The sequence below is a fragment of the Meleagris gallopavo genome, chromosome 1 (assembly GCF_000146605.3).
Source record: "Meleagris gallopavo isolate NT-WF06-2002-E0010 breed Aviagen turkey brand Nicholas breeding stock chromosome 1, Turkey_5.1, whole genome shotgun sequence".
Classification (NCBI taxonomy): Eukaryota; Metazoa; Chordata; class Aves; order Galliformes; family Phasianidae; genus Meleagris; species Meleagris gallopavo.
In genome coordinates this window covers 22,331,000-22,395,970 of record NC_015011.2, presented here as the reverse complement: position 1 = coordinate 22,395,970, position 64,971 = coordinate 22,331,000, and the positions used below count along the sequence as shown (strand labels likewise).

The 64,971-nt window shown below is 39.5% G+C and overlaps 1 long non-coding RNA gene across 1 annotated transcript; it reads right to left on the bottom strand.

Annotated features, from left to right (window-relative positions):
• Positions 1 to 19,393: 19,393 nt before the first annotated feature.
• LOC109365532 lies at positions 19,394 to 26,808 on the bottom strand. Its single transcript, XR_002111224.2, has 3 exons — positions 26,009 to 26,808; positions 24,018 to 24,189; positions 19,394 to 22,833 (listed from the first exon to the last, which is right to left on the bottom strand). It is a non-coding gene; the product is annotated as an uncharacterized LOC109365532 (long non-coding RNA).
• Between the last annotated feature and the right edge of the window lie 38,163 nt (positions 26,809 to 64,971).

The following is a 64,971-nucleotide window of genomic DNA, read 5'->3' as shown; positions in this document are numbered from 1 at the left end:
AAAAAAAATAGGTAATCCCTTTCCCTTAGCATTGCTTTGTGGCTTCTGATTTTTCTTATTTTCTTCTCCTTTAGCTGGTGCTGGTTTCCATCTAACCCCGCCATGAGTTGGTGCAGGCAGGCAGGCAGACTGGCAGGGCACTCACCATTGCACTTTGTGGAATAAGGGTTGTGTTGATGCAGCTCCCTCAGCTGGGCTGTTGCTGTGGTGTACATAGAAAGCGTTCATGCAGCAGACAGCCAGACTCAATTACGTTGCTGTCAAACCACAAAGAGAGCATTTTTGCAAAATCAGTGTGGTGCTTTGCTTCCTTTGTAGGGAACGCAATCGCAGCCAAAATAGAGGGCATATCACTCATCATCAAAGCCAGGCTGACAAAAGGAAGTTTCCGTGTCTTACTTTAACCACCTCTGGCCAACACATCTTTTGACAGGTTTAAAAAAACATATTTTGATCCCAGCTGCTCCTGGGTGCGGGATGCTTGTTTGAATGGCGGCCAAGTCATTTCCTCAGCAAGTACTCCTAAATCCATTGAAGTTTCAGTCATACAGCAGTGTTGTAAGGAGCAAAGAAATAGAAAAGAAGGACTTCGTAGCTCTTGATTCTAAATGTTTGCTATGGATATATCTTTATTTGACATTATTGCTGTGTTCTCCTGATTGTGTACCAAGTGACACTGCACAGCTGACTCATAAGGTCAGTGTGGTATAAGGAGGTTGGGTCTTTGATAAGGAAATGTTTGCAGGTGGAATAACCATTTTAAAAATATAACATAAGTATCAAATTATTAAAAGAGAAAATAATATTATCTGTGCAGTAACCAATACCTCAGAATATATCTGTCTCTGAGTTAAATAAGTAAGACTTGAGAATGGCCGTGATTAAATAACAGCAATCATTTATGTGACTGAATAGGTGCTAATAACTCACGGAGCGTGACAAGTCACGGTTCTGGTGTTCCATGGAAATATAGCAGCTGAGAGGAGCCCAAAGAAAGAGGCATTACTCCAGACCCACAGTGGCTGAGAAAGGCTCTGAGTCCAGGTGCCTGTGTGTGAGTCTACTATGCACAGTGCTGTGATGAAATGAAGGTAGGCTGCTATTAATCATTCATTACCAAAGAATCACAATCACTCTTTGGTAAATCAGATGATCAGTGGAACACAGTGGCATTACAAATGCAGCCTCTGCACAAATGCTTTTTATCATTTGTGGCCCCATAGTGAAGTGCTTCTAGGGGTGACTTTAAAATATCACATGACAAAGAACTGACTGCAGTGTGGAATGCTCTGGGCATGTATAAGCACCACTGTGACAAAGATGCCGTTGCTACATGTCAGAAAAGCTCCTGCACAAAAATTAGAGGAACTTGAGACAGCATTGAGCAATAGCGACTTTCTTTTATGAATCAAGCTGACAGAAGTTTGCTGACATGTATTAATTACACTGCTCATCTAAACAAGCCTCTCTTGTACAAGGGCTGCTCTGAAAGTAATGCATCCTATTTGTTGTAGTTTTCATGTTGATTAATAGGAGGTATTACTTTTGGAGCAACCTTCATATAATTTACCAGTTAACCTCTAAGGAAAAAAAAAAGCAAAAAAACAACAACAAAAGAAAAACTAACAGTATTGTAAATATTTAATTTTCAAATGTCAGACACCAAAGAGTCTTAAGCATTCAAGTACACAGGATCTGAACAAAAAATGAATTTGTTGGCCTAATCTGAGACTCATATCTCAGATGAGTTTATTTGCTAGTGTCTATAGCATGTCTTGAACTTACTTTTTGGCATCTCTCATAGCTGTTAATTTTTACTGAATGAAATTACAGCACTGCATGATGCCCATTTTAAGAAAATGAAAATGTTTCCTTCAAGTAACTGCAGAAAAGATAAGTAATACAGAATTACATAATTCCACATGCCTTATTTAGCACCACAAGGCTAAGGGGTATAAATGGAAACAAGATAAAGTATGAACATGAGCCTTTTCAGGTACTTTTATCTTCAGACTGTTGATTATTGCTCATGGCAATATTTAATTCTGCTAATCAGTAACCAGTCTTGATCCTCTGTTTTGGTATGAAAGCAATTCCTGATGGCTTTTTAAAACTACGATTTACTGTAAGCATAAACTTTACATTTATGTACTATAAACTGATGCTTCTGCCTTAGCTGATCTTTCTGTGCAGTTTTCAACGAGCCAGCCTCAGAGTGCTGGCAGAGACCTCGCTCTCTGAAGCTTGGAAGATCTGTGTTATGAGAGTTAATTTTCTTAACATAGTAGCACTGTCATTGGAAGCGCTTGACATCTGATAGAATCAGTACAACCGTGCTACCTTAAATAAGTAAGACACAAGCCCATGGTGATCTTAAAAAAAAAAAAAAAAAAGTGAAGAAGGGAAAATAAAAAAACAAAGCAGAAATTACTTAGAAATGCTCCAGGCAATTTACATTGCAGCACTTGAAAATTGTGATTTCCACTGACTTGTGAGTCATTTAAATATAAATATAAATGAAAATGTATAAACACAACTTGAAGCTCACTCCTCTCCCCTTTTCTGTCTCTTTCAAACAGGCAAGAACATGTATAGAAAATTCTTCCTTAGAAATCTCAATGCTTTCTTCCTGGCATCATCTAGTTTTCTGTAAAAAATCTGAGTCCAAAGGATGGATTTGAACACCTCTAAAAGTCTTTTTTTTTTTGCCATTGATGCACTTGTCATGACTGATATTTCACAACCTCTGTTATTTCTAAAGTAAATAAAAATAAACTCCAGGTGCAACCATATCAGAAGTTTCAAATCTTTTCCCTTTATTTATATCCATCTTTGTTTCAAGTTCAAAGTATCTGATTATGAAAGGAATTATGTATATAAGTGGGCAAAATGCCACTGGCATCAATATAATTGCAAGTACTTAAAGCCACATTTACACTACAGGGTTTCTTATTTAACTCATCTGTATTGACTACGGTATACAACAAAGTCCTCTGTAAATGCAGGACAGGGGAAACCTCCTATGCTGTTTGTTAAAGTTGAACATTAGAAAAGCTATTCCTTTTATGTGGTGACATTAACTTTTTATGAAATGTAATGTTCTTGTGTTTGGTGTCAGTGAAGAAAGGAGCTTTTGCCATTTAGACAAAAGTGGAAGGTAGTAATTTTTTTTTCCTTTTTACCACACTGGACCAATGAATGTTTGTCTTGGCATCTGGTACATAGTTATTAGTGCAAATACAGTGAAATATTGCTGGCTTGAGGGCTTACAAGAAATTTGCAGTGAGCTGGAGAACCAAATGAAATGTGCCTGCAATAATGAAGAGCAAAATGGCAACCACATGCAACACCTCCAGACTAAAGATGTGGAGATCTTGTGATTCCTACAATAGTACTGAATCTAGGCAGTTTCCTGAAGAGCTTTAGAAGTCCTTAAAATCACTGCTCCCATTTTAGATGAGTAGATTCTGAAGAACACTTAAGACTGAGATCGTACTTATTCAGATCAAGAACAAGCGTCACCAGGCGGAAGTTGTAACTGTACTGACAGAGATATACAGTACTGTGTGTATTCATAAATTACACTGGGAGAGGTGACCATTCATGTTAAGTGTCCTACATTAACTTGATTTTCCACACCATGAAACTTGTCCAAGTACCATACTTTCTCACAGGGAGCATTGTGCTCATCTTTATGAATGCTTTGTTTCAGCAAGATGTTATTTCTGTTTATTTTTTTAAATACTGTTCCATTTATTTTCCTCGCAGGCACTATATTTAAATATATCTGCTCCTTTATTGAAATTTGATTGAAATTGTACAGCAATGGTTTTTTAGTTGATGTGAATCATTAATAAAAATGAGTGAGAAGTTAATAATATGCTTTACCAGTGCAGTAGAATTGTATTCCAAAAGCTGGTGAATGACACAAGCACTTACATTGTCATATTTCCTATTGTGAGAGAATTGAAAGCTTTCAAAACCTCCATTTGAAGTTTAATAACAGTATTTCCTGCTAATTGCAACTTTTCTATTCTTCAGTTAACCTGTTTTGGCACAGTATCACAAAACACGTAATGTTGAAAAGGCCACTCTGCTCAGACCTTTTTGAAGTCAAGTTCTGATTATTTCGAAGGATGGAAACTCCACAGTCCCTGGACAATGTGTTCCATTTTATAGTAAAAATGTTTTGTGTGGTTTTTTTTAATGTTTAAATAAAATTTCCTCTATTTCATTCTGTCAACAACTCCTCCCGATTTTATATCATCTGTAAACTTGCTGAATGTGCACTGTGTACCACTATCTGGGTCACTAATAAAGAAGTTGAACAGTGCTGGATTTAGTATCAGTCTCAAGTGTACACTAGTAAGTCTGGGATACTGGTCTCTAGCTGAACTTCTTATTGCTTGTCACAACTTTTCTAATTCCTCCTGCAATCTCTTATTCCCCCTGTTGGTTATCCCTGCTGCATGCATAGATATGCAAGTACTTCAGATGAGCACCAAGTCACAATGATAGTTCTGAAAAGAAATAAGAGCTTTCTCTGTAACGTTGTGATATTAGTACTTGCTTATTTATGTGCATTTGCTTAACTGGGGCCCTTTCACCTTGTTCTGTTGATTACAAAGTGTCTTGTCCACATCATCCCATGCAATTTGCTTGCCAAAGTGGTCCACCACTTCCTTAGTTGATTGTGGGTCATCATCTTGTCATTTCCACTCTCCTCACCAGGTTGCCCAGCCAATTGGCAGTGTGACTTGTGCCCTACTTTGACAAGTGAATCCTGTTTCTTCCTAGCTATTACTGACACTCAGAGAGCTTCACAGTCATAAAACAAAACAAAACAAAACAAACTGTTGATCCCAGTTGCTCATCCAGCCAATGATCTGCAGCATCTATCAATATTCCCTCAAAGCCTTGATTTCTCTTCTGTAGTAGGATCAAGGAGAAAACTGCTTTAGGGCTTTGACCCTCACAACCAGTAATGTAATTATGCTTGATATGCTCAATGCTTTCCCTTGCCAGTATCATTGCTGGTCATATGGAAAAGCAGCAGAGGATAAAAGTCCAAGGGCCCAACAAGCCTTAACAGTCACCAGTACCTCAGATTCAAGCCCCATCAAGAAACAACCTCCCTTAGCCAGCTAGTCACGAATCAAGACCTCCTTCTCCACTGCAGGAAGTTTACCCCTACTAAGGCTTGCTTCTTCCCATGTGGTGCTGGGAGGTCAGGCTTTGCTGATGCTGATGTTGGTGCTCTGCTTTGCTGGATGGAGCCCCCAGCCTCCCAGCTGCTACCAGGGCACTAAATGTACTTCACAGATGCAGATTTGCAGGTGGAAAATGAGCTGTCTTCAGGTTGCCAAAAGTCACATGGTTCTAGCCTTCATCATCATTTTGTTTTCCTCCCACTTGTATAACTCTGCGAGAAATGTGCACTGTGATGGACAGTTTGTCCATCACCACCCACCCCTTAGTGCTTAATCCAGAAAACAGCTCTTCTTGGGTTACCAGCCATGAGCAACCATCACTAATTGTCATGTCTATGCATTTCTAGAGGAAAGAAGAGAATCCTATCTTGTCAAACAACCTTCATGTGATAGGAAAAAAAGACAAGGGAGTACAGCCTACAGGGTAGAGCTTGTACAATGTTGGGCCCTTAGGTGGTACTATAATAAAAAACATTACACTTTATCCAGAAATAGAAAGCAGCCTCTATAATTATGGATTCTGCCAGCTCACATACACATGTCACCAGCATGGAATGGCCGGATCTCTTCCTTCTAAGCCTCAAATGATGAGTAAAAGAAAAAAAGCAGAGCCACTGGTGATCACTCCAACCCTGCTGTCATGCTTCGCTAGACCATAGAAAAGAAATTGCATCCCGACAATCTAGCTCTAACCACAGATTGTCACTGAACTAGTAACAGAGGTTTGAAAGTTAGCCGAGTAAATCTAACAGTGGAAACTCTGTGGGGTAGCAGATCTACAGAGGAGGGTGTAGGGCTGCACACAGCCACAGCCTAACACCAGTCAACAAGATTGCTGTGGCAAAAATGAAAAAAACCATCATATAAGAGAACTATGTGCCATGAATAATTTTGTGTTGGTAGAGCTAAAATAGAGAGCTGTGGCCAGGTTTGGGCACTGTGTTTCAGAGAAACGAAAAACAACCAGAGGGAGAGTGAAAGTCTGAAAGACGTGCCTACAGACAAGTGTCTGAAACAGACTGGCTTTGAAAGTGAAAAATATAACTTGCGTAGCAAACATGGTTTGCTTTTGCTGAAGCAGATCCAAATGCAGCTGGCTTCAGGCCAGGCTGATTTATCCAGAGACCAGATTAAACATTTCTCGGCCTAGAATCAGAAAGAACCAGAACTGTGAGAACCTATGAGATTACTTGGAGTGTCACCTCCTCAGTTAATCCCTATGCCCTCTGATACTCTTCACTTGTCATCTTCCTGCTGATATTATGGCTCTACAAATCTCACTGCAACTGCTGAGAGTCTCAAAATCGCACAGCGACATTAACAGTGAATGCCATAAGGCTCTGGCTCTGCTGGAGCTAGAAAACTCCTACGTCAGAAGTTCTCAGTCCAGCTGGGGCAGAGGTTCAGCCTTGCTGAACAGTAAAACAAATGTAGCAGTGATTTTCTGTTCATCTGGTGATAATCACTGGGGATTTCTGAGCTCTGAAGGAAAAAAACTTTTCTCACTGAGGAAGTACTCACTGAGGAAGTACTAAAGAGCTGACAGAGACTCTGAAACATGGGCTGAAAGAGCTGGGGCTGTTCAGCATGGAGTAGAGAAGGCTGTGAAGTGACCTGGTAGTGGCCTTGCAATATTTGAAGGGGAGCTACAGGAAAGAAGGGGACAGGCTCTTTTACTAATATCTGTTGTGATAAAAAAAGGGGAAATGGTTTCAAGCTTGAACAGGGGAGATTTAGGTTAGATATAAGGAAAAACTCCTTTACAATGAGGGTGGTGAGGCACTAGAACAGCTTGCCTGGGGATGTGGTTGATGCCCTGTCCCTGGAGACTTTCAAGATGAGGCTGGATCAGGCCCTGGGCAACCTGATCTAGCTGTGGTGTCCTTGTTCTTTGCAGGGGAGTTGGACTAGATGGCCTTTAAAGGTCTCTTCCAGCTCTAAGGATTCTATGAGTCTATGAAACTCAGATGTTTTTGAAGGAGGCTTACCTCAATAGTCAAAGTAATTTGGTATGAGGTGCAGCCCATTTCAACAACCGTCTCATTAAGCAAGGTACCCTGTCAGAACTAACACCTCATTTTTACACCAGGGTACTCGCTCTTCGTACATCAGAACTTTTGTTTCTCATGCTGCTGCAAAAACCCAATGCTACAGATTTTCTGACACACACACACGAAAAAAACAACAGTATACATTTCAGTAAATTTGTAAAAATTTATATTTCCATATGATGGCAACTACATATAATTTTAGTTCAAAGAATGACATTGGGAGAATATTTTCCTCTGTTTCGAAGTGTTCATAGGAAAGAAAGAACTCATGAGAAGCAGGAAGATTCAGCTTCTGAGTAATTCAGAAAAGGTACCCTTTGATGTCAGGGGTTTTCCAACTCTCAACAGTTTGTTGGACTTGTATTCATGTCTCATCTTAAACACTTGTCTTTCAGACTTTCACTCTCCCTCTGGTTGTTTTTCGTTTCTCTGAAACACAGTGCCCAAACCTGGCCACAGCTCTCTATTTTAGCTCTACCAACACAAAATTGGCACATAGTTCTCTTATATGATGGTTTTTTTTCATTTTTGCCACAGCAATCTTGTTGACTGGTGTTAGGCTGTGGCTGTGCGCAGCCCTACGCCCTCCTCTGTAGATCTGCTACCCCACAGAGTTTCCACTGTTATATTTACACGGCTGATTTCCCTAAGGTGAAGCATGTCTTTTTTATACCATTTCTGCTATGTGTTAATGTCGTGCTGAAGTTAATCCTATTTTCCAAAGTCTTTTGCATATCTGTTTATTTAACGAGAGACACTCCATCACTTGCAGTCTCAGTGAAAGCCACAGGCAGTACTAAAATGAAGGCAAACCACCGGGGTAGCCCAGCACTAGATTTGGGCAATGTACAGCTGAATGCAGTTTTTTCTTTCAGTGTTGTACGCACATCATTTAAATTTTCTCAAATCTTGTATGCTAAGATTTCTCACAGATGTCTCATGAAAGGCAGAGTCCGAAATGCCACTATCAAGGAGTATAACTTCCACTGTTTTTCTCTTATCTACATGACCTGATTCCCAAAAGAGCCAGAGCTGAGCTGTGAGTAGCAGTGGGTGTGCTCCGGGAAAGCAAAGTTCAAAGAGGGAACAACTGCTGCACAGCAGCTGGGGGAGTGGGCTGACAAAGGAGAGAGAAGCAGCCCTGAGGGTACCGAGGTCAGGGCAGGGTGGATGAGGCCTGAAGGAGCTTCAGCCCATGGGTGCCCCTGCCAGAGCAGGGCCAGGGCCGGAGCTCCAGCCCATGGGGAGGCACCCGCAGTGGGGCGGGAGGGCTGGAAAGTAAGAAAGTGGCTTTGTAGTGCTGCCCATCGTGTTAAACTACCACACTTGTTACTTTGGTTAGATCAGTCATATAAATAATTTTATTCTTCCTTTATATGGTACATACATATAGCCTCTGAGAATTATCTGAGATGTTTGGTTGCCATGGTATTTGAAATAATATGATTTCTGCATTAATAATGTCTTCATTGACTTCACAGCAGTTAGACAGTATCTACCCACCTACCCTCAAAACAGATTTTAAATTGCAGAATGATTGTTATCTGCATATCACCGATTTTGATTTGAAATAACCAGGAAATCTTACACTTCCTGAAGCTGCTTTTTAAGGATTAGATTTTATTTCTTGCAGCACTGCTACAATTGCTACATACGTGAACACAGAGTGAAAACAAACTGCTTACAGAAGCATATGCCAAGCTTTCCACAGGAAATCTTCCCTTCCTATGTTTAAGACTAATCCAGTATTAATGCGCATCCTCAATCAGAGGCAAGCTGCCTGTACAATTAATTATGCAGGGGCTGTTCTGAAGTTAAGGGCAATGACAGATATATGGAAAATGTAACAATAGAGAGCAGTCGATTATCTTTTAGTAGCAGTGTGCTTCACTTAATAAAATTTCTTTATAAATGAGGCTTTAATAATGAAATTGGAACACAGATTTCAGCCAGAGAGAGAGGTTCCTGGAGTAAAACCTCAGAATCAAATCTTTTGAGTGATTTGCCCATTAATCTGATTCTAGCAAATCATGTGGGAGCAAAAATAATAATAAGAAAAAAAACGTATGGAATAGCTTTATCTACTTCCAGCAGTGAACAATCTGTCTAGAAGATTTCTGATGAAAAATTTTCTCATCAGGATATGCCATTCATTGAAATCAAAATGTTACAGAGGAGAATTTTCATTTTTGATCAATTTCCAATGGAATCTAGGCAGGTTTCCAAGACAACGGAGCCTGACAGTTTGCCTGTCTCTCTTCTTAGCAGCCCTTCTGGCTGGTACCTTTGGACCTTAGGCTTACAGCCCTCTTGGCTTTGGGGCTGATAAAGTGCTGAAAGCTGGGAAGGAAAGACCCTCCAGTTTCTGTCTTCTTGGCAGTTTCAGTTCTCCAGACATACAGGATGCAAGGCTGACAGGCTGCCCCAGAGCTGAGGCATCATGCCATGAGAAGTCTCAGCACTTCTGGTTGCTTTCCAGATTTTGAAATTTTAAAATCTTCCAATGGAAAAAAATATACTTCTTGCAGCTCTTCATTCCTGAACAGAGCCTAATTCTACAAGAGAATGTTTAATCTATATTTACTAGTGCAGTATAAAATCACATGGATTTTATTGCAGCTCTGGCAGGCTAACTCCACATAGCTGTATAAACATCAAAGGTCATGCTTAAACATAAGACAGGTAGTAATGGCCATGGTGATGTGGTGATGACATATCTCTGCTATGACTAGTATATTTCTTCACAGTGCTTCGCAACTGATTAGTTCTTCCATCATTCATCATTGTAGTACTAGTAAACAATATTTCCTTTTTAAAGGCAGAAAGCTGACATAGAAATATTATTCACTTCTCAAACCACATTTTGTGCTTTGTTCAAAATTGTGGAGTCTCCTATGGAGATATTCAAGACCTGTCTGGACACCTACCTGTGATACCTATTGAAGGGAACCTGCTTTAGCAAGGCGATTGGACTTGATGATATCTTGAGGCCCCTTCCAACCCCTGCAATTCTATGATTCTGTGGTTCTGTAATATCATTAGGATAACCAGTCCACAGCCTAGCATACTCATTTAAAAGTTTTACTGAAATAATTTTTTTGTGTGTGTTCCTTGGACGGATAATCTTCTAATTATTTATTTAGCCAATGAAAACAATACGTTTCTTGCCTGTTCTTTTCACCTCTTACTTACTAGTCTTACAATTAAGGGGCTTACTATCCTTACAGCTTAGCTCACAGAAGGACATGGGAGCGTTTCTCCCCCTTTTCTGTGAGGCAGTATTGTCAACATGACCTATGCACCGAATGTGCTTTTGAATTGGGAATCTAAGAAAAAGAATGGTAGGAAAGAGTTATGCAAGTTATAATAACTTAAACTCACATCAGATTTTTCCGAAAAAGGATATATGGTATTCATGTTGTTCGTGGTTATCTGGCATTCCAAACTAAACATGTTCTAGGAAAACCTTCAGTATCCTTTTTATGATGTGCAATATCAAATACAGAAAAAATATACAATTACTAAATGTACTGATAACAATTGTCAGCCTGCTAAATTGTGGTAGTGCATGACACACTAAATAGCAGAATTTCAGCCCAGAAAGATTATAGGAAACTTGAGGATAGAGCCAACAGAAACCTCATAAAGTTGTAAGGGGAGAGGTGCAAAGTTCTACTCTTGAGTAAGCCCTATTGCATGGTCTCACCCATAAATGGCTGAGAACATCTTTTGACAAGACCTTTTGATGTCAAGGCAAACCTCCCACTGCTTCATACTGATCAACTCCTTGTATGCATGTGACTATGTGAGGCACATGAAATCAAATTTTAACAAATTTGAGCAGGAGTTGCTGGCAGGGTTGGATCTAAGACCAAATTATCTGTTACACAGCAATTAAATTTTATTTCATGCTCAGTCAAACATTGAGTCGTGTTATGGTGTAGCAATTACTATGCTGGATGGAAAAAACCAGAGCAACTGGGCATCAGATGAAAGATCTGTGTCAGCCTATCTCACAGCTCAGGCTCCTCTTTCTGTCTGTTAATGGCATTCTTGGGCTAACCCACACTCAAGTTTCTTGCCTTAAGGATGATTCTATTTCTTTCCACAATATTGAGGCCTGAATTTTACTCTCACTGACTTCAAAATGAGCAGCTTCAACCTTTTTGTGGATATACTTTCATCTACTATATTGGAATATTTTGCATTTAGTAGGCTATTTTTAAATGAAATTCCAAATGTTTAGTTATACAAAACCTCTGGATAGATTTCACTCAATCTGAAATTTCTGTATCTTTGGGCTCTTTATACTGTTTCATTTGGCTTGTGCTGGCAATTCTCATTTCTCTCTGTGTTGCAGTGCTTAAGAATTCCATTAGTAACTATTTTGTCTCTTAGAAAGACTTTTCAGTTTATAACTTCTCCAGAAGACAAATATATATAGACACATAGGATGTAAGAGGGAGAGGAGGAATTAATTTTTTAAACTCTTCTGCTTCACTCCATTTAGTAAGCAGTCAGTCAGAAAAACACAGCATTTAATCCAAGGAAGTTAGGTAGAGGTAAATCTATAGAGCCCTGTCTAGGGAAGTCAGCGATAGCAGTGCAAGATTAGTTACAAACCACGTTCCCCATTTCTCACATGGATTTCCAGTGCAGTATGATCCCTCAGGCTTTCCATTCACAACTTATCTTATACACTGTCTAAATAGTTTCCTAGCTTTCTGAAATAATCTAATAACTGAATTGAGTTTATCCTTCTTGTAAATGTGCATCCTTTCTCATTTAAATTGTCTGGCTTTATGACTGAACTGGCATTATGATCACATTGGAAAATTAGTCTGTTCTACCAGGTGTGCACACACTACCAATGAATCACTTTCTGAATTATTGCTTTTCTCTCATTTTTCAAGGATTCTTAAATATCTGAGAGTCTATATGTTCACAGATCCAAGATAAACAGCCACTTTCTATATGCTTATGTGTTCTACATATAAGCAAATCAGTGTAGGCACAGCATGAGATATCTATAGTATGTGGGATGATCCACTATGCAACTGATTTGCACACGCACAGGAAGTTTGATATGTTTTAGACATTGATTTTGCAGTCCTTGCATTGAAAGTTCAACCTGCACATGCAGCTCCAATGCATCTGATAGTCTGGAAAGGAGTAGGCAGGAACAGAGTACGCAGGGCTGAAGAGAAGATGATGTTCTTTCTGTGACTTGACTGGACTCACTAGCAGGGTGAGACACTGCCCAGCAGAAGCCTTTAGAATTGCTGGATTCAGATAACACAGATCTTTTTCCCAAGGCTTCTAGATAGTTTGAAATCAGAGGGTCACACGGCTCACAGAAAGGTGTGTAGGGCAGAGGGGGTGGGAACCAACAGGATGCATTCTGAGCCTGGTGAAGCCTACCTAAAATTCACAATTATAGGTTCAGAACGCATGACTATGCATGAAGTTTTTTCATGACCCATAGCAGAAGAATGCAACCTCCCCTCAACCTGTCTGGCTGAGATGGACATCTGCCATCTGATCATCATCCAAATGAATATGGGGTAGTGTGAAGAGTATGAAGAGAGACACTGTGATGTGGTTATCTGCCTTACAGACATAATGAAACTCTGTGGGAAACTTTTCTGAAGTAAAGCTGTACTTTCTCTAAGGACACAGTGCTGTCTTTTCATCCCAAATCTTTGGAAGCTCTATCACATAGCAAAAACTAAGGAAAAAAAATTGTAAACTTTTAAATCAATCCAATAAATCACAATTTAAAAAATGGGCTTCATTGCTGAAAGAATAAAGAAAGACAGCTAGTGCAGAATTTGCTGCTAAAAACTAAAACTAATTTGACCTTCTTCATATAAAAGAAAACCTCCCAGCTTATACACTGAATAGCTTCCTGAGCCTGGGAAGGCTGCACACACCCCTGTACAATGCAGTGTATCACTGCCATCATGTAGAGGTGCCAGTTCTAAATAAACTGGTGTGAGCATGGGACCTCATCACATACTAAAATACTGCTTTTTACTTCTTACTTCTTACTTCTTCTTACTTCTTTCTTCTTATTTCTTACTTCTTACTGCTACATACCTGAGAATTCAGTAGGGTATTCACAGCCACACCTGTACACAGAGATAATACAAGATACATAGCAATTGCAACATCAGTAGATATTGTATTGACTTACTGGTTATCTCATAAAGTAAACTATGAAGCAATATCAACTGTACCCTGATGGCAGTGGCTTGAGCTGTGAAAATCTATACAAGTACAGGTTTTTCTGCATTGTTTCCCCAAGAACTTCAGCTATGGAATAGAGGATGTAAGCTGTTCTAATCCTGAGTCTGTGCTGAGCTGCAACTGCAAGTTGTGATGATATTTGTGATGAAAATGTCGTCCTTCTATGATATAACCACCTTAATTTTCACTTTAAGATTCAGATTAAAAAATAAATGTGTTCAAACACTATTGTAGCTTTAATATCTTCAAGCTAAGGCCTTGAGCGAGGAAAGACATCTAACTAATTTGTTGAAATTGATTCTTGAAGAAAGTAACGTTAATATGACGGTAACAGATTACAACATTCAGTGCTGTACTCTTGACATTTCTTATTAAATGTTTGATTGCTGGCAAGTGCACTTTGCAAGCACCTGTGATAATGAAACGTCTATTTTCAAGAGCACACGGTTGATACTCATAAAGTAAAGATGGAGACTGATAAAAAGAAATGTGTAACGTCACACTGCTACAGGAGGTGATTTGAGATATTTTTTGTATCTATTTGTTTGTATAATACTTTCCCTGAGAGGATAAAAGCTTGCAGACTTGCTAGAGTAAGTATATTTGGTTCACAAATGGGCATTTTCAGGATTGAATATAAAACACTCCCTTGCACATATTTGTAAGGGAGACTAGTTTTTAAATTGTTGTCAAAGTAAAGCAAACAGATGAAAAAATGGAGAACTTCACAGATAGCACAACAGTGCCCCTTTGTACTTGAATGTTCTGATACAGCAGAAATATCAGATAATATCAAATAACTGACTGCAGTCATCTTCAGTGAAATCTCAAAAGAATAAAAAGATGAACAAAGCACTGATCACATGTAATAACAATGTTATGTATTCGATTTTGTCATATTTAAGCAATAAGATGAGGTTCCTGCATACAGACCTAGAATATACTATGTAATTTATATTGTGTTTTATTCTGTCTTAAAAAATAAAAACATGAAACAGTTTGGTGCTTCACAAAATACATGTGTGTGTGTGAGATTGCGTGTACTGCTCAAGTAATTGAGTGGTGAACACTGGATACGGACAGGCAAGCAACCGTAAGTGGTGTGGGGAGAAACCTGAGTGCTCTTGTAGATCAGTGTGAGCTGCAGACCTCAGGCAGTATTTTGAGAAGTTCTCTGCTCCTGCAAGATCATCTCAGGCTTGACCTGAGTGATGCTCCCCAAGGAGCTGTACAGATTTCATTTTCTATCCTCTGACAGTGCTTTCAGCTCTTCTGTTGAGATTGCCATTACAGTTGCCAGTTAGTGGCAGGAGCAGCAATAATTATGTGCCAAAGATGAGCCTCTCTTGGGAGCTGGATGAAATCCATCTAACTTATTGTACAGGTATTTTTTTCAGTCTCCAGCTCTATTAGAAGCTCTTTCAGTCACCACAAGCCTCACTGGATTCAGATTAGCAACAGACTCAGAAACTGAAGAGGAGTTTAACTGCACCTTTGAAATGACATTACCATATCTTTTCTTGCTTCTATATGTAGTCACATTTTCTTAGCACTGTTTTTTTGGGCCATAGTGATTTTTGTCAGCTTGTTGCTTAATTTGATTCCCCAAGAAGAGATACAAATCTGGCTGACAGCTAGGAAGCTTTTATTAGACACATTCATGTCCATCAGCATGCTGGAAAGACCCAGCAATCAATTCTGCTTTACCCTTGCCTATCTAATATCACAGAATCATAGAATCACAGAATGGCCTGGGTTGAAAAGGACTACAATGATCATCCAGTTTCAACCCCTCTGCTGTGTGCAGGGTTGCCAACCACCAGACCAGGCTGCCCAGAGCCACATCCAGCCTGGCCTTGAATGCCTGCAGGGATGGGGCATCCACAGCCTCCTTGGGCAACCTCTTCCAGTGTCTCACTGCCCTCTGACGTTGTCACAGAGCAGACCTGTGTAAGTCACCTGCTCTTTTGTTCATTTCCCAGTTGCTGTTTGGATGAGCTTGTGTTTTCTTAGTGGCACTTTCATACTTGAAAAAATATTTTTTTTCTTTCTGTATTGCATCCTTCTGTGGTTGAAGAAGTGTCACTAGAAGTCATGATTCATTCTGCACTGCTAGATATGCTTCCGTATCAGAGTATAAGGGGATGACACCTGATGTCATTTCACCTTCTTAGGCACCTACAGGAGAAAAAAAAAAAAGCAAAAAAAAAAGCAATCCAACTTGCTCTTTATTACTGCTCCATAATTGATTTCAGAAGCAAACAGCAAAGCATTTCTAAAGGCTAATTCCATGGTCTAGCAGTCAATCACTTAGCATGCAGCATCACAGCTTGCAACATTCACTGCCTGACATATGATAATAATTACATAGAAATAGGTTTGTTTATTTGCCTTACAGGAAGCCTTTATTCTTGAAGTTGTATTGATGGTAATGTCAACAAAAGCCACAGGCTAACAAAAATGGACAGAATCATTTTTTTTCTATTTTTTTTTTTCCTTCATGTTAGCATAAAACAAGCTCTGCACAATTCAAATTCTAATTAAATCATTCATCTCAGTCATCAATGCTTGGATACTATATCTACAAGAAAATGTGTTTGACAGCGTGTTTCTTTGATAGTATTTCCTTTATTTTCAAACACAAGTTGGCACTTCTATGCAAATTTGATTTGCTCCTATAGTGCACAGATGTTGTCATTGTCCTTAATAACGTGAAACTGCACTGCCATTTTTCAGTAGATTCCCATCTCATCTCGTGATGTGATTTCAAAAGAAATCTCATTTTCTTTACACGGGTTTCAGAGGTGTTGTTAACAGAATACACTAAGTATTTCAAAACGATTATTGTTACAGGTATCTCTGCAATGTGTCTGTTACATTATGTGGTGTCATCAGTCATTCTACAGGTAAAGGCAAAGAAATGAAAGCCAAAATTATCAATCCCAAATATATGCCAGTTTCTAATGCCCAAAAAGAATTATCGGGTCCCCAGTTTTTCAAAGGCTGAGGATCTTATTGGCCAAGGCAGTAGGATAAATGTAAAAAGCGTGTCTGGAATCACAGAAGCAGTCCTTAGCTGATGGCAGGTTAGAAAGGAAAGCACTCATCAATCTAGTCTTAAGGACATGATTCGTCATCTTTTTTTTCTCTGGCTTATCCTTGGCTTATCTTGTGTCCTTAGAGGAAGCAGCCTACAGTCTCCACAGGTACCAGATTTGACGCAGGCTGTCACCCATTCCTTTGGTGAAGTTGTAATATAATGTAATTAATTGGGAAATAAATATGATATCATAACACATGCACAGAAAGGAACAAGGTAAGGTTACATGAAAAGCCTTTTCTGGGACATCTTACAGTTATATGAACCCTTAGTTTTACTATCTGAATTTTCAAAATGTGCATGATTTGGGAGGAAGCTGTGTTCACATGTGGTTTCTTTCCAGTGAGGGCATAATTATCAGAATGCTAGATTTGTACTGATGTTGAATAATAGTAATGAAACCATGCAAACAATCTACCATGCCCTGTATTCAACTGCTCAGGTGAGCAAAAAGAGATGGAATAATTTCAGATTTCAAACCATATTTTTGGTGGGTTTTTTTGATTTTTATTGTTTGAAATTGTTCTGAGACAATTTACTGCAGCTTAATTATTTTGCACTGTATGTTAATTACTGGACTTCTTTGAAATGGCTGAGTCTGATCCAACTCATTCCGAAGTATATGAGAATATTTCCACAGAGCATGCAAACAGCTCTTGAGGGTGTAAGATTTGTTAAGGTAAGACAGATCCAGCACCTCCAATTACTTTTGTTAGTTCTTTCCTCTGAAACATCGTGGCTTTACAGAACTTAATTATTCACTCCAGTGTCTGCTTGGGATGATGCTTTGTGATTGTTGCCATCACCATGCATTTTTAAACGTGTAACCTATAGTGGCTGAAACTAGCAAACTCTGCAGAACCATGGAGAGGATGGCAGAACCTAATTCCAGATTTCAAGGAGCTCATTAATGTTTAGATTACAGCTGCGCAAACAGAAAGCTAGAAGCAGAAGGGAATAGTAAAGACTCAGAATCAGCAAGCCCCTATCATATCCGTAACTACAAGGAAAGTAAAATTACCGCAACCCCTATTTGCTGGAAAAACGCCTTGTATGACTTGGGCTGAATCCAAGATTGCTGCCAACTATACACAAAGTTATCATTTGAATAAACAACTCTGTAAGGTCCAACAAATTCCTATTACTCAAACATTCCAATTGCCGTCAGAGCTGTGGGGGCTGCACCCAGCTGCCCCTCTCTGAGGTCTCTCACCAGAGAGAGCCTTGCCTTAAACTGCAGTAGCATGGCTACATGGCACCCTAGGACTCCTGTGAGCTACCGGCTCACCCAGACATACGCAGACCAACCAGCCAGCCTTGGCTTTCCCTGGGATGCCTGGGCAACTGCTGCACAGTGTTTTTCTTCCCCTCCTTAAATATTTTTTTTTCCCAGAGATGGGTTCAGATTAGTCCTGCAGTGAGTTTGTTTTGAAGGGCTAGCTGTGTCCAGCAGAAGGAAGTCCATGGGCTCTTCTCACAGAGGCCATCACTGCAGCCCCCCAACTACCAACATTTTCCCATGTAAACCCAATCCACAGAGTCATCCTGCAAGTGTACAGTAACCCAAGTGTGGCAAGTTGCAGCATGTGTCCAGCAACCAACCTACGGCTGCATCTGGGCTGCTTTTAGGGAGCCAGTGAGCAGCCAGGGTGCAGCTGGCACCCTCATGGCCCAGAGCTTCCCAGAGGGCTGAGTCCATCCTTTCTTCCCATGCTCCTAGCCACTTTACTTTCTTGCTCTTACACTCCTCAAACCTATGTGATTCCCTATGTTAATCCAAAGCAGAACTCCCTTCTGATCTTTGTAGTTACTTTTCTGATACTTTTTCCCACAGATGGTGAACATCTAACTAAGCTCAGCTGTAAGTTTTAACTCTGTGTGAACAGCATGATGGGCACTCTGTGTGGTGTACAGCCGTATCTTTATTTTCAGAAATCCCAGCTGAAGATGTGGGAGCCATTGCCTTTTGAATGTGGAGTGTGGGCAGGTATACATGATTTAAAAGAGCTGTGAATTCCCATGACAGAGTTTGTTACCTATTTGGTACTGTGGGGAAGGGAATGAACAAGCCTGTGGGATTTTGCATGTTTCCCTCTAGACAAAAAATATCCCAAATTGCTCAAAAGAATTTAAACCAGGCAGAGGACTTGATAAGAAGAAGCAAAAGCAAGAATCTCCAGCTGAAGGTCCAGAGGACAAGGATGATCTAAATATGGAAGAAAAAGGAAAGGATCTGCTTAACACACAAGCTGCTCAGCCAGTTACCCTAAGAGACAATATGACAGATTGTTATACAATCATGAGCGTCATAAAGAACAAGGAACAATTGTTCACTGTTTCTCTGAACTACAAGCTTATCAGCTGGGGAACCATGCCCTGTCCCTGTGCTGGTCTGCCAATGTTAGAATGCTTGGTTGCATGGGTTGCATGAAACATTACAGAAGTGCTGGCTGTCAAAAAGTGTTTGAGGGGAGAACCTGGGAGCTGTGGAATAGTGAGTCTGACTCAGAGGAAAAAAATGGTAGATGCGTTCTATAATGTAGGAAGATGTTGCCAAATGCATGAAAAAAACAGACTATTGAGAAAGATTCAGCATGGCTTGAATAAAGGAGTATCCTGTCTGCCTGGACTTCTGAAGTTTGGTAGAACTGTTGGTAAGAGTGTGGACAAAGGCTAACTACATTTGAATTTCAAAAAACTCTTTGACCAGGTTACAAGGGTTACAAAAACAAACAAACAAACAAACAAACAAACACATAACCACAGGATCCTTGCCACAGAATTGTAGGGAATTATGTTTTATTGATGAGATGGTGGATGAAGGGTAGGAATTAAAGAGTATTGCTTTTTAGGGTGGAGAAACATCAGCAGTGAAGTCCTGCAGGGTCTGGTGGTGGGTCCAAATTTATTCACCATCTATTCTAGTGATCTGGAAAGGAAAATGCAACAAAATCTGCATGTCCAAAGAATAATAAGCTCTTCTGGTAGACTGTAAGGTGCTCCAAAAGGAGTTTACAATACGGAGTTGATAAAATGCACCAAATTAGTTTCACTGTTTCTAAACGAAAAGTGACGCATCTAGAGAAGAGTAACCTGAAGTGAAAAATTCAGAACTGGCCATTTCGGTTCTGTAAAATGATCTTGTATACATCACAGTCAGTTTAGTTAAATCATTGGCCTAACGTTGGTGGCAGACAAAAAAAGGCATCAAAACATACAGCATCATCAGGAAAAAATATTGAGAATAAATCAAGAAACCCCATTTTAACAATATGTAAACCCATATTTTCAGAATTTCAAACTTCTGGACTATTAACAAGAGTAGAGAAGAGTTAAACAGGATACAGGTAAGGCAGTCAAGTTATTGAGATGCTGTCATGACAGACTTGTTAGGAAAGACAAAAAAGGCTGAAGCTGTTCAATATGAAAATGAGAAGGCTAAAGGGAAAAAGGAGTAAGATTTACAAAACAAAGTGGTTGAATGGTCAGTGCAAAAGTAAAATTCACTAAATCTTGCTAGAACTAGAGATCACTTGGTAAAATGAATTTAAAATAGACAAACTTGATAGAGATTAAACAAATTCATTAATGGGAACAGGCAGTGATGTATGTTACCTTCTAAGGTATTTATACCAAGTCTTGTGGATACTGGAAATGGACTCTAGACAATAGTATCTTGAATTGCCACTATAAGACACAGTATTGGGATTGATGTTCTGACTGATGTTTCATATTTTCTTACCCAAAGGCTAAATGGGATGGACAGAAATTTTGAGGACAAACTTCTCATAGTGAGACCAATCTGCTGTATATCTATGAACAAAATACTTATTACAGCAAATGAAATGTCTACAACAAATTTCAACTATTTTCTTGTAATACATTCTAATGTACAAAATTGACGAGCAGAAAATTGTAATAGAATTAAACAATAGATTGTACTCTCTAGAAAGAATTTTTGAGAGGAGGGCATAAAGCCTTTGGCAAGTATTTAGCATTTACGAGGACACAAAATGTCCTCTGTACATGTGTGAGAAAGGCAGGAAGGAACTTGAGGAAAAGAAATAACAAAACAAAAAAAAAAAAAAGCATGTGACTAAGCATAAAATTGTAAGTCCTGGATGCTACCATTGCAATCATAAAACTATATATCAGATGATTACTTCCTGTTCTTGGTTCTGTGGTACATTAAGGTGTGGAACAAGTGCAAATATAGGAATACAGGAAACATAAGAAAAATAAATCCTACTTCCCAGTTAGCCAGGTCCCAGAAGTGCTAAACTAAATAAAGGATTTAGAGTGCAAGATTTGATCTAATTTTTTGTAATATGAGATGCTGTTCCTTGTGTATACATACATTTCAATATACACATTTTTAACATGTGAAAGGATGATTACAACCTCAGCTGCCATACCTAGGAATCTGATAATATTCACAGTTCTCTGAAAAGTCTGGATAGCCAAGAGTGAAGCCAAGCTTAGACTGAGTAGGACAAAATGATTTCTCATTCTGAAATAGAATTTATAACTGAAGCATGAAGCTCCCAATTGTTGTACAAGCTTGGCAGACTGAAGAAATGTTTACCACCTCCAGGTGTTAGGCAAGCTCTCCAGCACCTTGAAGAAAGAGCTTTATTCAGAGTTGCATGTGAAGTTCCAAGTAATGTGTCTTAGAGGTATAATAAAGGAGTAATTATCTGTCTGCTTAGATATTGCTGACTTACAGTGCTTAAGAGCTCCTAGCTTGTGAAAGAGAAGTACGTGCCTTTTAATTCATAAAATCTGCAGGGAATACAGAGTTTATCTGTGAATTACATTTTAAATAGAAACTGAACCAACAGTACAAAGCAATTATTCATTTAATGTGTATGATTTCTATTAAAAACAAATAAACAAACAAAAAACCGAACAGCAATATTTCTCCAAGAGCGAAAGGAATTAAATAGATTAAGGGGAGATACTGCTTAAGCTAAAGACAAAGTATGATCAGTTTACAAAATCCATGCTATTTTATTTATTGGTTTCCCAAATCTGTAGTATTAACATCCATTTTCATTCCAATATGTCCCAAGCCTATTTTTTCAGACTCTTTTTAGACTCATTGTTGCAGCAGTTTTTAAAATCTGCAAATTCCCTACTTGGTCAAAAAGGGAGAAATGCATTTTTTTTGTATTTCTGCCTATATACCTCAGAACCACCTGCAGTTATTTTTAATGTTAAAAATGGTTATATTCAGAACTGTCATTAACTGATGCAAGAAGTTGGAGAATGTCATGAATAACACATGTTGGATCTATTAATTTTAAGAGAAATTGAGTCTTACCTAGTAGCCCATAGGGGATCTGGGATGAACTATAGATCAAATTCACTAAGGTTCTGGTAATTTTTATATTGTTTGTGTCTAAATTAAAAGGCCAGTTCTAATCTTTTTTGAGCAGAATTTAAGCAGAGTCTAATTTAACCCAATAACAGAAGTTTCAGTCACATATCAGATTTTCTCCTTTGGGTTGAAATGGGCCTAAATTGACTTGATAGCAGTTAACTGCATTGATATAAATGATGGCCTCAGTTGCAGAAGAAGGGTGATTCATTTCTTCTAGCTCCAGTGAACAAGGAATGCTCAGTGTCCTCAGCAAAGCAGGCAAATGCTTTTTTCTGCCCCACAGATGAAGATTAAATTGTTTTGTCCTCGTCCTGGGTCATAAAAATCAATTTCATGGCAGCAGCAAAGCTGCTCACTAACATGTCACCTTCCGTGAACAGCTTGGCACCCTGAGGCTGAACAAATCCCATTTTCAGCAGAAGCATTCATGGATCTGCTGCTTCCATGTCCAGATCAAGTGTCTGCCCCTCTTTCACCTCCCATCTCCTATGCCAAGCCATACTCAGGCAGTATCATGCCAATGACCAGGGAAAAACTGAAGCAAGGCACGGCTTTTATGTTGCCTCTTATCCCAGCGCTTGAGAAACCTCCTGCAAGGATGGCTGCTTTTCCAAGCCTGAAGAAGTGGGCACTGAGGAAGGCCAGCGAAGCAAACAGCAACAGAAGCACATGAAAAATTTCTGAGCCCCTCTGCTTTGTTTTGTTTTGTTTTCCTATTCTTTCTTTCTTTTTATTCTTTCATTTCTTGTCATGAAATAGCCTGTGTAGAAAAATTCTTTGCTAGACCGTCTTCATTCTTCTGACTGCTGGACCAGGAACTGGCAGCGGACAGGGGTCTTGCTGACAATAATAAAAGCATCTTTCTGATAACTCTCAATGTTACTTAAGTTAGAATACACTGTACTTACATTCCACAGTTTCTTTTCATAATCATATAGAAAGATAATGTGTAATATTCAGTGGAGAGACATGGTGTCCAACAGTACTAACTCCACTGTGAGATGCAGACACACTACAAACCTACAAGGTAAGTGGCAGACAGGCTACAATTTCTTGTAGATCAGTGGTGTCAAGCTAACCCTTGGGAATTTAGCTCCAGTGTATTAATAAAAATAGAGGGCACTTCTGTGTAGCAACTGATTTTTCTATGTCTAAAGTGCTCCATAAGTCAATTTTGTAAGCTAATGGATAGTAACAGATCAATAGTAATAGCATGAGAAAATGTCGCTGTAACACACAGAGACTATCAGATAAGCTGATTAATGCTCCATCAGTCATCTCGTACAACAGAAATAGCCATTCTGAAAGAACACAAGTACATGATCTCTTTGGAAAATAGACACTGCAACCTGACATTTTTTCCACAAATGCCATAGCATTCCTTAAGAGCATTTATGAAGTGGCCAAATGCATATTACTAGAAAAACAACTCTCCAGCCATAACTTTTCTCCATTTTAGAAAATACAAAAAAGTGATGCTTTCATGCTTCCTATGTCTTTTATGTGAATAAGTCAAATGAAGAATACTCACAGGAATTTCCTAGTAGGTAATAGGTTTGCTTTTTGCTTGAGAGTGTATGAATGAGGCTATTCTATGCCCCATTGTATGATGACTAACTAATCTGCTAATCTGAATCTGGAAAGGTGGAGAAGAGCCAATGGCAAACAATGATATGAATAATTTATATATAGAATGTATGTATATTTATTTATTCATTCATTCATTTATTTTGATGTAGGAAATGCTGTTATCTTACGTTATTCTGAAATAGTCCTAGACTTTGAACGCTATGGATGAGAGCAGGATTCAAAGCCTTGGTAGAATTATAAACCAAAACTGAAACAAACCTCACCCTGCAACCTGAGATAGCCAAATGTCTCTCTAACTGGGTTTAATGGAAAACACATCACTGACAAGCACTGAATACACTGCCAAAGGGACAGGAAAACCTTATTTACTGAGGGAAAGCTTAAAAAGAATTGAAACAATTAGCACATGTCAATAGTGAACTACTCATTCCTACCTGCAAGGATTCCTTTGACCTTTGAATTATTCTTCTTTTTCCCCTCAGACTTCTGTCAGGGGTTAGTAAAGTTCCAGGGCCTAGAGCTGTTTTCAGGCAGACATTTTTTCAGCAGACTTCTTTTCAATGGAGCTGTGGGGAAGCTTCTGTCCTCATGGGGCTGCAGTACTGCCTGCAGAAGTGATAGCGTTTCAGCCTTATCATTTATGTGTTGGTGTCACACTTCGCCTGTGTTCATTCAACTTGGCAGAGACTCCTTTATTTGCATCAGCAATTTCAGCTCTCTGGGCAATGTTTTCCCTGTTCCAGCTGCCCACAGGCTGGATGGGGGCCCTGCCATTTCTCAGGGCAAGGTGTGCTGTAGGCAGGATGCTGCTGCACAGCCAGGCTGGTCTCTGGAGAGAACAAGCACTGAGCATAAGGCCCGAGTTTCAGCTCAGTGAGGACACCAGAGAAATGTCTGAGCACCAGGGACACCTTTACCCATGGGCATGTAACCTTTTGGCTTGCCTGGGCCTCACTGAGGGAAGAGGAATTGTCTCGGGCCACAAATACGTAGATTACTCCAAAAGTAATGTCTCCTATTTATTTCCAAGGAAATTACAGCAGGTAGAAAGAACACAGTTACACTATTTGATAAAGCAAATTCTCAACTCTAAAACAGTATTCTTCAACACAGTCACCACCGTTATCTGTGCATTTTTGCTAGCAGTGAACAAGAGCCTGCATGCTATGCCTATAATAATCTGCACCAGTGGAGGTGACCCATTGTCACCGCTACTGAAACACACTGTGCACCCACCACCTCACTGTGCTTACATCCACTGCTGGGTCTCCATAAATGTTCAGCAAGTATTGATGAATGTCAATGGGTGCCATTTTTTCTACATGGAAAATGTCACATGGCAACGAAATGTAATGGAATATTGACAGGAAGGTTCAACCTTTACTGTCGTACCACCAAGATCCGCCTCTGATGTTGTGGGCTGACATAATAGAACAGGAAGCATTACTTTTGGAGCAGCCCTTGTAAAATATATAATATAATTAATGTGTATAAGTTACAAAACTTATTTTAATTTTTTTTTTAATTTAAAACATATACAAAAGAGAGCAACAAAACCACAGAAACAGTGGAATACGTGACCTTGTTTTTATGAAACTACAATACCAGGCTGGTTCGATGGCAGTGGTTGCCATTCTCAGTGAGCTCTCAAGATGTTCGCCAGAGACTTTTGATGAAATTTTATTCCTCCTTTGCTTCATCCTTGAAAATAATTGTTCACAAACATGTGTACTGCCAAAAGCAGTGACATGAATAAGGGGTGACCATGAAGTGAGCTGTATTTCTCTTTGGTAAAATGGGGCTTATGAAGGACTTGTAAAGAGACATGTTCAGATTTTTGAGTTGAATATCTGATTGTAATTCTATGCATTCCATTTGAAAATTCACAAGCAATGTATTTATGTCAACTGAAAACTGAACCACAAATCTACAAAAAAATTGACTTTTTTCAGAAATCTTGAAGCCTATTCTCAAATTCTTTTATCAAAATGGAAAGTACAGTTGCATGTTTTTTTCATGTTTTTCGCTGTTCACAGGACTGTATTTAGCAAACGTACCAGAATGCGCACAGTTATTTGCCATGACTTGAGTTAGCTCTGCACTGCGTCCTCCCCATGTCCTGGTTTCATCCCAACCAGTGCCAGTGTGAACAAGGAGTATACACCCAGGGCTGGACTGGTCCACTCAACTGGGAAGAACCACCACCACAATGGTGCGTGGCAGGGGGCAGCCATAAGATGGGCTGTGCTGTGCCACATGCAGCCTGCAGGTTGGACATGCCTGCCTTTACTCTTCCCCTTAAGTCTTGCCCTAGGCCTAGTCCCTGAACTGAGACTTTAGATAAAGCAGTGTGTTCACTCAGGTGATGGCATGGGTCACCATTTTTTCCCCCACATCCTTTTCTTCTTCCTCCAGCCATTCTCACCTCTTAAAAAGCTGTTCAACTTCAGTCTCTGGCCACCATAAGAGGTGCCATCACTGCTCATGGAGTTCTGCTGCTACAGTCAGTGGGGAGGAGGAAATGGGGAAGGCAGTGCTGCTGCAAAGTTTTGCTGTGGCAGCTTGTTCACAGCCTCTGCAGGAGGCCCTGTCCATTCAAGCATCATTTACCCTCAAATGTCTATTCTGTCTCCTGAGAGAAGATGGAATGCTCCCAGTATACCAGAATTGACTACATGTTGCCAGTCAGAACACACTGACACAGACATGTGAGCTCACAATCATTAAGTCAGAAATTCAGGGAATTCCGTCCAAACCCCACAGTGCTTTTCCTGGAGCCATCAATCATGCAGAAGTTTCACAGAAGCACCTCATCCTTCTCGTGCTCCCTCTGTAGGTGGTATCAGAAAGCTCACTCTGTGATCTTAGAACTAATGATGCTTTTGTGTTTTTCTGTCTTGGACAATTCTCATGTGTAACCTTTTTGGGAGTATCACAGACCTGTTCACCTCTGTGGTTTTCAGTGGAACTGGTTGGTTCCATTGCAGCAATAAACGGAGTATGTCACCAGCGTGAGATGCTGATTGTCAGGATAAGGCTACAGAGCCCAGATGCTGCAAGGGAAACCTGTGGCAGGAGGCACATTGCCTCCCTTGGAACATAGGGATCACACAGATAATGACTACAAAATAAGAATTGGAAGATGTCATGGACTAATTTAGACTTAAGTGTGAGGCAAAATTCTGCTCACAGAATAAAATGTTGATTGATGTCAGAGTGCCTTTTGGTGTTCTCTCTGCCTAAGAGAGTGAGAAATTAGATTTTATTAACTTATTTGTGATTTATTAGAAGTTATTTCCCATTTAAAAAGTCTTCAAGGGCACGACCTACTAAACCACATTATCTCAGGCAACCTGAAGCATTATCTTTGTAATAACAAACCTGTCACTGAAATGCAAGACACCATACTATTTTTAGCAGATTAGTATCCAAAAATCATTCGACCACATGCCAAAGGATTCCTTCTAAGAAAAATTATGAGTTTTATCATAAATTTATTACCGTCTATAATGTTCTATTTTGCCTTCCCTTTGCAAAATGTGGCTCTCAGTAATCAAAGGGATTCAACTTCAGAAAATTATCATTCTCTGGATTGCATCAAAGAGTGTGAGTTGGAGTGCGATAGAGGGTTCTATCCAGGAAACGATGACTCCAGGACAGCCTTGCTCAATTGCCTATTTAATCAAGGGGCAGTTGTAGCAAAAGTCAGAACAAAATGAACCTGCTGTTACAATGCACTGCAAACCCATTTAGCCAGTAAATACAGATTGAACGTCTCAGCCAGTCCTTCCAGGGCATGGAGCAAAGGCAGCCCTGCAGAGTGCCCAGGTGAAAACACTTTCCGTAGGTGTGAACAATTGCGCTGATAGTGCATTTATGAGAGTGAGTGTGTGAAGGCAAGGGGACTTATTTCTGACTACATATTTCTAAGCTGGAAATAAATAATCATCCCTGCCAGCAGCCGTGAGATGAGTGCTGGCAAAACTGTGAGCTAATATACTTGTTTATTTAGGGTGGCACATCCCAGACAAAGCATCTCTGTGTCTCATAGGCAAATAGTCCTGGGAATGTGACTGCCCTGCAGGGAAGAAGAACTGAGCATGGCATCACTTCCTATGTTTCCCCCCTTAGAAGAAGCCTGGCTCATGCATTTTCCAGAGGGAACAGACTGACTGCTCCAAACATGGCTTAGAGTAAAACCATGTCCTAATGCTGCAGATCAGGCCAGATTTGTTTTGGAAACCTGCTTTTCCAGAGTGGCCTAGTTGGCATACTAATTATTCTCTTTCTTGGCAATTGCTTGCTCCAACTGAATGTCCTTTTCAAAATTGTTGACAAGATCTATGCACCACTCAGAAAAGCCTAGTCTACACACAGCCTGATACACATACATGCAGTATTCTTTGCTGAAGTTCACAGTTAGTAAGAGCATGATTAACAAAAAGTAGCTGCAAATATGGACAAGAAAAAACTGGTCATAATTGCGGCAGCTTCTAGAGTTATATTCATATTGCAGATGACATAGGAGGACACAAAGCCAAAAACCTTTGCATAATTCCTATTTGAAAACTAACTAGTGAAATCCTGAGGGAAGCAGCAGTTTTGAAACTGAAGGCAGATGCCTTCATAGGACTACTTTTTTCTTACCTCTGTGCCTGGCTTTCTTTTTCTTTCCATACATGAGACATTTCTTTGGTTTACTCGATTTTAGTGAATTGTTCATACGATATTAGCTATGAAGATCTGAGATTAAAGAGTTCTCCTTTAAATTCAGTGTGAATTTCAGTACGTCATCTGCAAAATTCCTAAGGGTGCACTCAATGCCCTCATCCAAGTCATCAATAAAGATATTGAAGAGGACAGGCCCCATTATTGACCCCAGGGGAACACCATTCGTGACCAAATGCCAGTTGGATTTAATTTCATTCACCACCACTCTCTGGGCCCAGCCATCCAGCCAGTTCTTTACCTGGCAAAGAGTGTATCTGTCCAAGCTACAGGCTGCCAGCTTCTCCAGGAGAACACTGTAGGAGACAGTGTCGAAGGCTTTGCTGAAGTTTAGGTAGACTATGAAAACAGCCTTTCCGTCATCCAGCTGGTGGGTCACACAATCAGAGAAGGAGGTCAGTTTGGTCAAGCAGGACCTGCCCTTCATGAATCCATGCTGGCTAGGCCTGATCCCCTGGTTGTCCTGCACACGCCATGTGATCTCCCTCAAGATGATCTGCTCCATAACCTTCCCTGGCACTGAAGTCAGTCTGACATGCCTGGAGATCCCAGATCCTTCTTATGACTTTTCCTGGGAGTAGATGGGAGTCACACTGGCAAGTCTCCAATACTCTGGGTCCTCTCCGACTGAACAGGAACTCAGATAGATGGTGGAAAGTGGCTTGGCTATCACCTTTGCTAAGCTCTCTCAGCAACCTTGGGTGGATCCCAGTCAGCCCATGGACTTGTGGCAATCCACGTGGAGCAGTATGTCTCTAACTGTTTCCATTTTAATCATGGGGGTTTTATTCTGCTCCCATCTGAGACTTCCAGTTCAGAGGTAGAGCACCCTGAGGATAACTGGGCTGACTTTTAGAGAGAGATGTAAAGAAGGCACTGAGAACCTCAGCCTTTTCCTTATCCTCAGTGGCCACATTCCCTGCTGCGTCCATTAAAGGATGGAGATCCTCCTTAGTCCTCAACATACTGTTAATGTATTTGTAAAAATGTTTTTTGATCTCTTTTACCCCAACAGTCGAGTTCAACTTGGGTTTTCATCTAATTTCATCCTGGAAACTTCTTTGCTCTCTCTGCAAGTTGCCCATCCCTTCTTCCACAGGAGAAAGATTCTCTTCTTCTCCTGGAGCCTCAGAAAAAGCTCCTGGTTCATCCACGCTGGTCTTCTTCCCCACCAGGTCATCTTGCAGTACAGAGTGACAGACAGCCTGCTGCTGCACCTTTGAGACTTCTGAGTGACCAGCCTTCCTAGACCTCTCTACCCTTCAGGACTGAATCCCAAGGTACTCTCCCTTCCAGCATCCTGAACAGCTCCAAGTCTGCACTCTCGAAGTCCAAAGTAGCAGTTTTGCTGCCCCACTCCTGACTTCACGAAGGATTGAGAAATCATTTCATGGTCACTCTATCCAAGACAGCTCCCAACCTTCACATCTCCCACTAGTCCTCTGTTTATGAATAGCACGTCTACCAGGGCACCTCAGCTGGTAGACTCTCTTACCTGCTGTGGCAGGAAGAGATCTTTCATACATTCTAGAAACCTCCTAGACTGCTTCTTCTACTCTGTACTGAATTTCCATCATGTATTGGACAAGTTGAAGTCCCCCATAAAAACAAGGGCTGGCAATTGTGCAACTTCTGCAAGCTGCTTGTAGAACACCTCATCTGTTGCTTCAGCCTGCTTAGGTGGTCTACAATAGACCCCTCCACCAGGAAATATACATATATGCTAGTACAGAACAGAACACCACCTGCAAGGGTAGAAAATCCCTCAGAAGAGGAAAAAATGTAAACTGAAGAAGGAAGTTTTACAGAATCCTATAATGATTTCTAGGGCTCCTGCCTACTTCTAGTTGTATTCCACAAGAATCAGTCTAGGATGAAACTTACTGGCACTTCCCTGTCCTGTACCTGCACAGGAACCAAAGGGCTGGTGCTGTGCAGCACTAGCTTAATTAAAATTAGCTTTCAATTGTGAGGCTGCAGTTCGTCAAGGTGTTCAGCTTCTCAGAAGCTTCTTGATCCTCTTACCTACTTAGAACAACTACTGTTGTTTTATACATGTATAATCAATGAATGTACAGACGTTATAATAATGAAATACACCAGAGTTTAGCTAAGCAGCTATTATCCCAAAAGAGAATGCTCACTCATATCCTGGGCTCACTATGAAACTCCAGCAGAGTGGATCTTCAAAAGAGCTCCTTCCCCACTGGCATTCAGCTCTTAAATGGGTCTAGGAGAGGTTCAGCCAGGCTCCACCCCTTCCGGCAGCACAGACTAATTGCCTTCACCTGTGCTCCCATGGCTGACTCATTGCTTGGCTCAGGTGATCACTGGTTCAGACTGTGATTCAGCAGTTCCCATCAATACAAGAAGAAGAACACGAAATAGAGCCGTTCTTTCTCCTTCACTGTAGTGTTTGCCTTTGCCCTTGGGTTTGTTAGCTGATTATTTGTAGCATGATCCAAAATAAAGTTTCTTTCTGTTTCCAGATATCAAAGCAAAATGCAGGGGAGTCTGAAGCCTCTTTCATCCTGTTGACTAGTTTAGTGCAGGAATGTCTGCAAACCAGGACAGCTGGTCATAGCAACTGAGAAGAAAGAAAGCAGTGCAGAGGGTCATGTAGATTCATCTCAGGTTCCTCATCAGTACAAACAACCCTGAATTTTTTCACCTCAGAATGGGGCACAAGATCTTGGCTACTTCTTTCACAAAGAAGGTGAAGGAGTATATTGGATGGGATAAATAGCTGAGGAAAGAGACCAATGAAGCAGGACTTGCAGTCTGTGCACATCTGGGGTGATGGAGGGTGACTGTGGGCTGGTTATGGCATATGCTGGGGTCATGCATCCTGCGATGGGTCCCTGACCTCCTGCCCTACATATCTGCCTATTCACCTGTGCCTCAAAGCAGCCCTGAAATGAGGTGACAACCGTGGGACCCACCTAATGCCAGTACAGTGCCAGGGCTTATTTTCTGAAGAGAAAAGCAATTACAAAATAGACGTGATGTAGGTTCTTATAACGCATTATAGTAGGTACAACTTAAAGCAGGTAAAGACATAAAAAAAATACCCACTAAAATCAAAACCTCTAAGTACATAACAAGCTTTTATTCAGATCTGACAGTATAATCTGCTATCCTACAAGGAAATCTTTGAAAGTGCTTCTCTGTTTCCAAGAGCCCTATCATTAATATTACTTCTTCATCTGCAAAGTGAGCTCATGACTCTGCATAATCACCCTCCCTCCTCTGTGAAACAGAATGCAGCCAGCACTGCACATGCCATTACTCCTGAAAGGCAGCCACCACAGCTGCATCCTAATGAGGGGAGTTGCTATTTTTTCTCTAATGGCTTAGGCACTCTGATTTCTGAATCTTAACAAGTTACTGCACATCAGCTGAAGAAAGTGACTGCGTAGGTGCTCACTCTTTTCCCAGCAAGTGCCAGAGAAAATATTTTTTCTTTTATTAACACAGACTGAAGCCTGAGCTGACTCATTTTGCATCATGTTTGCAGCGAGAACCTCCAATCAATTACCAAGAAATCATTAAACTGCAACATCACCCCGTGTAACTTTCCTAGGACAGTTTGATTAATGGGAAAGAGGGAAGTTCATCTACCTTCTGTTTCTTAAAAATGCATGATACATGAACTCCAAGCTAATTACACAGGGATTCTGTCTGAAGGAGGGAGGATGACTCTGTAAGTGAATATCTAATCCACATATAGGTCATTTTGTACATTTTTACTATAAAATAACATTGGGATTTTCTGATATCAGCCCTTTCTTCCTGTGGTGCAGATACAACAGCAATTTAGGATTGAGGCTTTCCTCAAATCAGCTGTCATTTAACCTTGCTTGAGCTTGTTTATTTACACAGAAAATGGAGAAAGTAGTGTTTGTCTCATACACAAGGCTGTAAGAAATCTTATCAATAGAATTTATGAAGAGCACTAAGAACCTTGGTTAACAAGAAATAATACAAATTATTATAGTGCTCGTATTAGTTGGGGATATTTTTAGAGTCAACCTCTTGTGGTAGAACAAGGATCACAGTCTTTCCATAGAGACACCAAGATATTTTTCTTTTGGAGACAGAAATACTGATTTGCTATCCCAAATGAAACTTTTCTTTCACAATCTCTTTCATTACTATAAGCCAAATAGAGTACGTCTGCAAATTAATCAAGATAAGACAACTTTTCTTACTTTTTTTCCCTAAGGAATAAATATGATTTAGAAAGGGCCATTGGGTGCACTTGCAAAGCATAAGAAGAAAAGGTGACAGTTTTAGTTAGAAGTGTTGGATGTATTTTTCTTGTAGTAAAGTGAACAAAGAAATATCTTAAATTCCTTATGGTGAAGTTCTAGAAACCCAGGTGATATCTGTGTTCAGGTGATGACTCACTGCATGACTCACTGTCTGAAGCTGTGTTTGCTTCTTGGAATGGATGCCAGATGCAAGCACTCTTATCTGCACTCTTTGGAGATGTATCTGCACATGTGCTGGATGGGGGTGTGAAAGCTTACAGTCTGCTGAGAGCATTTCTGCATCTGCTTGGGAGCCTATGTTTAGTGTGTATGTTCAGGGAACCATCAAGATTACGAGGCAGATATGCAGTAGAAGTAGATACAAGATAGGCTTCACAGATACAGAAGGTAGGCAGTCTTAGTCACTTCATTCCAAATTCTCTTTGTAGTTAGATGTTCAAAATCCAGCTCCTAAAAAAAACTGCCATCTAATCCTCAAGATCCTTAAAGTCCACAAATATTCATGTTTGCAATGTAAAAAAATTACCTGGATGCTTGAAGTTTTACCCTGGATGTTATGTCAGCTAAAAAAACCTCACATTAAGCCATGTAGTGATCTGTAAAGGGTGTTTCTCAGCCTGGGACTCAACCTGGTAAGAATTTATATTGTAGTGGATAGATGGCTCCCAAATGCATGACTTGAGAGAGTGTTGCCAAGTGCTACTTTTCTTCCTCTTGTGCGAACATTTTTTCAGGTGTTAGCATTCAAGATGAAAGAATTTGGGTTCTACCTCTTCTGCTGATGAAGGGGATTGAAGGGGCAAGCCTAAATTCTCAGAAGAGCATCCAGACTTTCTGTGTGCACAGCTGTGCATGTTGTACTGGAAGCTGTGGGCTTATCAGAGCAGTGGGAGCAATAGAGATTACAGACTGGCTTAGTGTTCTGATTATTCACGCACCTGTAAGGAGATGTGGCTTCTGTTTGTGCTCTGATCCATAGTCAGTGTATTGATGAGGGCAAAAACTGCCCTCCTTGTCTGAAAAGTTCTGAAGGCACCACAATTATCTGCAGGAATTAAAGCCTGGGACGCTATTGTTAGGATGATGTTTTATCTGGCAAAGCCATGGTATCAAGAGACACAGGTTTCTGCTGGGTAACAGCAAGATCTTTGACTAATATTCACTTCAGGCTGGGGCATAATGTTTTCTGTGCAAAACAGGAATTTCAGGTTATGTGATTTAAGGCTAATCTCTGTAAAAATGTTGAAGCAGAAGAATTTGGTGATCTGACCAGTGCCAGTCAAGCACTAGCTCCCTGGGCTCCCAAGGAAGACAATGAGCCCCACTGCCCAAACTCCATCTTACGGAGAGGTTAGGGGAGCTCCTACCTGCAAGGGTATGAGAGCCATTATGTTGTGTTGCAACATATATTTCAGGTGTGTAAAAACATGTTTGGGAATATTTAAAGATACCAAAGGGGAAGCAAAGGGCGGGATCAAAGTTGTTTGAAAGGGAGCAAGTATGGAAAAACAGAGAAGAAAGGAGGTAAAAAACCCTAGTCACATGCAAAGAAGTTACTGGTTGGTACACTTGTCTGGCCATGCCCTGCATCTAATCCTCACTTTTGCCCTAACTTGTTATTAAGTTCTGTTTCCAATTCCTTTCCTGCAGAGATCTATTAGGTGTGCCTGTCTGGACATGAGTGCTGCTGTTGCAGGGGTACCAGGGGTCTCCACTGCCTGTATGCCTGCCTGGCCAGATCCTGGAGGGAGCAATGGGGACCAGAGGGGCCACAGGGTCCATAATGGCTACTTGAGACACTGTAGGATCTGAGATTTGGCTACTGGAAGGGCCTTTGATCTGAACCAGCTACTGGAGGAACGTGTGTGGTGTGTGTGTGTGTGTTTGAAGAGGGGTCCAGGGCCAGCTAGTGAACAGATAGAGCGTGCAAGGATGATTACAGTTATGTGTGTGTGTGTGTGTGTGTGTGTGCAGAGTACTGGCAACTGAAACTGGGGTTGAGCCTTGGGAGTTCCATGTCCAAGTGCCAGCAACTGGGGACACTGGGATGCAAGGGGACCTATGGACATAAGCATATGCATTATGCGCATATTTTTCATTGACAGATTTTCAACCTGATTAGCAAGAGAGGAGGACAGGATCAGTCCACTTGTGCTGAATTTGCTTAGTGTTCTGTTTTCTGTCTGTTATGACCAATCATGCATATACATAGCTTTATCTATGTATATATGCAGATGTGTATACATGTACAAATGTATGTGTGTCTCTGTGTCTATTGGGAGCACATGTTCACTACTAGCCAGATCTGAAGAGATGAGATTATGTCAGCATTGACTCAACTGGGCTATTGGATCTGGTAAATTCTAACATGTACAGTCCAGGATATAAGTTATAAATTTCAGCATCTATGATGGAGAATTAATCTCTTCAAAGAGAAGAATAATGAAGGTATCGGTATCCCCTTCCCAGTCAAGGTTGCTTCTCGAAGAAGGCTATGAAGCCAGGACAAGCTGAAAGACTTTAGTGATACCCTGAAAATGGTATCTAAATTTCAGAAGGAGTGAAGTCTCTTCCAGGACTGCCCAAGCTGGCTACCTGTTCACTGTTCATTTCTCCAGATTGTAGACTACTCTCATGCATTACAGCAATGGATTCAGCTTGCATGGAGCTCTTACTGTTACGTTATTTTTTGTAAATGCTTCTCTTTATTATGAAAAGTATAGACCTGTCTAGTAAGGCAAAAACTGGAAAGAAAAAGAGTAATGCACATACTGTTCATTTTTTGAGTAGGAGAACTGGATAGTTGAGAAGCACAAAGTACTGTTTCTCAGGACTGTAAATAGTATTCCAGCTAATACAAACATCCAAATACAAAGATATGAACAGATAAAAAGATAAAAAGAAAACTCAGCATAAACAAAGAAACAGATCCCTGCGTTTTCTGTCTACTGTCATATTTGCAAGTCTGATCCTGGGAAAAATCCAACTATAACGAAAAGAAACAAGTACATAGGCTGATGTCCTGTCCCCACAGAAATCACTTGGAATTTTACTGCTTACTTCAGTGAAACAGTGAATTCAACGGTTTTTGGTTTTGTTTTCTTCAGTATGCAACAGAGAAAAATATCTTAGTCTCAATGAAGAAACTGGGAAAAGTTCCACCAAATTCTACCAGAAATAAATTTCTTAGTGAAGAGAATGAACCCTTGTCAGAGAAAAAGAAAAAAGAGAGAAACAGAGAGAGAAACAGAGAGAGAAGGGAAGGGAGGGAGGTGAGGGAAAAGAAAAGAAGGAAGGTAGGAAGGAAGGAAGGAAAGAAGGAAGGAAGGAAAAGAAAGAGCTGTTTAGTCCTTTAGTCATTGCACCAATGATATTGTATTTTATTCATAATCAAATCAAAAAATTACATAGAGAAAGGAGGACAGGGTACATTTTAACAAAATAAACTTTAGCATTTGAGATTTTCATACAAATGCATGTATGATTTTCTATTAATTTGGACAGTTTTTATGACTTCAGTAATAAAATTTAACTAAAGGCTAGAGCTGCAAGTCTGACTTTAAGAATAATGTACATTCCAATCTAATTATATCCACTTGCATCTTTGCAAATTACACCCACTCTAAGCTGTATAAGATCTTGATACAATGGAAAGCCCTGTTTCTCATACAGAGGGTCAGTCTCAGCAAGGTGCTACCCTGAGACACTGAACGCTTCAGAATGCCAGATTCATTGGGCTCCTATAGAAGCTGCATTATGGAGCTAACACGTGTTTGGCATGCTATAGAGCAAGTAATGAAAAAACATTTTAAGATTTTTCCTTGTAATTACTTTGACTCTTGGGATTTTGAAGTTCTTTTTTCTTCTCTTGCAGATGGTACAGTTGTATGAGAGCTATGTGTGAACAGAGCATTTTCATTTTATTAATGCTTAATTTGTCATCTACAATGTGATACCTGTTACCATGTATGTGGCTGTTTATGTTGTGCGTATGGCGACTCTCCTAATTGTGAGCTGAATTTAAACTTAGCAGGATATTCTACTGTTGCTTCTACAGGGAAGGTACAACAGGGAGAGTTAATCAGTGAATCCTCTACAGCTAGAGGGAAGTAAACATCTTCTACCCAAAGTGCTGAGAATTACTGCTGTTCCTCTACACATCCAGAAAAAAACCTTCAGGATTAAGAGACTGAAAGCTTTGCAGACACTATTATATTCAAAATGTAGTGTAAAATTTGCTTTAGCAGGTTTCTATTTTTCTACAGTGCCTTCCAGAGCAAAGTCAATTTCCTACTTTAGTAACACTAATTATTTCAATAAAATAAATACAAATAATTCAATATTGTTTCCACCTCACACCTAGTAGGAGGTTTGGGTTAAGTTGACTTTTCCAACAGAAAAAAAAACCTTTTTTGGAATCAGTGATTTTTTGTGTGTGTTGTTTTGTTTTGTTTTGTTTCTTTTTCAAAGATAATTGGTGGTGTTTTTGTTTTTGTTTTTGTTTTGTTTTTTGTTTGTTTGTTTGAGAATATGCAGTGGAATCTTTATTGCCATAACAATGTAATCCTTTCCCATTACCTCTAGTTGCAACCCGTTCTGTCCCCTCAGACTCCTGTGACAGAGGTTTCTGATATTGCTCAGCACCTGGTGGGTCTGACTGGGAATGGGCAATGAGCTCAATTACATCATCAGAGCACCAATGTCATGCATATTCTCTTTTGAATCTACACACAAAGGGAAAAAAAAAGTGACATTTTGTTAAAAAATACAATGAAGAAGCTATATTTGAAATGAAACCACTTCTTTTTAAGGTAAGAAATCCTAGATTATGAAATTTCCCCCTCTCCCCTCATCCCAGTCAAGATGTTGTGGTGATCTTTGAATCATAGCTTAGTCATCCCAGTCTGGGAGATGTGGGGATTGTGTTTTTAGCAAAAAGGAGTTTTGTGTCATTTGTGAGGGAGAAATTATTACTATTTTTAACAACAGCTCCTAGCATTGTATCATAATAATTTTTAACTTTAAGAAGTCAACATAGGATTAGAGACTTGAAATTAATCTTCAAAGATCGTACCTTGTGATTGCAGGTTATCACAGAATCACAGAATCACAGAATTGTAGGGGTTGGAAGGGACCTCTAGAGATCATCGAGACCAACCCCAGGTTATCATTCAATGACAACAATCACAGAGGTCCCCAGACAATTGCTATGGACTCAGAAATGTCCAGGAGACCAAAACATGTCTGTGGCCTATCAGAAACTGCACAGCACTGCCTAAAACAGTCAGATTTAAATTATTTAATTAAATAAGCTAGAAAGATAATAAATACACAGGAGGAGAATAGGAGAGACTAAGGCCATGAGAATATCAGGGAGTTTGCTAAGATCTCAGGATAAAGGGTGGTGATACATTGGAACAAGTTGCCCAAGGAGGTTGTGGATGCCCCATCCCTGGAGGCATTCAAGGCCAGGCTGGATGTGGCTCTGGGCAGCTTGGTCTGGTGATCAGTGATCCTGCACATAGAAGGGGAGTTGAAACTAGATGATTACTGTGGTTCTTTTCAACCCAGGCAGTTCTATCATCCTATGATTTTATGATATGCTCCCATTTTCCATCACACAAACATTCCTCATATTCTCTGGTTTAAGGGAAATCATTTCCCATTCTTAAGTCCTATGATTGAACTGTCAGAATGCTTCCCAGATTCAGTCGCTAGTTACGTATTAAAAAAATAATCGAAAACTGAGTATCAACAACTATATTTACCAGCCTTATATTTACGACACCTAGATGTGTTATGAACCTTTGCTCAAGTAGTATTTCTTACTATTTAATGGGCAAAAATTCTGCCTGAATATCTTAAATCAAGAAAACAAAATTCCGGGGCGTAATTTGCAAGAGATGAGCAAAAACTGAGTGAGCTTCTGCCTTAAGAAATTTAAAGAAGTGAAAAAAGCAGACTGCAGCTCAGTTTTGGTTTATCTGATCACTGCAACCACGGAGAGATTCAGATAAAATGTTCCAAGGTCGCAACATCTCCTGTGGTGACTGCGTGTGGATTGGAGATAAACAGCCCGGATCTCTTTTCTGCTCAGAGTCCTCTAGCTGGGTCCTTGGCAGCTGGCACAGTGAGTACAGGAAAAGATTCAAAGATGCCATTTAGATCTGTGCTCAGGGTTTTTTTTGTTTGTTTGTGGTTTGTTTTGTTTTTTTGGTTCTATGTTTAAGTTTAATCCCATCTCTGTTAAACTTTCCTATCAATAAATCTACCATCATCTTACCATTTATATAGGTACAAAACCAACTTATAACCAGAGATACCAAAGGATGCACTTGAAAACTATACCCAACCCTCGCTAAGTGCAAGGATGATATGCATCCTCTCAGCGTATGAGTTATTTATTTACAATATTGATGCTTGAGAAAATTAGAAATCGGTATCCATCAGAGGTGCATATGTGACATAGTGTGATAAATGAGTGTTCTAAACTGCTTTGCTTTCATAAAGAATTCTTATAAATCTTAATGAAATATTGGCAAGACTAAGCCTACTGCATTTGGTTTAATGAATGGTTGTCCTGTAACCAAGAATTGTTGGGGCTTTCATTGCCATCTAGTGATGTTTCGGTAGAATAGCAACAACAACTGTTTTCTTACATATCCATTATGATACGTACAATAAAAATTCCCCTAGTTTATATTTTTCATATAAATAACTCTTCATTGTACTGATTTATTTATTTGAACTTCGAAATGCAGGCACTTCTGATGGGAGAGCGGGGTAGTAATACAGCAGGCTGAAAAAATGGCAACTCCAACTAAAAAGAAATGCAAAAATCAATTGAAATGACTGAATTTGTCATGTATGAACTATCTAAAATGTAAGCTAGTGGTAGATATGATTGTTGTTCTGTTAGCAGCCCCCCAAGAACCTCTGTCCTGCTGTTCTGGCCCTGCATCTTTTCTGGGCTCCTTATTCCCCTCCATTTCTTTTTCTACCCTGTAGCACATAAATATTTTGTCTTTAGAGACAAGAGGGTTGCATTGTTAAAAATACAGCTGAAGAAAAAGTCCTCAGAGAAACTTCTGATGTCCAAATGATAAATAAAAATTTCCTATCCGGATTCAGCCCAGAATAAGCCTGAGGTTACAGCCTTTTCACAGGTGATGTTCAAGGCCTGTTTTTAAAATATATAGTGGCCAGTGTTTCTATATTCTTCTCTCTCTGAGTGTCTCTCTGAATTCTGACATAGATTTCCAAAACTCTTTAATTTTGGAAAGGGAAAATTAAATTTATATCAACATTTTTGGCAGAATATAAAAGTACTTTATCAATCTGTTCTGTAGTGTTGCAGTGTTTGGATGTAAACCAGAACTTTTCTGAGATACATGTAATTGTTTTACAGTGTTATACAGACAGACATTAATTCGATATAAATAATCCTTCACTAACTGATAATGAAACACATACAAGGAACAAATTTTTCCCTCAGCAGTACACGCAGTCCAAATCCAGAGGGTAATTACACTCAAGCATGAGTACCAAGCACGTGGGAAAGCTGGTATTTGGAAGACTGGTAAAAAATGCTGTATGGCGTGTGCTGGTGACACAGATTTTGTCTGCCCCTGCAGGCACCAGAAGTGATGGAGCCCATGCCCAGAGCCTGAGAGCTGAGCCATGGGAAGCTGCCCCAGCACATTCCTGTGGCTGTTTGGGTGCCTGGCTCCTGCAGGGCAGGCGGCTGCATTGAGGATATCAGAATGCCTTCATGTAGTCACATTCTTTATAAAATCTGTGCAAACTGCACTGTTTGGGATCCTGGGTAAAAAGCGTACTTTTATTTATGCTGCATTTCATCCCAGTTGCATAAATGTGGCTGTGAAGAGGAAATCATTTCATAAATACTGTATAAGAGAGAGGGCTGCTTAACACAGGAAATGTGCCAGAAAAGTCAACATCATCAGTCCCATAGATCACCTAAGACTCATTGATTGGTAAGGGTCACGGTACTGGAGAGAACAAAATGTCAGAGCAGGTGTTTGCCTGATACTTTTGCATCTTTCACCTACCAGAAATCCTGAGAGAAGGAGAGCCATAGCCTAAGTTGATGCTCAGTGTTAACATAAAGCAAGTTTGTGTTAATAGTTTTTGTAAAAATTTGCACTAAAAGTGGTTAACACTGCAAATCATCATTCACATTCTGCCTTTGCAGAAGCTACCTGTGACAGGTGTGTGTGTTGTGATTTAGAATAATTATTCATGTTTTAGACCTAAATTTCACCTGCGGCATCACATGCTAAGAGTAGCCAAGTCTTAGATAAATTGGGACTCAAAGTCCTAAAGCAAACAGGAGAAGCGTTTCAGATTGTTCAGCAAATCTCCCTTATGACAACCAAACCAAAAAAAACCCCATCTGATGAACTTTCCACTTCAAGCATCTGAGACAACAGCCATGACTCAAAAAAGCCTCTTTTCTCTCTGATGTGAGAGGACTGCATTTATCTCTCTCAGATGTGGTCTTTCTCATTGCAATATGTGATGATCATAAAGACCAAGTAGAAATTGAAACAAAATTTAGTGCTTGAATTGCACAGCCTTGAGGCCCCGCAGCCAGCAGCAGTATGGACATCAGAGGGCTCCAGCCCCATACCAGTGTCATAGGGTCTGCCTTGGCCTTCAAAGCTAGTAAGAGTCTAGGTCAGACTTTCAGAAAGACTGACGTCTTTCACAACTCTTCAAGAGGATTCAAGAGGAGTAAGAGGGGGTTAGGGGAGAATCTATCCTAAAATATGATTAACATTAAACTGTACTTGCACTTATGACAGTATCTTCAGGATCTGTCACAGCAAATGACACTGAATGGGATCATGCTCACTGCCAGGTACAACAGAGCTGTTAGCATTTTTGAAGAAGGGGTGTGGGGGATTTCTCGGAGCTATGGATGGGGAACAAGTGCCTTTCCTGCTCTGCCGACCTCCCTGCCACTGCCAGCTTCCCTTGGGGAATTTCACCTCCTGTTGCAGCAAAGGGTGCAGAATTGCTTTCTCTCCAGCCCTCTATGTCAAAGGAGCCTGTTCTCTCCCCTTACTTCGCTGTGGCCCAAAGTGGTTTGTTGACCTTTGTGGTCAGAGAAAGCTGCTGTAAAGAGCAGATTGTGAAAACCAGTGCATGAGAATAGTTGGGGGAATTGTGATACCATGTTAACGTCCATTGTCCTGGTGTTTAGCATTGTGATAGTGTGGTATCATCCTTGTTTTGCTTTTTTGTACGTCAGGGCATGCCCAGTGCACATATTTGTCCAAATATGTCATGATAGTGAGGACCACAAATGTGACTTTCTGAGCTGACAGTCTCTAAGGAGTATGAGCACAAGCACTGAGGGCAGTCTCATTTAATTTGCAAGGTTCCTGAACTCCCATAGATACCTGCAGCATGCCTGAAATGACATGGGCCATTTCAGAGAATGTGCATGCAGCTGAGGGTGTAACTGTCCTTTCATCTGCATGACTCAGTAGTAGACTTGGCCTATGAATGTCTGGTGTAACTCAGGAATTTACCAAATGCAGTTAAGCTTTCTAATTAAATTTCAACCTGCCACAACCAATCACAACAGCCAAGCTAGGCTTTGCATCACTTGCATAAGATAGATTTTTTTTCAACAGCTGATGAAGAAGTCAACATTTCAAAAGTAATTTTAGAAGGAAACTCATTAAACTCAATCATATTGAGTTGATTGCTTTCCGAAATGACTGGCACATCAGGTAAACTTTTGTGATTTCATTGCTTGGGATGAATTAAATTTCATTATTCTGCTTCTTGCTCAATTTTTGAAATACCTGATAAACACTCATGAGGTTTGTATTCAGAAAATGGTTATAGCTCTGCTGGTACAAATGTTCACGTAAATCCAGTAGCCTGTCACTGATACTGGCCAGAACTGGATGTCTAAGAAAGACAATAAGAGCAAGACAAGCATATGCAATGTGTTCCTCTTTGACCTCTATCAATATTCATAGACTTTCTATATTCCCAGTATTCATTCAACACTAGTAGATTTGTTCTCTGAAAGTTCAAGCCTTCCTTTGAACCAATACAAACTTTTAACATTCCTGTCCCTAAGCAAAGAGGATATCAGCTTATCTACATGATGTGAGAAAAAGAAAACAGCATCTTTCATTTGTTTTGAACTTCAAATTTTCATTGACATCATCTACCTGTTATTCTGGGAGAGAGTGAGAAATCAATCCTACTCCCCTTCCCATGCCATTCATGACTGAACAGACCCCTGACCTACTATGATCAAAACTTCTACTCAGTTTCCATCACCTCTGAATCTTGTCTGCACTCAGTCTCTACTCCTTGCAGTAGTGTCCTTGATGCAGATGGTTTCTAATCCTGGCTGCACTTTAGTCTCAGAATTCTCTCTGTGCTTTTTTGCTGCCTTTTCTAACATGGACTTCTCTTTGGTGGATGTCCTTTGACCTCAACGGACAGAGAGAGATCCTTCTACTGCTGTCACATCGCATCTGTCAGCCTACTGTTGCCCAGGTCATGGTTTCCCCCTTAACATTAGGTATGATTGGTTTTTAGTATTTACAAGGCCCACTACTAAATCATAAGGCACTTTCCAGTCTATGGTGTCTAAAGTCTAGAGGAACAGATGATAAAATTGTTACACTGATTAAAGCAAATTGTTTTGATTGCATCAAGTTCTGGATAATACAGTCAGGTTTTCTTGAGATATAAAACCACTTCAAGCTGGTAAAAATATGTCATTATTCTCGTGCAGGAGAAATTTTGCAAATGGAGGACCTAATGAGAACCTCTGCAGGAAATGCTAGTAGTTAACTAATAAGAAACCCTTTGATTATTGCCATGTGTTGAGTCAGACCTGGAATATCTAATCGATTCTTTTTGATAGTACTGAAGACAGCCACCATTTCTGTATATAAAATTTAATGCAGCACAGGATTCTTGCAGGTGGTCATAAGCAAAAGAAAAACAGATGTCTTTGAAATGCAGATGTATTTCAGATCCTGACTGAGCAGCTGAGAACATTTTGGACTGCAAGTTACAGGAGAAGGTGAGACAGGTCTGCTGACAAATCTCTCTGGTAATCAGAGAAGAAATGAGGCAAGCACTGGTATTGTTTTAGCCAAACCTGTGCCTTCTGCATTTGATTTAACTTTCTGCCTGGCGAGATTCTTGCTGTACAATGATTTGCTTCGTATTTTAACGCAGAATTGTGCAAGACAGGCAATTGAATACTGTATGGTAATGCAATGTCAGGAGTTTTGATGACCTGCTAATACAGTGAATTTAACTTAAGTGGTTTATGAATGACAAGAAATGTCTGATATTAAATTACGTTAGGGCATATTTTTCAGTCATGCACTATTTACTGTAACTTTTAGCAAGAAAAAGAAATCAAAAACACAAATAGTACACTAAGACATGGATTGCTCTGCAGAATTCCACACTAGTAGTAACACTGGGATGGTAATAACAGAAAATCCTAGCTTTGGTCTATTAAAATTAAAACACGTATGTCAGCACCTTCATCTGTTCTGCTTGGAGTTGTTCTAACTTATAGATATGCAGTGTGCACTGCTAAGTTAACCTATGCCATAGCTGAAGTCCGGCTTTTTTGTGCTAGACGTGGAGTGGGTGGGGGAAGGAAGTCGTGTCCTAGCAGCACCAGCTGTGTTTTGGTATCTGATGCAGAAGTAGGATTATATTTGATAAAGTGAAAGAGGGATTATCATGCCTCTGACAGGAGAGGAGGCTTGCAGGAAAATTGTTTGCTATGGATTATGGGAACGTAATCTTTTAATATACCCTATAAACATCAATTTTGGAGAAGAGATAAAGCATATATTAATCTTTAGGGGGGAGAGGGTTTGTATGTATAAGTTTCCATAACAACCTAAGTGATTGTGATTTTCTTATTATTGAGAAGGATGGTTCCATTTCAGAATGTTTTTACAGGTAGAGCATGGTACATGGATTCATATCTCAGCCGCAAATAACAGACATGGAAATGATTAATCAAGGGTACTACAACCCATTATCTAGTATTTTAATGATGTAAACATTCTACCAGGAACTGTTTTTTAAAATTATTCCATAACGTCTATCATAGATAGATAGATAGATAGATAGGTAAATAAATAATCATGCCAAGCCTTTTTTGTTTTTCAGTTTAAGCCTTGCAATCATCAGATAAACAATCATACAAAGTTAATGAGTATATAAATAATTTGACAATGGCTCATACTTCCTAGTCTCTAAAGAAAAATTAGCTCTATTTAAATAACCAGTACTGTTACATTTCTTCACTTCTGGGAACTCATTTATTCTTTAAAGCTTGTATGAACAAGTTTTTGATGTTAAGATATGAAGAATTAGATGTCAAATCCAGAATAAGAAGGTGAAAACTCTGAAGAAAATCCTTCAATTTCTCTCTTGCCTCCACTTTCTCAAATTTTCTTCCTAGAGCATCAGCTGTGAAGGAACTGTGGCTGCCCTGATGTGCGGGTCTGAGTACATATCAAATTGCTGGGTGCTCCTTGAGTCTCACACCTGCACAGCAAAATTTGGATTATGTTCAGTTATTATGCGATGCTGGTTATGGTGGGAAGTACGTATATATTTAGATGTTCAAAGCATATCCAGAGGCATGCCAGAAGCTCAAAGCTCAGGCTGTTTCAACTTGTCTCACTGGCAGTAGTGGCAATTGACTTAATTTTTGCAAGTGAAATCCGTGGGACTGGAATTTTGCTCTGGAATGATCTATTTGTATGTAATTCACACATGAGAATTGTAGGGAAAGTGTCTGAGGCTTGTCTGTGAAGTTCAGAACAAGCAAATAAATAAACAGAGAACAAAGGACTTGGTAAAACCACGGCACCTACTGCAGGAATTTAATTAATACCTGCTAGGCACAATCTACTTATCCATATTTTGGTATTTAGAAAATGTGAATGACATCTGTTCATCAGTAGCCTGGTGTCCTTTTCATCTTCAGCAGAAAAGTCTTCCTCATGGCAATCAGGAGCAAACAGCAGTGAACAGACAGTGACAGAGAGTCTCCATGCTCTGTGCAAGCATTCAAGGCTGTTCAGGTCTGCAGTAGTTCCTGCAGCTCAAGTGCAACCCTTTTTGTGGTGAACAAAGAATGGTGTTTGTGGAACCATCAAAATCCTTAGGGATTAGACTGTATGAGGGACTGGGTAATTTCTTTGAGACAGACGTGCTGTACTCTTAGACCCCACTGAGGGATTCATTTACTGACTTTTGGAAGAAAAGAAGGATTACCTCATTTTGCAGTATTTGGATATATTTAATGCTAGTTTTGAGAAGAGTGTCATTAGGAAAAATAGCTGAAATATGTATGTAGCTGATTGCCAACCCTAGCACTGGTGTTTTCTTCTAAAATGTTTGATCTGTTATCTCCCTTTCATATTCCTGAACCTAATAAATCTACAAAATTTTACAAGTCTTCAAGTATATATATTCTATTTGAGGAATTTTCTGTGGGTATCCAAAATTTAGAAGAAAAATCTATGCTGGTCATAAATGACAGAGGCAACATTTCACTTTTCAGGGAATTTACACTACAGTAGTTAGACCATGACTAAAAAGTACTGGTAGTCTGAAGGGGATCCTCTTAAAAAATCACAATGTAAGTGACACTGACTGTCAGTGTTTCACGTGGCAGCATGCATATGACTAAAATTAATATGTGAAGCAAAGCATTTGATTTCCCTCTGCACACGTATGTAAATGAGGACAGGGAAATTGCCTATAAAAATTAGTTTCTCCAGGCACTGACTAAATGCATTGTTTCGTTAGCAGACCAGATGGGGGCTAAAGTGTCTGCCTGACATGGATACATCTCATGGTTTAAGAATAATTTGCAATAAAGTTTTCAGTGAAATTTTTTTTATTAAAAAGTGTACTACTTCTGGTAGCTCTGCTGAGATATGCAATTCACTTTTACATTTATTGTAAAAGCAATTGATTGCAATCCACATGATCTGGGTTTCTGAGCCTGTCATGGTCATGTCAAGAACGTACAGACATCTGCCACCAGTGAGGCCCTGCTGTTTCATTAGGGTGGATTCATTTCAGCTGAGCTGCTGTTATATGGGATACAGAAAAACTGCAGCCCACCAGGTGATTTGGCTGTAGCTTGGTGTTAGGGGATCCATGCTGTAAGTGCATTTGTATATGAATTGTAGCTCATGATATAATATGATAAGAAATTGTGTTACTCCACTTGTGATGTCAGGAATTATATGTGTTTTTCTATCCTAGAGATAACAGATGAAAAGAACCCCTGTGAGCCAGCAGGGCAGATGTATTAACAGCAGGAGCCACAGGTCAGGAAGAGGACGCTGTTGGGAAGGTGTGATATGCCTGCTCTGGCATCAGCAGCGTTCAGTCATAGAAGTGCCCATGGCTGCAGCATCCAAATTCCTATCACCTTTATTAGCAACAGAAATGCAGAAGTGTGGGTTTTTACCTGTGAAGGGAGTGCATCACTTCCACTGCAGTTGGATGTCTCCAAGTCAGGAGCCAAGGAGACAGCTAAAGCCATTGCTGGGCTCTGTGAGAGGAAGGAGCCATGCAAAGTAAGAGAGGGTACTGCCGGGTGTTCTGATAGCAGAAGGGCTGCCTGCATGTAACCCAGCAAGACCTTGTGAGGGAAGCTCAGCTGCAAGACAGTCTCCCTGACTTTCATGCAATTTTGGCTTTGCGGTGTGCTTATGGCTGTGTGTGGGCTCCTCAGCAAGCTGGCTAAATAAAAACACTGCAGAAAATGACCCCTTTAGATACAGCTGGAGGAGTGGGGTCTGAAACAAGTGTACATTAGAAAAGGATGTAAAGAGAAACTAAATCATGCATTTAAGAACAAAAAATTCACAGAGTAAGTGAAGTAAACCCACTGGATTATACTTGTGTTCTGAGCCCTAGGCAAAAGCAAGATTAACTTTATTGAGGTCAATAAATAAACCGCCCCTTCAGAAGCAAATTATTTAATTTAGCTCTGTGGTGAGATGGGACCATCTGCAATGCCCACCCATTGCTAGAGTGGTTCTATAAATAACTACAACTGTTACACTAAAACAGGAGGGGATTAAAGCTCCCTTGCAGAGATAAAATAAGAGGTCTTTGCTGCATGTGAGCAGTGTAAGTGGTTGCTTGATGAATGAAGGCCATCACAAAAACCTTCCTGGGGCACAGAGTGACACTCATCTTTCCATTTGGAGCTAGTATTTCCAGATAAGGAATGAAGGAGAAAACTTCCCCAAGAAAAAAGAATACAAGAGCAGAAGTGCCACTGAAAACCAAATTATCTCATAGGCTGAAAATTGGGTGGTCAAAACAGTGACAGGACATGTGAAGTAACTGTCTTAAACTCTTTTCACATCTCTCTATTTCCCTTCAATACATGTTTTGTTGAAGTAGATCCCCTATCAAACATAAATGAAGAATACTTTGCAAATAAGTTCTCTTTTAAATATAGTAGACAATTCAGTGTCAACACTGTTTTATTTAATTGCTTTTATGTTAGCAGCTTCAAGGCATGCTGCTTCTTTCCTAATGAATCTCTCAATCTCTAATTGAAATCTTAGTCTGTATGCATGGCAAAGTGGAAGACACAGAATTTAGTCTTTAATACTGAATTGAGATCCAAAAAGTTAAGAGAGAGAAAGATGGAGAAAAGGATATCAATGACTAAATGTGTCAGTATGTTAGACATATGCTGCTATCCGTCACTGCCCATACAACTTTCTGATGGGGATTAGGAGCTACTGAAAAGGGGGTGTCTTTAATTCCATTTCAGGGATCAACGTTAAAGAAAACTTTGGAGTAATTCCTTATTTAGGATAAAAATAGACACAAACTTAAGTAGCTGTGAGTAAAAGTAATGGACACTCTCAAAACCAGGGGGACATTCCCTCCTGATTGCCAGCAGCACCGTAAGGCCTGCATTGTCCTCTGGGAAAGCAGCAAGCCCAGTTCAAAACTGCTTCTGAACACATGTTATTGTATCAGCACTTCTGTGGCACCGCTGGTATCCTGGGCAGCCTGGTCTGATGGTTGGCGACCCTGCACATAGCAGGGGAGTTGAAATTAGATGATCATTGTGGTCCTTTTCAACCCAGGCCATTCTACGATTCTATGATTCTGTGATTCTAATATTCATATGCCCGCAATAGCTCATGGTGAGAAAGAAGGCTGTTCAGAAGGATGCAGACTATTTCAGGACTTTTTAATGAAAATAAAATTATTAGAATTGAAAATAAATACTATTAATTGAACGATGGAGGATTTCTTCACTGTTATGTGTCTGTAATGGTCAGTATTGGATAAAAAGGTTCACAGCTGATGGATAGTAAGTGAAACTTTGTGTCCTAAAACATAAATAAGATGCACAGTAACATTAATAATATTTTTGGGACTTAAAAAAAAATGGTAAATAGAATCATAGAATTGCTCAGGTTGGAAAAGACCTTAAAGATCATCAAGTCCAACTGCAACCTAACCATACTACCCTAACTCTAACAACCCTCTGCTAAATCATTTCCCTGAGCACCACATCCAAGTGGTTTTTAAACACATTCAGGGATGATGACTCAATCACCTCCCTGGGGAGCCTATTCCAGTGCTTAACCAGCCTTTCTGTAAAGAAGTTTTTTCCTGATATTCAATCTAAACCTCTCCTGGTGCAACTTAAGGCCATTTCCCCTCATCCTGTAAGCTTGAATTTGAAATAATTATTTAGCAACATCACAAAAATCCTTGTAATAAATGATTTGATGAACATAAAGCTAAGCAGTCTGCTCATCTAAAGTGCACTTCAGTCACCACCCAAATGGCATTTCAAAAAACATTGAAAATAATTAACTTCTTACTGAGTAAAGAAATCTATTCAAAATGGCATCAATATGAGATGCCATTTATTATAGAAAGCAGAGCATGGAAATACTTTCATTCCATGGTACTGAAATGGCAGTCCTGAGGAAGACTGCAATTTCAGACTGAGGAACTGTTCTTTGGCCCTGAGAACAAGTGTTATAGTGCTGCTAAAATCCACAGAACTGAACAATTGTCCCCTTTCTTTCCATAGTCAAGGTGCTCTCATTTATAAATCCGCTTCAGAACACTTCCTGGCCCATTTTAGTCTCCTACACAGCACTTTCACAATTGTTCCCAGGAACACTGAGGAATTAAGCCATGTGGATAACCATGAACAGACCTGTTTTGTTTAGTGTATATGGGCTCTTCCATTCATTATTCAGAAATCCATTCCTTGAGCCATCTAGGTCTGAGTCTTGTTCATATTTTATACATAGGGCAAATGTCACCTTAATTCAGGGAGACAATAGAAATTTTATTTTTATATTTTTGATGAATAGGTATTTGGGCCTTCTTCAGGATTGTTAAGAAAGAACCTATTTCTGATTGAAGCTTTTACAGTGATAATTAGAAAATCTTTTCAGTGCTCTTTCAGCAATTTCCATCCTCCTTTGCCCCTATACCTTGTTCCCGTCCCATCGACTAGAACAGGGACATTTCACTTGGCACAGCTGAGAGGACAGAGGTTTCTGGAAATTAAGCAGAATAGAACACGAGAGGGGAAATTCTATCAGTTACTGTCAGGTCTCTGAGACATGCAGCTGAATGTCAAATCAACTCTTTGCCTGGCTGCATTTTAATCTGCCATGGGAGCGGTCAATAGGAAAAAGAGCTTTTTAATCTTTTTTCCATATAACTTTGCAGCGGAGCTTTGTGGGGAAAATTAACGGCCACATTTTGACTCATAAATTGAATTGTTGCTGAAGCTTTGGCTTATATACAGACCAGTTTTGATTCCATGCTGATAAAACTCTCGCAGGGAGGAAGCATGAGGTTGGTGTCCTGCCTGCATCACACCAACGCAAGCAGAAAGGTCTCCATTCCTGGTAGGTAACCCAAAAACTCACCATGGAATCATTAAAATTTCATGCTCTGAAAGTGATTATATGCCTGTTTTTAGAATAACTTCTCTGTACCCAGTCAGGGTAGAAAATATATAGGAACCAAGTGGGACCTCAATATTCCAGGACTGTGATTTTAAATCACTAAAATGCAAATTAAAAAATGTCATTCTTGAGTAAAAGCTTCAAATTAATCTTGCTTATCAGGAAAATGGGACAGGCAAGAGTGTTATATTAATTGAGGTTACAGGTCTGGTGGTTCTTCACTGTATGATTTTGATATAGTGAATGCATCTCATTTTCTGCTAATATCTGAATGTCAGCGACAGTATTGTGCTAAAGCAGTTCAGGGATGAGTGATTTCACTTTCCACCCAGCATCTGGCCTCTGAAACTGCTGTTCCATGTACCAACAGTACAACATTTATCAGGGTCCTAGGTTCGTGTAAAAGTTGTAGCCCATAGTGACAACATATTCCTATCGTCATTCATGTAATGCTGAAGAGAGGCCTATAAACCATTCTTTCTGTTTGGAGAGATGAGCTCCAAGGAGTCTGGTGGTCCTTTCTCACTAGAAATGGTGCTCCTGTGCTGCCTGTCACCTCTGGGGATCTACATGACTCTGTTGTGTGTCAGTGCACAGGTGCCAACAGCTGCCCCATGCCGAACAGAGATGATTCCATCCTGCCCCAGGGACCACCTGGACCCCTGCTGACACATTGGGGGAACAGCTAAAAAAGGAATAAAATGCCAAACAGAGGGAGGAGGAGGGAATAAAATACAGTGAGAAACAGCAGAGGGAATACCACAGTCAGAGGAGAAGGAAGAAGTGCTCCATGGAAAGGGGTGTATTCCCTGCAGCCTATGGAGTGTTCCATGCTGGAGGAGATGGATGTTTCCTGAAGTAACTGCTGCCAATGTAGAACCCAGAGTGGAACAAGTTTGTCCTGATGAACTGCAGACCCTGGGAAGCCCATACTGAGCAGGGAAAAAGTATGAGCAGAAAGGACTAGAACAAAAACAAACAAACAAACTTGGAGGAAGAGGGGAATGAATTACAGTAAGTGGTTTCCAAGAGAAGGCAAAATTAATATATTTAACATTGACCCTGAAAACTTAGCAGTATACTGAGACTTTTTGCCAGGATAATAGAAATAATTGTCATGTATGGGTTCAGACTGTTCCAATAGCTCCCAAGTTTTTTGTGCACTTCTAGAAACAAGGAAAATTACAAGGAGAATATATTAATTATATATTCACCTATCATTTCTGCTCCATCTGCCATCTGCAGAATTGCAGACAGTCAAAGTTTCTGGAAAAAAACTTCAGGATTTGATAAGAGCAGTATCTTCTAAGGCTTGCTTACTTAGTACCTTTTGGGTAGAGACCAGAGATAGATGTAAATTACTATTATTGTTTTGTACAGAAGTGTTTCTGTGTATCTTTCTGCACAAAATGAGACTCAGGTAGAGAGCAGATTGGTCAGGAATATGTCCCATTGGTTCTTGAACACCCCCAAGGAAGACATTCCACAGCATCTCAAAATAACCAGCCTTGAACAACTCTTACATTAAAAAAAAACAAATGGTTATGCTGAATTAAAACTTACCATGTTCCAACTTAATTGCCTTTCTTTTTAGGAATAAAGTCAGTTTGGTCACTGAAGACAAGATTATTAACATGCAAATAATCACAATAAATAAAGGGAGAATTAAAACTTCAGAAGTGTAATGACCCTAAGATAACTATTTAATTAGAATGAGTAGGAACAGATCTATTCTGTGGTTGTACTAAAGAAGGAATTGTTGAGTTCAGAAAGTTTAGTAACAATAGTTCTTAAGGTCATCATTGGCAGTGAGTTTTCCACATTGTCTTTAATAATATAGGAACAAAAAAACCCACTTCTTTAATGAAGTTTGGTGATAACATGAACCTGGAAGATAAGAGCAATACAGAAGGAAATCAAAACTGTGTACACACATAATTTAGATAACCTTGACAGCTGGACAAAAAGAAAAAGATCAGTTTTAATAACATATAATACACAGTAGTAGATATCCCAATCCCTCTAATTCACACATCTGCGGTCCTACATTCAGTATTTCCTCCTTAATGGATGCTTCTAAAAGACAAGAGCAACCAAAAGAAATGATAAGGCATGAGATCTAAGTTGGAATATAGCTTGGAAACAAGTGAGATTTTTTTCTGGGAAGCTTAACTGCTAGAAATTATTAATGTGAAGAAAGAACAATGTGAATTAAAACTGCGATTCACCAAGGTGATACTAATATCTAAAGGCAAATGAGATGATGTCTCGTGAAGAATAAATCTTATAGAGCTAAGGAGCTGTTATGCCATTACTAACAATGCTAAAAGCTCATCCATTTTCTGGTCCTTCCATCTTCAGAAAAGATGGATTCAAAATGCAAAAAACACATAAGAGTGCTTCAGTGTCTTGATCTGCAGCTGATGATGCTCATGACACAGCACAGGAGACACTTGTCACCTTTCTGTGCTTTAAGGACATGTTTCTGGTTCATATTCAACATGGAGTACACCAGGATCTGCTCCGTAGAGATGCTTTTCCTCTGGTCAACCCTCAGCCTATACTGCTGCAAGGAGTTGTTCCTCCCCAGATACAGGACTTCAAATTTTCCCTTCATGATATTCCTGTCAACCCATTTCTCCAGCCCATCAAGGTTCCTTTGAACAACAGCACAATCATCTGCCTTATCAACTACAGCTACTAGTTTATATAAGTATTGGTCTCGGTATCAGCCTTCAGGGTACATGATCTTGTGCAATATGATCTTGTGCAATATTTTCAGAAATTTGTTCTTATTGCTTTAAGAGCAGTGGTTTCTCTGCTCAATTTTCCCTGATATATTTTAAATGCAATTATTTAATACAACGACTATTTAAACAGTCACATCCTGCTTTTGGTATTATGTAACACCAAGCAATTGGTTCTGTCAAATTTGCAGTTTCAGATGTGAGGAAACAAACCCCAGCCCACAGACCAGTGTGCTCATCCAACCACAAAAGCACCAGTGTTAATGTAATTAAAAACTGTCACAGCAAATATGAACTAAGAGGCTTTCAGTTTTCCTTCTATGCAGAAGAACCACTGATGTTAGCAATTGGAATGAACTTCAAGCTTTGACATGTTGAAGAAATTTCAACAGGATATGGAATTTTATCTTAGTTTCTGGTTTCAAACCTTATATTGGTCAACTACCAAAGAAAAAAGTAACTCCATGTATGGCTAGCTTTTAACATTTAGCATTGTGTTGTACAGTTGTGTGAACATAAAGACTGATTTCAGTTTTTATTAAGAATTTGAAGGCTTTTTTAAGGTTTTTAGCACTGCTGAATCAAACTCATTTTATACGGAAGAGTCTGATTTTACTGCACCTGCAGGTTCTCCCAACATCCTTATAATGTTTTATCAGACTTTGTTCAAGCAACCCACATTCTAACAGTGTATGCAGTGTGAGGGATAGAAATTCCCACTTGTTTAAAGAGATGAAATATCAGAAAGTATGAGGAGGGCAGTATTAAAAAACTTGAGAGACAGCAAAAGCAGGATAAATAAGAAAGGCTTCTTATAGCATCCACTTAAATGGAGTATTGAGTGAACACTGGGGAAATGAAACTATAATTAGGAAGTTGCATTGTATGCTCCTAACAATTATAATCTTCCAAGCAATTGTCTCTATGTATTTACTTTCTGCACTGAAAACAGAAAATCAGGGATTTGGTTAGTTGGCTTAGGAAGAAAGATGTTTGAAGTGCACATTATCAGTGTGTATTCAAAATTCAGTGGCAACTGTGGAGCATCCTGCTCCTGGTTTCTGAGGGTCAGGGGAAAGGAAGTACTGAACACACTGTTCAGCTTTGCCTTCCCTTGTCTTCCACCTACATTATCTTACAGTAGAAATGCACCCACACAGGAAATAATAACCTGTATTTAGTCAACTGTCTTATTAGTATGTTCTGAATAGTACAAAGTAGTTTAGCATGGACAGCAGGAGGTACAGATTAATATTATTATTATTTTTTTTCTAATTAAGGACCAGAGTCTTCTAAGCATTACAAATTAGTTCAATGTGAATGAAGTAAGTCATGTTGCTTGAATCGTGAGATTGGAGGGGAAAGTATTTGTCACACTACTGAAGGGCCCCTCTAAGCAATTACATTTGGGTTGTGCTACCTAAACTTCCTAGTAGAGATCCTCATCTGGGGAAATTACAGGAACACAGGAGTTGGAAAGTACCTCCAGAGATGATCCAGTCCAAATCCTTGCTAAAGCAGGTTCCCTACAAAAGCTTGCACAGGAAAGTGTCCAGGTGGGTTTTTACTATCTCCAGGGAAGAAGATGCAACAACATCTCTGAGTAGCCTATTCTAGTGCTCTGTCATCCTCAAAGTGAAGAAGCTTTTCCTCACGTTTGTATGCAACTTCCTGTGTTCCAATCTGTCCCCATTACCCCTTGTTATGCCAATGGCCACCACTGAAAAAAGATTGATGACATCCATTTGACTCTCACTCTTCAGATATTATAAGCATTGATAAGGTCCTGTCAGTCTTTTACAGGCTGAACAGCGCCAGGTCTCTCACCCTTTTCCCATAAGGCAGATGTGCCAGGCCCTTCATCATCTTTGCAGCCCTCTACTGGACTGTTTCTAGAATTTCCTTGTCTTAAACTGAGGAGCCCAGAACTGGACACAGTATTCTATACACGGCCTCATCATGGCAGAGTAGAGGGGGAGGATCACTTCCCTTGACTTTCTAACCATGGATATTCCAGAGAAATAATGCTACAGTACCATAGCACTTGTAAGGTTTACAGGATGAGAAAATAGCTGTATTACTTAACTTCCTTCTCTTCTCTGTTAACACTTTAACTGCATCCCTACCTCTACTGTTATTGCCTTGTGTAGAAATTAAGCCTGGCTGTGAACTTTTCTTTGTATGAAAAATTCTCATATCAGTTATATATATGCTGAGAATCTCAACCCTAGTCATGAGCTCTTAAGTTTGTGGACGTGTAGGCAGATTTTCACAGTGACTTCACGGGCACATTCCCAACAGCAGCTGAGCCTCCATTTTTTATTATCTGTCCCAAAGCTTTGGGAAGTAATTTTCAAATAGCTGTAAAATGACATGTTATCATTTTCTGAACTCACTTTTGGAAATGACTGGATCCTTCAAACTGAAATTAAAAATAATCATTTTTAGTAGACGTCAAGACTGGACATACTCATGTTTAAATACTTTGGAGTTGGCAATTGAATAAAGGATCATAGAATCAAAGATTCTAGTATGAATTACAGGCATCATTAGGAGTGCTGCTTATAGTGAAATAGGGCCATTCATTAAACTATAGTTCTTACACAATTAGAGCTTTAAACATTGTACATTATAAAAATTATAGCGATTACCATGATAATTAAATGATTCATCTATGATTACACATGAGCTTAATGTCATGCTCTAGGAAAGAGGTACACTTAATTCTCTAAACTGTTAATTGGCCCTTTGGGAAGCAAAAAGAATTAGATGGAGTTAATTTAAAGGACTAGATGGTACCTTGGACTGTATTTCTAAGCCGTAGAAGGATGATAACAACCTTCTAATGTGTTTGTATGATCTTTTTGGAATTCTGTAATGAAATTTTATTCATAGGTCCAAAAATCCATCAGTTGTAACTTTTTCTCTGTTAAGAAAGACAGTTGCTCATTTTTCTATTCAAAATGTCAAGAATTTTGCTATCAGTTATAATTTTACTGGTAGAAACTCCTACACACATCAACCATTATTGACTGGTATTTGGCCCTGTGGCATTTCATGCTTTATGGTAACAATAAAAAAGAGTAAAGCAATGAGTTTTCAGAGAACTTCTGATATTAACTAGTAGTTGGGAGTAGCACAACTGACAAAACCCCTTTGGCAGACACTCTGGTCTTATCCACAGAATTGTGCTGAATGAAGAAGTGATAGACAGCAGCATTCAGATTAGATGCTTTCATGATGAGAAATATTAGAGAAGTGGTAAACAACACGATCAAAGAAAATTTAGTATGTGCAATATGAGGCAGAATCTCTGGGGAATAATAAAGCTAAACCTGAATTTGTTTTCCACTTCTAATACATGCTGTTGGCTATGGCCTCCATTCCTCTGTGGAAAACAAACAGTACAAATAGATACACAAAGAATTATGACTATTTGTGCCTGAAATTTTGTTACTTTAAGATTCCTTAAACCTTAGACTCCCTTAGAATCTTCTATCCTATCTGAAATTCCACTGTAGCAGCAACCAGGAAAACTATATGGCAGGTGTCAGTGAAATGTACAATGTACAAAGATCATCTTTAGCATCCTGTATGAGACTATATTAGGAAACAGATATCAGTTATCAACGAAACTGTTAAGAGGTTGGTTGCTCACATTTTCTATTACTTCCTTAGTTGTTTTTTTCCTTTTTTTTCTTCTTTTTTCCCCCTTCATATTACAACATCTCCAGGGACTATAAGAATCTAGTTAAGAGATCAGCTATGTCAGTTTCTGCCTTCTTCTTTCCTTTCTCTGGTGAATCTCTGATCTCTGAAATCTTACACACTGTGAGATACATGCTATGGGCACCTTCCTGCAAACCTCACATCTAATTCTTCTGCATTGACAGACAAAGAAACATTACCATCACAGCTCACAAGGCTGGACTAGTGCCAATCAAATACAGCTTTAATGAGATCACTTTTTCTAGTGACTGAGGAGGCTTAGATGCCATATGGTCTCTTTAGGCTTCTTTTCTACAAGTGCTGTGGGTTTGCCCTTCCATAAGCTGTAGGAGAGATCCTCGTTAATAGGAACCAGTGTTAAGAAAGAGGAGATGAAAGTTCAAGAGATCAGGCAGATTTATAGGCTAGCAGAGGGATCACTCACCACAAAAAACTAAGTCCTAGTGAGAGATGGCAGCAAATGAAGGCGCAAAAGGCACAACAGTAACAGGCCTATAGCTCACTTCTTTTCTAATCTGAAATCTGTTATCAAGTTGTTTACTTGAGTTTCACTGGTGTTTCCCAAACTCCTAAGGTCTAAATGTTTAATATAATGCAGTTGAGCCTGTAGAAAACAGCAGTGTTCAGAGACTAGGTTAGGTTTTGGCAAGTCCCACAGGAATGCTGGGGAAAGTAATGCTAGCAAGGACTAGAAGGTGTTCTGATGGAAGTAGCTATTGACTTTTTAGTACATACTTGAATTAAAACAAGAAAGAAGAAAAAAGTAAGTGGCATTAAAGTGTAATCAGAAAGTGATAAATGCAAATGTCAGTAATTTAATTAGTGCTATTCTTCCTTAGGCAGCAAATAAAAAGATGAAAAAGAAAACAAAAAGATTACAGTCAAGGACTAAGTCTAAACCTCAGAACTGCCACTCTCGTGCAAAAACGGCTATACTTTCATAGCTGTCTTTCCACCAGCATAGCTGTTTGTTTATGAAAGCCGGTTTTATTCTACTAATCCAGAACGTGCAAAGTACTAAGACTGCTGGAGAAACTGGCAAATACCCTTACCACTTAATACTGGTGGCACAGACTTACCCGAAGACTCCACTGGCATAGCCCAAGCAATTAAGACCCTTAGTTTAAGTTTTCTGTTGTTCAGAGCACTTGCACTTGACCCATATGTCAGAACTGTTTCTGACTGTTCTACCTGAGGGAAACACAGGCAGTGCTGGTAGAAAGAGGTTTTCCCTCATTGAGACAGACCATCATTCCTTGTGATGTTCATATTGCACTCCTCCATCAGCTCGTTGCCACCTACAAAAGTGGTTTTGCATGTATAAGCATGTGAAGCAATAGGTTATAATTTTTTCACACTCTCTTTGATGGCATATTTAGTACAGCTGAACCTTCTATTGGTGTAACTTGAGAATCTTAAGCTGTGTGTATATATGCTTTTGCCAGCAGTGTAGCAGCTAAGACAGCACCCTCTCTAAGCAATTTTATTATACTACCAAATGTCTCATGTAGATCTTTCAAATGAAGAGATGGGATTTTTTGTCTTAATTTAGCACTTTGAGGAAAATGATGCAAGCCACATCATTAAAAAAAACAAACAAACAAATCAAAGAACAAACCAACCTCCCTCCTGCTGCTGCTACACGTTGGATGTCCACAAGAGGGCTCTGCTGGTGTATCTACATGGCTCCAGCCGGAGCCTGAGCTGAACCACCTTCCACAGGTTCCCCAGTATCCTGCAGTGTCAAACTGCACGAGTTCTCTAGGACAGTCTCCCTTTATCCTTCAGATCAGTTGAAAATATTCAAATACACAAAAATCAAATCTAGAAGGAAAAAAAAAAAAGAAATAAAAAAGAAGGAGAAATATACTGAAATCAAACGTGTGGTATTTTTTTCTGCCAGCAATTAGTGCTACAAAGATCCTGACTCAATAAGGAGATGCACTATAGAACTCTCTACAGGATAAGTTTGCAGTGAGAAGATGAAACCCACCATAGCACAATGATTATGCTCAAAACGTCATAAAATTTACATGCACATATTAACGACTTCATACCTCAGATTCTAGTGGCTTTGGTTTTTCATACACCTTAGAACACCACTGACTGCAGTGTTTCCCTCAGCAGTGCAAATTCAGGTGAAAAAAAGTTCAACTCTTCCCAATCTGCACAATACAGCATTTACTTGGCTTGTGTAAGCACAAATAACAAGAACTCACTTGTTTGCCACTGTAAATTGACCCTACACTTCATCATAAATGGGCAAGTTCAATCTGTGTAACTGAGCTTAAGTGAAAGGAAAATTGAGGATAAGACTTTCAGCAATCTACTCAGCATAAACTCTTCCTGCCCTTCATGATGAGACTTATGAAACAGAAGTTGACTCCAGTGTGCACAGCATCAGGAAAACAGAACTAGACTACTCTCATGTATAGAAATAAATTGTGTTTCAACACAGCAAGTAGTTGGCTTTATATACAGGAAAGCTGTGGAATACTACTGATTTTACTCCCTGAGATTTGCAGAGGTTTTGCATGCATAAGGCTGAATTCTCCTGCATTCTTTTTTTAATTTCTGTGTTGAATATTTCTGCACTCTGCAAATCGTGTTTTTAAGAAGCTGTAGTAGAAACAACTTCAACAATGGGAAAAAGCCTAGAATTACCTTCTGTTACCATGGTTTATGAATTTGTGGTCCCTCCAGTTTTATTCAGATTTTATGGACATCATCACTGGCTCATTAATCATAAGAAACTGATTTATGAGTACCTGAGCTTATTACCCTTTCTGGATCATGGATTAATGGGGTCTGCTATATCTGCCTTGATCCTTGTCCCCTGGGCTGTAACGTGAGCTGTTTCTATGGCTGAGAGATGTTTAGTTTTATAGGAATAACGTAAAGGATCTTGTGAATAGGGCTAAAGGCATTTCTGCAAGGATTAGGAACTACATTAAATGTAGGAAACTCAATTCTGAGCTAACTGTACTGTCATCCTAGTTCATGGCCCAATCCCTCACACAAGTGCAGATTTCCCAACATATAGCCCACACACCACTCCATGTTCTGACGCACATCTGGAATGAGACAACTAGCTTTCCAGGCAAGAAAACTCATGTTCAGGCTAGATCTGACTCAAACATTGGTTTTGTCTTTCTTGTTAGGATGGGTATATCCAGCTCAAACTCTTCCCATCAGACATGGAAAGTATGAATGTAGCCATGAATGTCTCTTATGTTTTGTGTACATGAGAGAGCAAAGACACATGTGCTAGTCTGTGTTCTCCTGACATTGTGCTATGATGTGCATTTCAAGATTGTTCATAAATTTCAGCTGTTTCAAAACACAGAAGGCAGATGCCCTCTCTTTCCTCACCATGTTTCCAATGAGTTACATCCATCAGTTTTACCAGAGTACTTATGGCTTCCAGCTCAGCTGTAGCCCATTAAGTGATGGGTGCCTTTGTTTCTGGTTGTTTTAGAATTTGTTGCTACTTGCTCTGGAGTTAATGATGAAGCTCATTCTAGCATTAGTGATAGAACATTAGTTCTGAAAGAAGGAGTGTTATGTGAACCCAAAGAATGATACAAAAGTCTTACTTAAAACTAGATCACTAGTTAGTCACCAGCCTCCCTCTACTTCCTCTCCCCCTTTCCCACATATATACACAAATGTATGTTTTCCATCACAACTGCTGTGTCCATCTGAGAGGCTTGAAAGAACATCATATGAATTGAAGCTTCTCAATCCAAAGGCCTGGTGGTCTTGGGAAAGGTAATTTGACTAGATTTTACCTTAACTATTAAAAACTACTGTCATTTTAGACAAAGATGTTAACATTTGATGTTTGATTTTTTTGAATTTTATGTTGTGTCACTCTGGATTTGACTGTCTTTTAAGATGTGTTTTGGCCCAATGATGACAGGAATAATTTAATGGACTGGAAAATAAAAACATCAATTGTCAGCCTGATGGTTTACAGATTGGAATGCTTAGACACTCTCAAATCTCCAACATTTTCAAAGGTTGCATGGAACGTTAGTTGCATGAGTTCTGCAGAAGTTCTATCAAATCAGACACTTAAAATTCTGCTTTCTCAGTAAATGATTAGAAGAGAGGAGTCATTGGAATTAAAAGACCACAAATAAGTTCAAAAATATTTTTTCAAAAGCCTGAATTGGATTAAATTCTTCATGGTCAGTATGAAAGGGTGAAGTAGTGCTTACAGCAAAGTATTTTTCACTTTGTAGGCATCTCATCAGTACAGAGTCTTGCAGGTAGGAGAGTGACTACCCAAGGTATCTACTAGTTTAAATGCATGTACTGCTTAGTTCTCGTATATGAAGAATATTTTGAATCGTGTACACTCTGTTTTGATATTCATATAATTATTTTCAAGATAAAAGAGATAAGGAGAATAAAGGAGAAACCTGACAGCAGCCATGGCAGGCAGGCATACTACACTCTCTTCTAAATATGCAGTCTATAATGTTTTCAGGAGCAAACCCTATGTTGACACAAACGGAAGTTCTTTGCAACTAGAAAAGTGGCCCATGGCAGACACCGAGCTGTTGCTCATACACCCAACTCTTTTCTTGAAATCCCAGTAAGGAACTGGGACAGTCAGCCCAAAACAACAGTACATCTTGTGTTTTTATTTCAGACTTCAGTATGAAATTCATCTGTCCAACATCCTTAATGTTAAACATCTTTCTACAAACAGGTAGGCAAGACATCAGAAATTTTCCTACCTGCATGCATGTTTTGCTTTGAAAATATGATCCCTGTCACACAGCATGTGGGTTTTTTCATTCTCTTTGAAATTCCTTGAGTAATTTGGTTGTGGGTGCTGCTATCAAATTCAGTGTTAAGAATTGTGTTCCATTGTCTTAATGACTTGCTTTTCACATTCTTCTGTGTCTAATTAGATTCAAATCAAATGAAATCATAAGTGCTTCGGGATAAAGAGAAACACTTAAAGGGCAATTGGCTCAGACAATGCAAGCCTCTAAGGAGAGTTTCAAGCAGATGCAGTGATTAATTGGTTATTTGAACTTCATGTGCTGAACTGTTCTGACAGGACAGGTATTTGCATGCCAACTGGCTGACTCCACTGCAAATGCAGTTTTGTTGTGTAAGAAAAGTGCAGCAACTAAATGAAGAGATGGCCATTTTCTGTGCATGTGGGGAGCACATCATCAAAAGTAGCATATGGCAGCTGTGCTCAATATTTAATAAGAGCTGTGGTAATTAGTTTGGGGAGGATAAGAGCATATTTCCAAGGTCTAGATTGTGCTGAATGTTTGCCCAGGAAAGGAGGAAGGGGAGCTGTTAGGAATGTTATGTCAAGTAGAAAATATTTAGCTAAAAATACTGTTATCACTAATTTAGAAGTAACTGCTGGGAAATGTAGGTTCTTCTGCATTATGATGATAAATTATTGGGGAATGAACTAGGAGCAAGATCCATCAGCTCCTCTGCTATTATTGAGAAGCCATGCCCAGACCCTGGTGCCTGTTGCTTCCAATTCTTTATGGATTTCACAGCATTAGGATAAACTTCTGAACTATCAGTCTGGTTCTATTCTGCTCTAACTAGCTGATGTTGAAAAGAAACTCCATATTCTACAGCTTCCATCCTGCTTCACAATGCAAAAGCACAATGCTTTCCCCTGTGCAGACATGTGCACTCTTGCCCTAACATATTTTTTCTTCTATCTTAATTTCAATTATTTACATATTTACTTCAAAAAATAAAAACATAGATATACACAAAGCTGAAACAAATAAGACTCCTGAAGATAAGGAAAAGTTAACACATTAACACATTCAGTTTTGGGTTTGCTTTCCTTTACTCTTCCCATTCTTTTGATTTTTGCCTTATCTACTGTGAATAATCAAACCATAAAAACCCTTAGAGCAGTGACTATATCCTTTATCTGTATAACACCTAACACACTTTTGCATGTTAAATAAAAGCTACGGTACGTGGCTGAAAATATATTCGCCTTAACAACTCGATAGTATAGGTACTTAGCATTCAGATTTGATTACCCTTCTTGCATTAGGCAATTGGCTCAAAAGTAACAACAGCTATAAGAACATATGGAATTAGTCAGCTTGCATCAGTCAAGAGACTGTTCTTGGTACATTTATAGTTTGTTTACACAGAAAAATTATTTGAGGCACCTTTACTGTTTCTATTCAGATTTTGCCCAGGTATAGAATACTTTTGCTTTCAAGATTATACACTATACACCTAATTTGTAAGGGAAGAAGAACAGTAGAACAAAGTATTTTAACATGCAAACACTGCTCAACTTGCATACCGTATTTATCTGTAAACATAGTTCAGTGCTTCAAATTTTTCTGTTTTCAATTGACATTTTGTTACTGTACAGGTCCACCAATAAGCTACCAGAGTGATCCAGTCTCCATATCCCTTTCCCAAAGCAAATTCTTGCCATGTCTACTACATTTAAAGGACTTGTACTCCCTTTAGCCATGACCCATGCACAGCATGAGAGATACCAGCCTTGCCCACAGTTTAGTGGCTGAGGAACTTATCTGGGATTTTGATGTGTGGGTCTCCTCAGGAGCCTATGGAAGGCACAAAAGAGAAGTCTCCTCCCATGCTCACAGGAGTGCTGTGACCACTGGAATATTTGCAAGGTGCACAAGTATTACAGCCAGCATAAAAGAAGCACTTAAATGTGCTGACAGAGACAACATGGAGATTTTGTAACAACTGCAGTCTTTAACAGATACTGAAGAGAAGCAAAACTTCAAGTGTAAGTTGTCCTGTGCGTTTCCCTACGATATCCCCATGCTTGGGATCAGATTAATCTGGATTTTAAGTCACTAACTCCTCCATTCATTGTGTATGAAATTCAGTCAGATCTGCTTTTGTATCTGAAACAATTAGACTGTGTATTAGACAATGTACAGAATGAGGTCTTCTCAAATTGATTTTATGCCAAATATGAATATCTTATCACAATAATTATTTTATTAAAAACACTGAGGTGTTAGAAGGAAGCACCAAGCCTGAATTTTTTTATCATAGTCTTAAGGGGTATGTTAAAGGGATGCTCAATGAAAAATTAGCATTAATGCATAACATTTGCAACATTAGGAATAAAACTACATTATTAAAAGTGAATCAGTCTGAAAAATACACTTTTGGATCCTTGCTGCTGGCAATGTTTGTTCATTTTGTTCATCTGTAGTGATGAGCATAGACCTTCAGGTTATCATTTTGTTTCAATCTAGTCTCATGTTTCTCTTTGTATACGGGATCAAGTTCTAGCAAGCACTGAAGGGAATGTGGTTAACTCCCTTTCACTGACTTTTTTTTTTTTTAATCAAATAGTAATGTACGAATAAACTTCCAGTACTGTAATGTTTTCTAATGCCACCCAGTACAGCAAAGTTAAGAAAAGGAATCATTTCCTTCCCAGAAATAAGCCATTTAGATCCAAAATTGCACCATGAAACTTTTCAATCAGACTGAAGGTTCAAGAGCACTTCAGTACAGTGCAGGTCAGCCATGCTATCAAACATCATTAACTGCCTTCAGCACCTCTCACCTTGTGTGGCTGTAGAGTGAGTATACAGTATTACAGAACTCACATTCATGAAATCACAGAATCACAGAATGAATTGGTTAAGAAGGAATCTTAAAGATCAGCTAGTTCCAATTCCTGCCATGGGCAGGGCTGCCACCCACAGCTAAGGCTGCCCAGGGCCCCATCCAACCTGGTCTTGAGTGCCTCCAGGGATGGGGCATCCACAGCTTCTCTGAGCAGCCTGCGGCAGTGCCTCACCTTCCTCTGAGTAAAAAATTTCCTCTAATAATAATATCTATTATATCTAA